Raw genomic sequence first — 69,747 nt, 5'->3', positions numbered from 1 at the left:
GTATTTACTCCTGAGATGTTCTAGAAAGGCCTCTACAGAGAGGAATTCTTCCCCGCCCCTTGGGTCCTTACTTTTTATTTTTCTAAAAGCCTTTCTGAGGACAAAGGGTTGGATGAGGACTGTGCCACCGGGCAGGTGTAGATTTGAATCCCTGCTCTGCTGTTATCACCTGGGGGTCACCTTGGGCAAATGCCACCCCGCCCCGGGACTTGAGTCTCCTCCTCTGTAAAATGGGGATGTGATAGTAACAGGGTATGTGTTTCCCAGAGGACTGGCTGTTGTGATGAACTTCGTTCCTGGACTCTAGAACCAGTTGTTCCACCTCAGTCAAGATCCCGGAGAGCCTCTGCCCTCCCATGGGCCTGGGAGAAGAGGGCTCCGGAGAGTGAGTGAGAGAACTCAGCCCTCCCTCCCTCCAAACTCCTCTGTGGCTCCCTAGTACTGTATTCTCCACCAAGGTCATCCACACCCCTGTTTAATTAATTCAACAACTATTAATGGAGAGCCTGCTATGTGCCAGGGGCTGCAACAGGTCATGCCCATCGCAGAGCTCACGGGTGGGGAGAGTGGTGGGCCAGGGGCGGAGTGGAGGAGGTGGGGTCTGTCCATTCGATAGCTAGTGTGAGGCCTCGGAGGCCAGGACTCAGGTAACTTGGAGGTTGTTGGGGGACTGGTAGAGATGGCTGGGAGAGGTTCAGGCGAGCAGAAAATGCTAAAGAAATACATTTCATCATTTCCCTCCCTGTCTCCTCTCCAGAGGGCCCAATTCTGTCAACTGGCACCACCATCCACTGCCCCCCTTTTCAAGCCCACAGCTGGCTGTGCTAGAATCCCTCCTCTGCCTCATAGTCATTCACCCCCCCCCGCCCCCCCCCAGCCCTACCGGCACAGGCACAAGGACGTCTCCCGCCCCTTCTTCCTCCCGACTCTCCAGCGGAAGCCACTGCCTGCAGGTGTCTCCTCTCTTGTCTCCCACTTCCTTTCAGTCCCCTCAGTTCATTTCCCACACACAGAGGAGTCACTGCTCTGTGTAAAATCCCCTGGCAGCTTCCCATGCCTAAGAATAAGATCTGAACACCTGGCCCACAATGCCCTGTAGGCGGGCTGCTGCCAGCCTCTCCCACCCCATCTCCTACCTCTCTCCCCTCCAGCCGCACTGACCTCCACATCTCAAACACACATCCCCACCTCAGGGCCTTTGCACTTGCCATTCCCTCTGCCTGCAGTCTCCTCCTCCCACTCAATTCCCTCTGCCACGCTAACTCCTCCTCCTTCCCCACCTCTGGGGAGGCTCCCCAAATACCCCCACCTCAGCTCGTCTCCCACGGCACCCTGCACTCTTGCCAAGCAACATCACCCCCTCCCTGGACCGAGAACAGGGACTTGCCTTGTCTGTTCGCTGCTGCCTCGCTAGTGCCGGGAGCAGGGCCTGGCACACAGTAGGGGCTGGGTGGATACGTGCTGAACGCAAGGAGGACTGAGTTACTGTCGCAGGGGCTCACGGCTGGAGCCGCAGACCTTCTGCAGACCTGCCCTCCGCCCAGAGCAGAGCCCCGGATGGGAGAGGGAGGATACCCCAGCTTCTCCTTCCCCGTAGGAAGGGGGCCCTGCCAGCAGAAATCAGCCTGACCCTGGGGCAGGGAAGATCCCATTCCAATCCCGGCGTCTAGAGAGAGTTACCGTGTGGCCCCCAAATTCTGCTCCTTTTATTTCCCAAGGGAAAGAAAAACATCCCGGTTGGTACTTTCTACAGGGCGGTCTCCCGTGGGCGGCTTACGTCTTGAGAAGACTGTCACGTGCACACACTCACCTGCTAAAACGGCTGCAATAAACGGCAAACCCCTGACGCTAACGACGTGCGGCAGGGCCACGTGAACCCTCACAGACGGCTCGGGGGCCGCACGGGAGCGTGTGCAGGACTGTGCCCGGCAGCACACCCCGAATGTCCATCACCTGCCGCGTGCAGGGACAAAACGTGGTGCGTCTGGCAGTGGCAGGTTACCGGGCCACGGAAAGAACAGAGCGTGGACACGTTACATGAGGGAACCTCAGACACGTGCCGCAAAGGGACAGCCGTGCGTCGGGGCCCGTGGCGCTGTGCACGCTCCTCACTTTCCACGTGTACCTGAAGGGTCCAGAAGAGGCCAGTCCTTACAGACAGAAAGCAGGCTAGTGGTCGCCAGGGGCCAAGGGGAGGAGGAGGGGGGAGAGGCTGCTAATGGGCACGGGGGTGCTTTTTCCGGTGATGAAATGTTCTGGAAGAGACGGTGGGGACGGTTGCACAACCCTGTGCACGTGCTAGAAACTGCTGAATTGTGCCCTTTAAGGGGAAGAACTGTACGGTATGTGAATTAGAGCTCAATAAAGCCATTAAAAAAAAAAATCTAAAGCCATTAAAAAAACTCCCGTGGCCACCAATGGCCTCCCAACCACGTGTTCTTGGGCAAGTCCCGTGGGCTGCCTGCGCTCGGTCTGTCCCTCTCCCGCTCAGGACCAACAGATCCCGCAGGTAAACAGCCGTGCACAGCAAAAAGTCACGCTTGGGGGCTGGACAGTGGGCTGCCCAGAGACATGAGGCTGAGGACACATTCAGCTCACAGGCAGTGCCCACGATGGGCCCCCGGTGGCTCCCAGACATCACCCCACAGCCCGCAGGAGAGTGACACGGCGACTGTCTTCACCCTGGGACGTTGCCGGCTCTTGAACCTCCTTCTTCAGTGCGTGCTTGTGTATTTCTGTTTAGGAAGAAAATCACATGCTCATTGTAGAAAATTCAGAGATCTCTCGAAAAGAGAATTAAAACGCCAGCAACTGTGCCATCCAGACAGAAGCGCCATTGACCCCCAGGGCACACATTTCCCTCTCCAAGAAGGCAAAGGTGGGTGAAAATGGAGGTTAAATTTTACATAAATGGGACCATACTATTTTTTCAGGCTGCTTTGCAAGTTGCTGCCTGCACCTGTCAGCGCGTGTGGGCGCCTTTCAAGTCCACATGGGAGCATCTAGTTTCTCCGTTAAAATATTGATTGATTGATTGGTTGTAAGTCAAGAAAGGCTCATTGGAAGAAGCAATGATCATAGGAGTACAAGTAAGAATTGAATCGAATAAAAAGTCCTTCCTGTCACTAGCACCTGAACCTATGCCCGGAGAAAATCACCATGAGCAGTGGGTATATTTCTTCCAGATCCTTCTCTTTTCTTCTCTTTCCTGCCCTTCTTTCCTTCCTGTCAACAAATAGTCATCGAGTACTAACCGCTCATTCGTTTATATAATGACTCAAGAAACATTTGGTGGGTTTTTCACGTGCCGGGCATTTTGTTTTGTCCGTTCAGGTGCCGCAAACACAATATATATTTTGGAAGTTGTGTCATCATCATTTATAACAGCTGCAAGTTCTCAGAATTCCCCAGGACCCCAGCTCACATATCCAGTCCCCTGGTGCTGGGCATTCGGGCTGTTTATGGTGTTCTGCTCTTCTGAGAAACGCGGGTCAGAACGCGTTTATGTACCTTTAATTGTATTGTTGGGTCAAAGGTTGAACACATTTCTAGTGATGTGCAAAGCGAAGCCTGGAGTGGGCGAGGACTCATCCAGGGTTGTGGAGAGACGCATTGGTGGCACTCGGACCCTCAAGGAAAGGCTCGAGGTCCTTGGGCAAGCCCCCTGTCCTGCCCCAAGCACCCCCATGAGCCTGGGGTTCCTCCCTCCTCGCTGCTGCCTTGTCAGCCCCCACTCACACATTTACTCCAGGCCAGCCGGTCAGCTCCCCTGACGCCTTCCAGCTTGCACGCACGGAGGTGCCTTCACCAGACTTCTTCAGACAGTCTTTCAGCACCCTGGGGCCCTCGTCACCTGGCTGCGCAAGGCTCCAGGGGACACAGGACGCCAGACTCTGGGAGTCAGCAGGCCAGCTCGGGCCCCCCGACTTCGTTAAGGGCCAGGAGAGACAAAGAGCCAGAAACAGTAGGACGACCCTGTGTGATCTCAGGAAAGTTCTCTATTCTTTCAGAGCCTCGATTTCCCTATCTGTAAAATGGACATAAGAACGGCCAGTGCTTACTGGGGCTTTACTCTATGCTGGGCCCGAGGCCAAGCAATTTGTAAATGTTCATTCATATAATCTGCACAACGACCTCCAGAAGGAAGGGCTGTACCTTAGATGAGGAAATGGACGCAGAGAGGTGGAGTAACTTGTTCTAGGTCACACAGCAAGTAGGCCATGGACGAGAGATGTGAGTCCGGGCAGTCTGGCTCCAGAACCCAAGCTCTGACCCACTGTGGGACCACCCCTTACGCCCAGACTGCCCAGGGTTACTGTGAGGGCGATCTGTGCAAAACAGACGGCAAACCGCCACGAGGTGTTTGCTATTATTTTCATTATTAGGACGATTTGCCTGACTGGCTGCTCTTGGCCTTGCTGGATCTTTACTTCCCTCAGCTGCTGAAAAATCCGGACAAGGCATCATCCTTGTGCCCTCCCTCACTCTTCATGTCCGCAGGTCCCCGCTGACCTCTCCCACCTCTGCCCTCTCCGACCCCCTCCACTTACTCACCCTGTAACTCCTGAGATTGGGGCTGCTTAAAGCATTCTCCCTTCCAGGAAGCACAGACGCTAAGTCTGACTCCCCAGATCTGCTCCTTAAGGGCTCCCCCACCCCCTCCGGGCCTGAGGAAGACTCGCTCCTGTAGCCACATGTAGCGGGTTAAATTATGTCCCCCAAAGATATTTTCAGGTCCCCAGCTCCAGAACCAGCCAATATGACCTCATTTTGAAACAGGGTCTTCGTTGTCATGAAACCAAGATGAGGTCATGTTGAATTGGGGTGGGTGCTAAGGCCATAGACTGGTGTCCTTATAAGACGAGGAGAGGACACGTCCAGCAAAATAAAGTCACAGAAGGAGGCCACGTGAAGCCAGCGGCAGAGAGCGGAGCGATGCAGGAATGCCAGGATCACCGGGAGCCACCACAAGCTAGGAGAGGCAAGGAAGGAACACATCACCCAACTGGGGGCGCCCAGTGCGTCCAAGGCCCACGGCGCAGAGGGAAATCGGCTTCCAGAGAGGCTCCTCATCTGGAAGCCTCTCTCCTGGTCTGCAGGGACCACACGGAATATCCCCACCCCACCTCTCTACCGCTGGGGATGGAACTCTCTCTTCCCTGGCCACCCTTCTCCCCGATCTCCACACACTTCTGGCTGCCTACTGGCTGGGGAAGGACGTGTGGGGTTTCTTAGAAGCCCGGGGATAGGACAAAAGGGGTCCCTCTGAGCCAGAGCTGCTGGGCAGACCAAGATAAAGACACAGACTCTTCTACTGCAATTTAAAAGGTTTTAATTACACCTACCCCAAAGGTAGAATGAGCAAAATGACAACAGTAATAAAAGAAGTCAAAGTTCGAATCCTAGCTCTGCCACTTATTTGCTCTGTGACCCTGGGCTGGTTACTTAACCTCTCTGTGCCTTGGTTTTCTCTTTCTTGAGTCGACTGTGAAAGTTGAACGAGTTGATCTGTGTGAGGCCCTCGGCACGATGCCCAGCACGTAGAAAGTGCCCCACAAGCGTGGCGACCATGCTGTATTTCCTAGGGACACACATGTATTCATTTACCATTCAGCAAAATTTTACCAAGTATATGCCTCCTGCCCGAGAGACACGAGGCGTCGGGGATTGGGCAGTGAGCAAAGCAGACAATGTTTCCACTCGCAGGGAGCTGACATTCTGGTGGGCGAGCCGGTCAACACAGAAACTGTGAACAGTGAAAATATGGTTTGTCGGATGGTGACAAGTGCTACGGAGAAAAACATCTCAACAGGGGAAGGCACTGGGTGCAAATGGGAGAGGGATGGTCGGGGGAGCCAGTGTGTGGCTTTCTGAGGGGAGGAGAGGAGGCAAGCGCAGAGGCCCTGAGGTGGCAGAGGGCCCGGGAGGCTGGAGGGAGTGAGGGCGTGGGGGAGGGGCTGAGGCAGCGGTGCTGGGGCCCGATGGAGTCAGCACCTGCCGGCCAAGGGAGGGCTCTGGCTTCTCCTATGACTGAGATTGGAGCATGTGCACATGTAAATATATATGTGTATTTTTTAATTTAGATACAAACTGAGCTCTTTGCGCAGTAAAGGCATTGGGATGAGGCGTGTTAATCACATGTCAAATGAGCCTCGCATCTAATCTTTTCCTTTTTTTTTTAATTAAAGAATGAACTTTGACGCCTGGGTGGCTGAGACCGTTAAGCGCCTGTCTTCGGCTCAGGGCGTGATCCCAGCGTTCTGGGATCGAGCCCCACATCAGGCTCCTCTGCTGGGAGCCTGCTTCTTCCTCTCCCACTCCCCCTGCTTGTGTTCCCTCTCTCACTGGCTGTCTCTGTCAAATAAATACATAAAATCTTTAAAAATAAATAAATAAAATAAAACATTAAAGAATAAACTTAGGACGCCTGGGTGGCTCAGACCATTAAGCGTCTGTCTTCTGCTCAGGTCATGATCCCTGGGTCCTGGGATCGAGTCCTGCATGGGGGGGGGTCCCCGCTCAGCGGGGAGCCTTCTTCTCCCTCTGCCTGCCTCTCCGCCTGCTTGTGCTCTCTCTCTCCATCTCTCTCTGACAACTAAATAAATAAAATCTTAAAAAAAAAAAAAGAATAAACTGCCATAACATGTGACACTGATGATTTGAAAGCAAAGAGGAGCAGGAAGGACCCGGATCCCTGCCTGCCAGAGTACCCCCATCCCAGCTCAAGGGATGCCCATGAGTAGCCGCCGGGTCACTCATGGGGCCCAGATGTGTCCACAGGTGGCCCCGGCCCCAGCCCTGCCTGCCTGGACACTGCATGGCCTCAGTCTATTTCCTTGACTCGTTTTTAAAGAAGAGCCCAGGGGAGGATCGAATGGGCCCGCCAGCCCCTGCTGCTTCCCACCGGATCTCTGGCAACCCCGCAGCTCGGAGCTGCGGCCCAGACAGAGGGGGCACATTCTGCCCTACAGGAGAAAGCCGACCAGTAAAAATAGAAGGAACGGTGGAGCTAGAAAATCACCACTCGGCAGCCACCACAGGAATAATTGATTTAGGCAAAAATCGCCAGTGAGGGCTAAGAGCTGTGGGTGGAAGTTGGAGGAGTAACAGGATATTCACATGGTCTCGGAATGTCTCCCCACAAGATACGGATTAAGTACAAAAGGGGGGAAAGAGGAACTTGATCCCGGCGAAACCTGGCAGACACCTCCTTAACCAAGTGGCCAAAGTTGACGTCACCAGTGATGGGGCAAGCGGACCTCAGGGGCCACAGGATACCTTGCACTGAGAAAGACACACGCCACATCTGTGGTCCGGCCAAGGGCGCACCGCCCAGACGTAACCACGAGGAAGCATCAGGAAAGTCTAAATTGGGGGACATTCTACAAAACACCTGGCCTGATTACTTCGAGAACATCGAAACCATGAAAGACCAAGAAAAGAGCTATCTCAGAATAAAGGAGAATAAGGAGACAGGGCCAGTGTGTGACCTGGGATCTCGCGCCACGCCACCCCCCGCGTGCGGTGGGAGACGTCCCTGGGACAGTTGCGGAAACTTGATGATGTCTGCACATTAGATGACCGTGTTGCACCATTTCCGTCATTGGACTATGGTTATAGGAGAGAATGTTCTCGTCCTTAAAAATCCATGCTTAGGGGCGCCTGGGTGGCTCAGTTGGTTGGGCATCTGCCTTTGACTCGGGTCGTGATCCCGGGGTCCTGGGATCAGGCCCCACGTCGGGCTCCCTGCTTGGAGGGAAGCCTGCTTCTCCCTCTCCCACTCCCCCTGCTTGTGTTCCCTCTCCGCTTCGCTCTCTGTCAAATAAATAAATAAAATCTTAAAAAAAAAAATCCATGCTTAAATGTTACTCTGAAATGACTCTGAAGTACACAGTGTGTGGGTACGTGTATATAAGCACAGAGACAGAGGACGCAGTGGGAGAAATGTTCGATATTTTGAAGAATCTGAATGAAAGATCCCGGTTTGTTGTGCTTTTCTTCCAACTTTTCTGTCAGGTTAAATTATTTCAAAATAAAATATGTTTTAAAAACCTAAAACACCGGGGCACCTCACTGGCTCAGTCGGTAGAGCTATGTGACCCTTGATCTCCAGTTTGAGAGTTTGAGCCCCACGTTGGGTGTAAAGATTACTTTTTTTAAAACAAGAAGTCACTGGGGGGGGGGGCGCCTGGGTGGCACAGCGGTTAAGCGTCTGCCTTCGGCTCAGGGCGTGATCCCAGAGTCCTGGGATCGAGCCCCACATCAGGCTCCTCTGCTGGGAGCCTGCTTCTTCCTCTCCCACTCCCCCTGCTTGTGTTCCCTCTCTTGCTGGCTGTCTCTCTCTCTGTCAAATAAATAAATAAAATCTTTAAAAAAAAGTCGTTAAAATAATAATAAATCGAAAAAACCATCTCCCTGCTACTTCTCTCTTGTCTCGGTAGCCCCATTCCACCTCCTGTGAGTCCCTAGAGAAATGCTTTAGTATTTTATTGTTAAGTCCTTCCAGAATTTCCATGTGTAAATATAAAAGGGAGCATGTACTGCAGGTTATTTTTTTCACTTCCCAATGTGGCTAAGTGGGGACTGTTCCATATCAGGACGCAAGGTCCCTCCTCATTCCTTTTATCTCTACCCCCACCCCCAGAAGCCGACATCCCTCTTTAATCACCCTAAATAGCCCGGGCCCACTAAGCACTCAGGTGTGCACCCCGGCCACCCTGCTTCTTGAAGGAGTCTTTGCCCCACAGCCTCCATCACCCTGAACCAGGCCAGCATCGTCTCTGCCCGGGACCTCGGGGCTCCCAGCTGTCTCTCTCCTCCCCTGACTCCACTAACTGCGCTCTCCAGCGGGAGCTGGGGCACCCCGTGTACTAGCAGAGCAGGCTCCATCACTCCCCTGCTTCGGTGCCGTGGGTGGCTGCAATCCCGACTCCTCACGCCGCACACTGGCTCTGCAGGATATGGGCGCCTCACTGGTCCCATCCTGCCCCCCACCCTCCACCCGCCCTGGTCTTTCCCTGCAGAGAGCAACTTCATTCCAGCCTCCAACCCTTTTCATTGGATGCTCCCTCGGCGCCTGGAACTTTGTCCTTTTTCAGGTCTCAACTGGAATGTCAGCGCGGCGAGGGCTCTGGTTCTCCGCCTGCCTTATCAAGCGAGCCTGCCCCACGGCTCCCTCTAATTCCATCTTGGCACCATCACCGTTGGAAAGCAGCGTGTTTATTTAGTCACGTGTTTGTTTTCTATCTCCCTTGCTAGAACCTAAGTTCCATGAGTGCAGGGAGGACTATCTGTTCACCGCCATGCCAGGGGCCTTGACCGGGACCTGGCACACATGCCACGCATCAAGACCACCGAAGGCCCCTTTCCAGGCTCTGGGGAGGAAGGCAGGGTCATCACGGCCCCCATTTTATAGAGGCAGAAACTGGGGGTCCCAGTGGGGAAGAGCCTTGTTCTAGGCCCTGACAAGGGTGCAAACCAGGCACCCCGGACTCCCAGGAGGATCAGAGCCCGGTAGACCCCGCTTTAGATGCCAGGGAGGGGTTTCCACCAGGTCTTCTCCCCCCCCCAGGAGTGTGTGAAGTCATTTATTCCCTCACCATTGGTGTCAGCACCTACTGTGGAGTGCCTGTATGTGACAGACCACGGGCAGCGGACACAGTAGGCCTTCAGCAAATTGGTGCCCAACCCCCACCCCCCGCAACTCCCTAACTTCCCTTCAGGGAGGCCAGCTACAATTTGGCGATTGTTAGAGAACTTTTTTTTCTTTTGGGAGGAAAGCTGCAAGTCATTAAGGGCTGCTCCCGGCCTGCGGGTCACCATTTCCTGTTTAGAAGAAAGAATCATCTCTCCTTTGGAACATGAAGCTCCCCCCACCCCCGGCCTGACTCTGGGGCTCTGGAGCTCTGGGACGCCTGCAACGCCTGCTCAGCTCCCCGCAGGAAACTGGCACCTTCAGCACCTTTTGTGCTCAAAAAGGACACTCATTTTCTCCTGGCCTCAGGAGGGCCCCAGAGGTGAGGTCACCACGACAGCCAGCCAGGAGTGAATTATCCCAGCCCAGGACACAAGCGGACCGTCTTCCCGTCCTGTCCTCGAGCAGGAAGCTGCATGACCCCTACCCTTTGGCCTGGCTTCTCACCCTCTTGGCTCCAGCCAGCCAATTTCCTTGCATCAAAGGCCATTTGGTACCCAGCAGCCAGACAGAGGTGTGGGTCCGACAGGGAGGCCGGAGTGAGGCCCAGAGCCCTTGGAAACAGGAAGGACATCCTCTGTCCCCTTCTTGCTCACTGCATTCCACTCCCCATCTCGGAGCAGTCAACCCCTCCCCAGAAGACCTGCAGTGCTGGGGCAAAGCCCAGCAGCCTGTCTAGTTGATAAGACCCAGCGAGCTGGCTTCTCACCCTGTGGACCTGGTCAGCCTCAAAATGATGGATGAGAGAATCAATCAGGGTCACAACGTGAAGTGCAAGGAACCTGCACACAGCCCCCTGCTGCTCACTGGTCCACAGGTGCTTCCCACCCTCCCCATCAGACAGGACACCCAGGCTCAGAGGAAACGCGTTTGCACAAATACAGTCCCTGACAGTCGAAGGCAGTGGTCCGAAGCCAAGTGACGTTTATAAGGACAGGGTTTCAGCCTGTGTCAGGAATACCTGAGCTCCATGAATCCCTGCCGCCGCCTCCCTTCCTGAAGGCCCTTTAAAACACTTACCCCTCTATAAAACTAAGTAGACTTTTTTAATACATAAATTAACCACTTTATTGAATATCAATAAACTGTACATATAACTATACAAAACGTTTCCTTAGTACAAAATGTTGCTTGCAATATAAATACCAGTGTACCTTTAAAAATGTAAACATCTTCCTCCCGGGTCCACCTGTCAGACCCCAAAAATAGTTCTGGGAGACACATCGGTCGGGCTGAAGCACCCCACTCAGGCCCCCAACAAGTGACAGCAATTACTCACAGTCCCTTTTGGGACTGTTGTTAAACTGCCCATGAGACAGGTGCCACCATGACAAGCAGGAGGCTGAGACAGCTGCCCAGGCCCAGGGGCAACCTGGGGTCTAGACATGTCCTTGTGTTCAGGCCCCTGGGCTGAACCTAGGGGTGGATTACTGCATAGTTAGTCACACCTCCTAGAGGGGTGGCCTGAGGTTCTGAGGGGGGGGGGGGATGGGAGTGGGGGAAGCTTCCTATTAGTCTGTTGGCTTTTGTCCTGGAGCTCAAAGCAGCTGTATCCAAACACTTTTGGACACACAAACCCACACAGAGAAGCCCAACTCCAGAACACTCGGCTACAAGCCACCCTCCCTATCAGCCATCCACAGAAATGTCCACGGAAAGGCCTCTCTCTGAGCTTACTGAGGCACCTAGGGCAGAGAGAACTGGAAAATGGTCCTCAGAGTCCTGTGGGGCCAACGCAGCCAAACAGGGTCGCTCCGAAGGGAATTCCGAGGCAGGGAGACGGATGGGGGTGTGCCTTCCTTTCTGGAGTTGGGGAGGCTGTAGTGGAGGGGGTGGCCTGGAGAGGCAGAAGGAGCCTTGAGGGTCAGCGGGGGCCCCCTGAGCAGCCTGACTCTTGGTGTTTGTGCAGCAGGGACATGCGGGAGAAGGTTCGGGAGCATGTCTTGCACTGATACTTCTTGACATCTGAGTGGGTCTGCAGGTGGGCCCGAAGGTTGGAGCGGTCGGCAAAGGCACGGCTGCAGTGAGAGCAGGAAAAGGGCTTCTCGCCTGGGGACGGAAAACAGGAGTTGAGTGCTCAAACCACTTGGGATAACAGCTGACATTTATTTACTGAAATCCCTGCCCACCCACCCAGGCCTTTAGAGCCCAGCTCACCCCACCCATGAAGGAATCCCACGACCCAGAAAAACCAGGCCATATCTAGCGTCCAAAGGCCTGGATATGATTGGGAGCTCTGCCACTTTCCACCATGTGACCTGGAGCAAGTCATCTGGCTTCTCTGAGCCTCCATTTGCTCATCTGTAAAATGGAGCTGCTCACCCTCGCCCCCACAGGAGCTGGTAACCCCGAGACGGTAAATAAAGCACTTATCCAGGCAAGCCGGCTGGGACAGTGACGGCAACTGCATTACTGAACACTTCATGCCAGAGACAGTGAGGAGCACCGTACGCTTAACTCACTTAATCCTATCCCTGTCCTCAGTGTAGAGTTGGTGAAACTGAGGCACAGAGAAGCCAAGTAGCGTACACAGGGTCACCCAGCAAGAACCAAGCAGCCTGACTCCAGAGCCGTGATTTTAGCCATTACACAGACAGCCTCCCAGTGAAGGGGGCTGTAGGGGGTGTTCCTCATTATCACTCCTGAATTTACTTCATCTGGACACAAAGCTTGAGTCAGCCTTAAAGGCACCCTGCCACACCCCTCCCCCCAGCAGGTCAGGCCACTTCTCTGAGCTGCTTCCCCATCATAACGATGACCACGTTTGGTAATTTCAAGTCTTGTCTGTCCCCCAATCAGACTGAGTCCCATGAGAGCAGGGGCCTCCCCTGAATTCATTCCAAGGGCATAGGGCCTGGGACCCCCAACAGGCTACAGAAACCTTTTTACCTTATGACTTGTTTAAAACCCCTTCCCACCTGTGGCCCTCACACCACCTGCCTGGCTAAGGCTGTGCTGAAAGAGAGAGTTATGCATATAGAGCCAGGTACACAGTAAGTGCTCGGTAAGTGCTTATACAATAGATAAGTCTTTTTTTTTTTTTTTTTTAACCTCAGAGGAGCCTGACCCTTCAATCACCACCAGATAACCGCTGTTCACCAACTTTTCATAATTTCTGCCCCAACTAAGACGATAGAGTTCACAGTCCAAAAACACTGACAATGTTGTGAGGTTGTTTTTCCCTTGGGGCTGCAGCATTTCCTAAATAAAAAGTCTGAATAATAAACTCATTAAACAAGTACTTATCGAGCTTCCATTCTGTGCCAGGCAATAATGAACATTCTTTACTAAAAAACAGAATTCTACCCTCCCACTCCCAGCATTATATGCCCCTAGGCCACGGCCCATTTGTTAAATCCTAGGGTTGGAATTCCAGAGCAGGGAATGAATAAATTCCATCAACCTTCTGGGTGCCTGGGGCACTGTGCTGGGCACTGGGAGGGAGGGGTCCAGAAGTCAGATGCCTGAGGCCGACTATGGAGCCATCCATTCAAGGGCTCAGTCTCCTGGGGCAGACATACAAGGAAACAGAGCACACAAGAACAGGGGGGTACTTAGCAGGAGGACTAGGGAAGGGATGTCTGAGTTAACTGGCTGTCATTATTGAGCACCCTCTGCCTACTAGGCCTGAAGGGTCTGAGGACTGCACTACAAGGGCCAAGTGAAGGTCCTCCTCCTTCACATGCTTCCTTGTGAACCAAGGGCTTACTGTATGCAGATATGGATAAGGGCAAGGAATCCTACTTTCCCCAGAGCACAGAAAGTCCCTTCCCTCACCTCCTCGGTAGAGGTGAAGGAGCCCTGGCTCAGTCTTATGAGCTGTGACTTGGAAAAGTGATTTCCGTCTGTGCCTCAGTTTCCTGATCTGTAAGGTGGGGGTTACGACAGCACCTCCCTCCTAGGGCTGTTGATTTATTGCATTAACCCAGGTGAAGGAAGCCACGGGCAATGCCCCTCCCATACAGCAAGTGCTCGGCGAACGTTACCTTTATGTCATGTATGATTAGACATGAACGTGAACAAAGAAGGAAGGAGGCCTTATAGGATGTGATGGGGTGGAGGTCTGTGTGTCTAAGCAGCAGGCACAGACCTGCACCCCTTGCAGATCCCCCACCCCCGCAGACGTCTTTATGGTGATCCTGGCGAGTGTGAAATCGGCACCAGGCCGGCAGGGACAAAGGCCGCCGAGGGGGGCACTGTACATGCGATACTCCCAGGATTAAAGGGGCCTGACACGCTGTGGGCCAGCAGCTGCGGCCCGGAACAGGTGCTGGGCACCACTGGCCCATGCACCTGCTCCACCCCCCCAGCCCCCACCCACTGGGCCCACCATTAAGGCACACAATGGGAGTCAATGAGGATGGTGATGGTGCATTTCAACAGGCTTTTTGTGTCCCAGCCGTGCCTTTACATGAAAATATCCTGATGGGTGGGGAGAGAAGCTGGGGGGCTCAGGGGAGCACCCCAAGGGTTCTCACTCCTCCAGAGTCCTCTCCAGCTGGGCAGTGGCCCAAGACAGAGGCCAGGCAGGTGGACCTTTACATCAGGTCCCTTTAAAATCAGGGCTATGTGTGCACAAAGTAAGAAACGGGGAGCCATAGACTGCAAGCTGGGGAGGATGCCAGGGACACCGTAGGAGTCATGAGAATACCAATAATGCCTGCAAAACGCCAGGCCTAACAAACCGCCCCACTGACCCTCACGGCTCAGAGGTCAGCCACTGGGCCAGGAAATGCCAGAACTGAGGTCTCCAAACCAGTCAGCTTGACCCCAAAGCTGATAGCTATGACCCTTGAACCTTCTCCCAAAGTCACTCCCCAAAGAGCAGCCCCAAATATGGTGGCTACCACCTTTCAAGTTCTGAAAGGACACAGTGGCTACCTTTTCCACATTTCCAGAGGACAGAAGAGCCTCCATCTCATAATTTTCTACACATTTAGTATTATGTTTTTGAAACATCAAGACCTGTTTTCTGCTGGCAAAAGTACTCCCAGGTCTAAATAGGACTGAGTTTATCTGCTCCATGGTGGGGGTGTGGAGAGCAGATTATTATGAAGTGATTAAGGAGCCACTGAATCTTGATAGCCAACCTATAAACTGCTATCAGAATCCACCTTTAGGATCATGCTATCATAATCCTGAGGCTCAGACCTTACATCGCTTGCACAAGGTCACACAGCATGGAAGCAGAGCAAATATCAAAACCATTTCTGTGTACTTATGTATCAAGTGGTGGCCCAGGTGCTTTCTTTCATTTAACTGGCACAGAAATCCCACAAGATGTTCTTATGTTCATTTTACAGATGTGGAAACTGAGGCTGACAGAGGTGAAACATCGACTCAAGGTTTGAAGTTCTGGAAGCAGGACTGAGAGCCAGGTGGGGGGTCTCACAACATCCTGCCTGGCTGGGGTGGGGGTGGGGATGGGCTGGGGGAGGGTGGAGTGAGGTGGGCCCCTTCACACCTGGCCCAGCAGCAAGGTGTTGGTTGCACCTCTCCCCTATCCAACTCCAACCCATTTGGTGGAGAAACAGAGACCGCAGAGACATAAAGCTATCTACTTCGTCCATCTGCTTAGCCGATGAACGAATCAATGTTTCTGCCAAACATTTCAGAGAGCCAAGCCCTTGAACTCATGAGCCAGAAGTCAGGAGACTCTAGCCCCAGTTTCCACACTTCGAAAAATCACAGCAAGCCCAGGCCCCCCCAGAGCTGGCAGAGAGGGCGGCGGGGACCGCGGTGAGAAGAGCGGCAGCCCGCGGGGACACTCACCAGTGTGGGTCCGGACGTGGCCCTGCAGCAGCCAGGGCCTGGAGAAGGCCTTCCCGCAGGTGCCACAGACGCAGGGCAGCGTGTGGCTCCGGATGTGCATCTTGAGGGCACCCAGGCTGAGGTATTCCTTGTTGCAGTACTTGCAGTTGAAGGCCTTGCGAGTCTGGGAGTCCTTGGCCACGGAGAGCCCTGCCAGCTGCGTGGGCAACTGGCCCAAGCCTGGGAAGGCAACATAGCCCTCGGCCTCCAGGGAAGAGGCTGAGGTGGAAGAGAAGGACGAAGGAGCCGGTGAGGGGGGGCTGGGGGGCTGGGAGCCTTTCCCACTGTCCTCGTCCGACAGGGAGGTCAGCTCCACGGCCTTGGGGACCTCCTGGGGCAGAAGGGAGGCCCAGCCGATGGGCTGGGCTTGGGGTGCCAGGAGAGAGTCCCAGATGAGCGTGGGCAGAGAGGCCGTGGGGTTGAGGACCTCGGGAGGTGGGATGGCCGCCAGCAGGTGGGCCTGGTCGTAGGGCTGCTGGAAGGTAAACTCTGAGGGGAGATGGAGAGAAGGGCAGGGTCAGGCATTCGGTCGCGCAGTCAGTCAACAAACAGTAGCCTGCTGCGGGCTGGGGCCCGGGGCCGGCACTCAGTTCCTACTGGAGGAGTGAAAGGATCACGGCCGGGGCGGCCCGTCCTGCCCGCCCGGAGCCCCTCCTCAGCCGGGCCGCCTGGCTCGCCCGCCTCGGCCTCCAGATCTTACACGAAGGGCGCCGCCGTCCAGCCCCGACTCGGGGGCGCTCCCCCTGTGCCCCACATCTCCCGGCCCGCGGGACACCGCCGGCGCCTCCCCTCCTCAGCGCGTGCCCCCGCCCCACCTCCGGCCGCGCTCTCCCCCAGAGAAGCCCCCTCGCTTCCCCGCCGTCGGGGCTCGGCCGCCGCGCAGTCTCCTCAACGTCAGACCCCCGCCCTCGGAAAGCCCTTCCCCAACCGCCCGCATCCACCTGCCCCGGGCTCCTCACGCCCCTCCGCACACTGCCCCGCGCCGGGCCCTCGGGCTCCGTTGCGGGCTCTGCATTTGGCCCCCGAGGCCCTCTCCCCCAAGGGGGCCCCCAAGCGGCCTTCGCCGGTCTCCCCGAAGCCCCCGGGGTCCCTCACCCCGTCCACTCACCTGGAGAAGAGTCGTGCAGCTCGCTGTAGTTTGGCCTCCGGCGGGAGCACGCGGACTTCCTGACGAGAAAAGAGCGCGGCATGGTGGCCGAAGCAGCCGGGGTCGCCGGGGCGCGCAGGGGTCGCGAGATACTCCACCCGCGAGGCCGTGCCGCTGCGCTGTGAGTGGAGACGCACCGCCAACTCCTTTAAGTACGCCAGCCTCGGGGTGGGGCGGGGCCGGATGAGACCACGCCCCTTTGTCACCTCCGCGCCAATCGAGGCGCGCCTTCGCCAAAGGCCACGCCCCGAGCAGGTGCTCCGGGGGCTGGCGGGGCTAGCGCCGCGTGGCGCTGGGGGCCGGGCGGGGGCTGCTCGGAGGCCCGGCCGCGGGCGCTGCGCGGATAGCCGCGCAGCGGACTGCGGGGGAGGGCGGGGGCCGGGTACCGAGAGCCCCAGGCGAGACGGGACCCCCTTCGGGACCCCGCGCGCCCGCCAGCTCAGCGCTGCACGGTCGTCCGCCTCTGGCGCCCCCTGGCGCCGCGCACCGCGGGTCCGGGCACCTGACGTTCCGAAACCGCCTCCGCCTCGGGCTCGGGGAGGGGGGCGGAAATTTCCTCGGTCAGGCTGGCGCCTCGCAAAGAGCGAGGGACGATACACATTTCGGGGGAGGATGCGAGGAAATGAACACCTTCACGTGGCTGCTGGCAGTGCGAAATGCCACAGCCTTTTTGCAAAGCAATCTGGCATCATCTCGCAAAAGGCATCCGTTCCTTTACTTAGCAAATGTTTACTGAGCACCCGCTACGTGCCAGGCACTATTCCCGGAGCTGGGGACACAGTCCTGAACGAAACAGTCGGGGTCTCTACCGAAGGACAGCTCGCCGTTTGGCGGGGGAGAGAGACGAAGTAAACAGACAATTATTAAGCAAAGGGAAGTGTGCTTTGATGGGGGGAGGCCACAGGGCGCTGTGACAGTCAAGAAGCGGGTCACCTGACAGGGGGTCCGGGGCAACTTCCCAGAGGAAGTGAAGAAATACCGAGGGGAAAGGCCCGAGGTTAGAATCAGTAACTACTTCAGAGTCATTGAGAGCAGCTCCCAGGGATGGGGGTGGGGTGGGCAAGCCGGAGAGGTCAGATCTGCTGGGCCTCCAGGGCCTAGAGGAGTTTGAACTTTGCCCCAAGGACAGTGGGAGCCAAGACAGGATTTTCAGCTGAGGAGGGACGTGTTAAGAGTTTGGTTGAGAAAGATCACTCTGGGCAGGTGGGAGAAAAAAGTAGGGAAGGGAGGGGCTGAGGTGGGTCTTCTCACCTGTCTGGAGGTCATGAATCCTGTGTCTAAAGTACCTAACACCAGGCTCCACAGTGGGGGGGAGAGAGCTGACTGATCAAATGTGGGGTGGGCCCAGGGGAGGGACAGCTGGAGCCTCACCCTGGGCTCTGCTGTAAGCCCACCCACTCCAGACAGGGCCATGCCAGGCCTGGGGGTGAGGGTGGGGGCACAGAAATAAATCCAAAGGTCCTCCCCCCCCCCAGCTTGTTTCCATCTATGAAGCAAGGACTATGAAAACCTGTAAGTCCCCCTACTCACCACCTAGAATGAGGGCAGGGACAACTGTCTGCTTGCGTCACTAACTTGTGTTCTAGTTGGTGAGTCGAAGGTAGGGTGGGGGAGGTGGGCCATATGCAGTCACTATGAAGAACACACCCCCCTCCTGTGTCTATTTAGTTCCAAAATGTCGTGATTCTCCACACGAAGCCAGAGGGAGGAGTAAGACCTTGTCTCTCTGCTCAAACCCTCCCACGTTCCTGTCTCACCCAGAGTAAAAGCCAAAGTCCTCACCACAGCCCTCTGCCCAGCTGATCCGACCTATGCTGACCTTGTCTTGAGCCACTCTCCCCACTCCCCAGGCACAATGATCTCCCTCCACACTTCTTTGTGTTCCTCCACATCCCAGCCCTTTCCCACCACAGGACCTTGGCACCTGCCAGTCACTGCCACCCCCTACCCCAACGCATCTTCTTCCCCCAGATCTTCACCTGGCTGGCTTCTTTTCAGTCTGTTTCGTCATTTTCACCAAATGCCTCATTAGTAATGAGAGAAATGCAAATTAAACCACAGCGAGATACCATTTCACACCCATCAAAAGAAAAAAAAGTTGAAATTTGGTCAATATCAAGTGTTGATGAGGGTGTGAGGGCAGCAGGACTCTTGTCCCATGCTGAGGAGAGTGTCAATGGGCACCACTTTGAAAAAGTTTGGCATCTGCTAGTAACAGGTGACTCTCCTCCTCCCAGCATTCTACTCCTAGGCCATTCTACTCGCAGGGGTTCTCAGCCCAGGCCACAGATTAGATTCTGCTAGGGAACACCCAAGCCTGGGCCCCACCTCCACAGACATCCTGATTTAATTAGTCTAGGTAGGGGTGGGGAAGCGGTCTCCGATATTAGCATTTTTAAAAACTCTGCAGGTGATTCTCGTGAGCCATTAAAGCTGAGAACTGCTGCCCAGCCCTGAACTCAGAAGAAACAAGAGAATATTCACGGAACCCTTGTTCCTAATAGCAAAAATTAGCAAAAAATTGAAAATGACTCAAATGTTTATCAACAGTATCATGGATTAACAATCCATGGTACAATCCCATAACCTAAGAGTAAATCCTATCTCCTGGAGATGCCTGAAAGGTAGAGTTCAGGGGCCGCTAATGCTCGGACACCATGGCCTGGGCCTCGGCTTTCCATTTTCCTCGATTGGACAAGAACCTGCGCCTGGGAGGGAGGGGAAGCAGGGGAGGACCCATTCTCAGATCTGGGCTGTCCCCTCCTTTCTGACTGACTGGCCCCCGCCCTCGTTCCCCTCCCTCCTGGAAGCAGCGGAGACCGCGAGGTGGGGTGGGGGGGCTTCGTCCGAGGCCTCGGGACCACAGACCAGCTCTCCCAGGTGCTGCCCCTAGGCTGCGTAGCGGGGGAAAGACGACACTTTAGATGCAGTGGTGCCAGGTCCTCCCGGAAGTGGGCGGCAGCCGCCGCGGACCCGGCAGCGCCAGGAGACCTCTCCACGCCCCACGCCCCACGCCCCGGTCCTCCGGCGCCCTCTGCTGGCGGAGGCGCTCCCTGAGACCGCTTCTGGGCCGCCCCGCGTGGGGCTGGGCACACACGGCCGTAAGGGGGTGAAAACTGATACACCTGCCTTGCAGAACAGTTTGGGACTATCTCATGTGACCAGGAATGGCCTCCGAGAGGAAGATAAATTTGAACACAGGCCTGCGTTTTCCACAGGTGTCCATCCCCCACTAAAAGTAAAAACAATAAAGGGGCCTGGGTGCGTCAGTGGGTTAGGTGTCTGCCTTTGGTTTAGACCATGATCCTGGAGTCCAAGGATCGAGCCCCGCGACCGGCTCCCCACTCAGCGGGGAGCCTGCTTCTCCCTCTTCTTCTGCCCTCCCCACCCTCCAGCTCGTGTTTGCTGTCTCGCTGCGCACTGCCTGTCAAGTAAATAAAGTCTTAAGAAAAATAAAAAGTAAAAACAATAACTAAAAATGTGCCTGAACCAGCCAAAGCAGAAAGTCTCCGTTCATCCCAGATATCCTCCCCAAAGGCAACTATTTTTACAAGTGTCTTTTAGGACCTTCCAGAGATGGTCTTTATAGAAACAAGGCATGTACATATTAATATGTATATTAATATATTATATATTACTTATATATTAATATAATAATATAATATAAATGTACATGCCTTCTTCATGTACCACAAATGGGAGCCCACATGCTAGCCTACACTTTGCTTTTTCCTCCCAATTAACAATATTCAGTGTCTTGAAAATTATTCCGTATCATTACACGCAGCTTCCTTAATCTTTTGCAGGACTACAGACTCTTCCACTGTATGAATTATACCACATCACACAATTTATCTAACAAGAGGATTCGTGCTGAGACTTTTGGTTAGATTACAATTTTTTGCTACTATAAACAAGGTGGCAATTTCAATGACTATCTTGTACACATATCTTTGCACTCTAGGTCAAAGGTATGTTATATAAAATATTGATACATTTGTCCAAATGTCCTCCCAAAAGGTTAAAATAAATTATACTTCCACCAGCAGGGCAGCGAGGGCCCCTTCTTAAAACCTGGCCCAGGCAGGGTACTGTCTGACTTTTTATCTTTGCCCATCTGATAAGGGAAAGTGAGACCTCCTAGTCACAATGTGCATTTCACATGAATGCGGTGGAACGTTTTTCACGCGCTCCAAAGCCATTTCTGTTTCTCCATTTTCCGAACTATCCCTTCATATCCTTTGGTCACAGAGTTGATGAATTTCTTAGTTGCTAAGAGCTCTTTGTATATTAGGCCAACTTGCCCCTGCTGATTAGATCATTAATCAGTGAGCCAATCAATCAAAGAGTTAATCTTGACCAGGAAGAAGACATTGTCTACAGAAAGTTCTAGGAATGAGTCAAGGCTCAACCTCCACCCTTATGCTTCCTTGATTTAAAAAACAAAACCTCTTGAGTGTCTCGCACTTGCCTGAAAGCAATGATTCAGCCTGGGGCCTGACCTAAAGGCCCTCTTGAAGGAGTCAAAACCACCATCCCCCCGATATAAATGGCTTTCAATGGAATTTTTGGGTCCAAGTCTACTGTGTGTGGCCCAGAGTTGGGAACCAAGCAAAGATGTGGAAACCCTTTTCATTCCAATTTGCTGAGCACTTGCTGTGTGGTTCTGTCCAGGAGCCTCACCCATATGGGCATCTCTCTAGCATTCCCAAGGTGGTATTTGATGCTCCTACACTCAGGCCAAGGCCCACCTACAGCCCAGTTAATACATGACAGTGCAGTCATAAGGAGAAAGCTGTCAAAAAGGAGAAAGCTCTACATGTAACGGATTCAAGGTGCAGGTGCAGAACAGCAGACAAGGTGATACCATTTGCATAGAAAGAGGGAGAAATGTATAGGTGTTTCTTAGAGACACAGAAACCACCTCTGGAGGGAGACGCTAGAAACTGGTAATGGTGGTTGTCTCTGAGGAGGGGATCTGGGTGGCTGCCAGGCAAGGGTGGGAGGGAGAGGCTTTACTACATGCCCCATCCCATGTCTGATTTTTTTTTTTATCATGTGACTGTATTAGCCTCATTAATTTTAATAGAGTAGCAAACGTTGTCCATCATAGTAGACTTGTTAAATACCTAAGAGTCCAATCAATGGAAAATCTTAACAGCTGTTAAAATGTCAAAGCCTATCTGCATCCGCAAACCCTCCATGGCTCCCATCTCTCTCACAGGAAAAACCACTATTTTCACTACACCAGGAGGCTCTGCAGGGTCTGGCCTTTGTGGCCCCTCTGAGCTGGCGAGGCACCTGCCACAATACACCAGGCAGCTCCAGCTTCAGAGACTGCATGTGATGCTCCCTTCTCCCTGGAATGTTCTCCCCCAAGATGGCCATAGGCCAAATCCAAATTGAGGTTTGTCTTGGTATGGCGAGAGAGAGTGCACATAGGCACAAACGGCGGCGGGGGCGGGGGGGGGAACCTCCCTGCTGAGCAGAGAGCCCGATCCGGGGCTTGATCCCAGGACCCTAAGGTCATGACCTGAGCCGAAGGCAGACGCTTAACCCACTGAGCCACCCAGGTGCCCCTAATATTACATTTTTAAAAAAGTTTATTTAGATAATCTCTCCCCCAACATGGGGCTCAAACTCACGACCCTGAGAGATTCAAGATTTGTATGCTCTACTGACTGAGCCACAGGCGCCCCTAAATATTACATTTCATCAATTAAAAAACTTGTGGAAATGTGTTTTCTCTTGTTACAGAGAGAATGTCCTCACTATTGAGCCCTCCAAACCCTAAATGTTCACATTGGCCCCACCTGGGCGGGGACTGGCTCGTTCACTACTGTGACCTACACACCTCACCGCCACCTGCTTTACCGTAGGCGCCTAATAAACATTAGCTCAACAGATGAATAAACCGCAAGACTTGAAGTAAAAAAATTCGGGGGAACAGTATATCTAATAGGCTGCCTTTTGTGCAGAAGTAAGAGAATATCCACCGTGTGGGCCCAGACTATCTGTGAAAGGTGACCCAAGAATTTGGTTGCGTCTGAGGAGTGAAATTGACGGGTGGGTAGGCGGCTTCTTTGCCTCCTAACCTTTCCTGAAGGGTATGGATGTTTTATTTCAGGTACGTGTGTCACAATTTCAAATAAACGACTTTTCCGTGAAAATAAAAAATCCCAATCACCAGACTGCCTCTGAGACACGGTTTCTTCATCTATTCAGTAGGGGTAATAAGAAGGGGGAGTTCTGGAACAGTCTTGGGTAACCAGGAAGAGGTGATCACCCTGGTTAAAAGGCAGTTGCCTGAGGCCTCCAGGGTGACAGGCCTCTCCACCCCTGCCTTGCTGGTGCTCCAGGCCTGCGACAGGTCGCTGGGACCTCTCCTAGGCGCAGAGTGCACCCTCCCCCGCTAACCTGACCGTGCATTCACCACCAGGGGCACACACACACAATCTTTCAAACTACTATCTAACTATCTCGCACACTAATTCGGCCTTGGCAGCCTCGCCCCTTGGACTGGCTATCACCCTGTTATCTCCCCTTCCTGGCAGAAGGCTGAACCTGTCTCCAGGAAAAGCCCCAGGAGCTTCCTCTATGCCCCACCCACACCCACCTTTCACACCTGTAGACCCCCGTGCCTCTCTGAACCTTGAGAGTGGGAGATATTGTCAAGCAGGGGAAAGTGAGTGCAAATGATTTTCTCAGGTCAGAGTCAGCTCTTAGCATCAGACTCAAAATAAAATCCAAACCCTGCTCATGGCCCCCAAGCTGCTCTCCCCCTTGCTCATCCAGTCTTGCTGGCCTTCTTTCTGCTCCTATTCTTTCCCATAGCCGGACTTCTGCCCTTACTGCTCCTCTGCCCGGAACGCCCCCCCCCAGCTCTTCCTAGAGCCGGCCTGACTCAGTTCAAGCATCCTCTCAGAGGCGCTAATGTCAGCTCACTTGCCCATCTGTCACACTGGCCCATTGGGTTCCCACAGCAAGCCCTGAATGGTAGGCAAGACTATTAGCCCCATTTTATAGGTAAGGAAACTGAGGCTCAGAGGTGAGATACCCCCAAACAACAGCGAGTGAGCCGCAGAAGGTATCTGGCCTAGGAGGCTAGGCTATTGTGATAACCCAGTCAGACACAAACAAGGTCTCTGTGCCTGTGGAGCTCACAGGTAAGGGAGGAAGACAGGAACAGGCAACCCACAAGCCCCAAGGGACGCAGGGTGAGTCAGAGGAGTGAGATCCAGGCTGAGGTCACAAGGATGGGCAGGTGAGAGGGGAAGGGAAGTGAGAGGACATTCAGACAGCAGTGACCAGCGGCCACCATGATTAAGAAGCCCAGGGGCAGATGAATGTTCCAGGATGTGAGAACAGTTCAGGACGGCAGAAGCCAGGACCCTGCCGGTACTTTTTAAAATCAAAAATGTGGGGCGCCTGGGTGGCACAGCGGTTAAGCGTCTGCCTTCGGCTCAGGGCGTGATCCCGGCGTTATGGGATCAAGCCCCACATCAGGCTCCTCCACTGGGAGCCTGCTTCTTCCTCTCCCACTCCCCCTGCTTGTGTTCCCTCTCTCGCTGGCTGTCTCTATCTCTGTCGAATAAATAAACAAAATCTTTAAAAAAAAAATAAAAATAAAAATAAAAAATAAAATCAAAAATGTTTAAGTGGAGTTTAGGAAATCATGTTTTTAATATTTGTATTTATTATATTAACACTTTTAAGACATATACACAAATTACTGCAGAGCACAAAGCTGGGGCCCAGCCTAGCTCTACCACCCACGGTTGTGAGACCCTAGACAAGTCCCTTCCTCGCAACTACCACCGCCACCCAGGTCAGGAGCTAAAACCTCCAGAGCCACCTCAGAAGCCCTCCACGTATACACACACACACACACACAAACACACACACACTCCCTCTATCCTGACTTCACCTTGCTGCTGCTCTCACTGATCTTGGAGACAGGGTTTCCAAATAAAATATAGATGCCCAATTAAATTAGAATTTCAGATAAACAACAAATACACTTTTAGTATAAGACTGTATGGGACAGACTTATTCTTTATCTGAAATTCAGAATTAACTGGGCTTCCTGTATTTTCATTTGCTAAATCTGGCAGCCCTACTTGGAGACGGGCTCTGAGCAGCACAGCACAATCTATAACCAGCCCCCTGTCGATGTGTAATTAGGTCGCTGCTCAAGAACAATGGTCCCATGAAAATCCCTGCATCAAGGACTCCAACCTTACCTACAGCTGTATCTGTAGGGTGTGTCCCCTACAGTGACTCAGTCACTTCCCTGCCGGGATTCCTGTGGCCAGGCCGGTGGGGCCTCCACGCCTCACACAGGCTCCCTCTGTCTCCTCAGGCATGCTTCTTCCCCCGCCCCCCCCAACTCTGCCTGTCTGTGTCTGTCTCCCTATTTCTGCCTCTCTCAACCTCTATCTGATCCAGCAGCTCTGCATTATAAAACACTCAGACAAGGAGGCAAAAAGGTATCTGTGAAGATGCTCACTCTGGCACAGTCTAGAACAGGCAAGGTGGAAACCATCTAAATACCCCTGGATAAAGAAAGTATGGTCTACCCTCACCAGGAGCATCACGCAGCCATTAAAATAACATGACACTGACATGGGAAGATGTGTGCGGAGACACCTTGGAGTGAAATCGGCACGTTACAGACAGCAAGTAGAACATTCGCCCATTTTAAGTTTCAACCAGAAATATGGTGACTCAAGGACATGTAAGTATTCCGCTATTGATGGGATGCATTGTCCCTTGTCTGTGGGGTGGGGTGAATGGTTTTGACTTTCTTCTTTATATTTTTCTGCCCTACGTGTCTTCTGTTATTTTAACAGTAAGCATTATGATTTTAACAATGTGCACATTTGCTTTATAATTTTCAACACTGTGTCCATTTCCTGTCCTATCGACATATTTCTACACAGGCAGCACTTTTTTTCCGAACCATTTAAGAATAGAGACATCATGTCCTTTACTTTTAAACTCCTCTATGCATACCTTTTAAGAACAAGGATATCCCCCCTTATGTAACTGTCCATATAACTGTCAAAATTGGAAACGCTAACATTGATAAAATACTGTTCCTTATTCCACAGTCAATATTCCACTGTCAGCAATTGGCCCAATAATGTCCTTTATGGTAACCCTCACCATCCAGGCTCCAACGGGAATCAGGCAGCATGGCAACCATGTAGGCTATTTGAATCTGACCATGACAGTTAGGAAGAGTTCTGGCTGTTTTGCAGAATGTCCCTCAATGTGGATGACTTGCCTAATAATTCCTTATGGTTAGACTCATAAGTTTTTCTGCCAGGGACCTCAGAAGTGGTGCTGTGTCCTCAGTACATGCCATCAAGTGACCCCTGGTTTGTCCCATTATCAGCGATATTACCTTTAATCACTTGGTGAAGGTGTCTGCTAGGTCTCTCCACTACAAAGTCACTAATTTCTCCTTTGTAGATAATTTGTGGGGAGATCATTTGAGACCAAATAGTTTAGATGATTTTTAGAATCAGGAGAGGTATCACTGAAGTCTTATGACCTCTAAGGACTAAGCTTGTCCACCTGATTCTAAACATCACCTGAGTTGCTGCCCCACCCAAGCTACAAGAGGTTTGTTGTAACACTAGCCTGCCCTACATTATATAGGGATTTCCTAAATTAGCCTAAGGATGCATTTTACCTGAGGTTCTTTCTAGAAGATACAGACTCCCAGGCCCCACCCATGCCTACCAATCAGAATCTCCAAGGGAAGGGCCTGAGAATCTATTTTATAGCAAGTGACTCCCAGGTAATTCATGTCTTCGGGCCAAGTTTGGGAAACACCCCACTTAATAATAGCATTTAGTCATCAAACCTTCGCAGCTGCTAGGGGCTTAAGAAGCGCCAGGCATTGGGTGGTCTCAGGAATGGATGAAAAAATAGTAGTGACCACCGGTAGCTCATTTATTAAGCATTAAGCACTTACTTTGTTCCAGGCCTCTACTATAGCTTTGTGATTAAACTAGGTTCCCATAACTCTGTGAGGAAGACACTTATTAGCCCCATTTTACCAATAAGGAAACCAGAGATTAGAATAATCTGTCCCAGGTCACAGAGCTAGCAGTGTGGGTGCTGGAATAGGGAGCTGTGTGTGTGCCTGAGACCATGGATCTGAACACACCTCTGTGCTGCAACACGTCGCTGGGTCCCTGCTTGAGCAAATTACTCATCCTCTGGGGCCTCCACTCCCTCATCTGTGTAATGAGAATGCTATTAGTGTCTCTCCTGAAGGCCTATTTAGGAGGATTCAAGGAGATTGACTTGTCCAGGGTAACCTGAGTGCCGGGCTTTGATCACCTTTCAGGAATTAGAGGATTAAATCAAAATTATTTGAGGGTAGGCACTGTCAGGAACCAAGGATGAGAAAGATTATCATCATCATTACTCCTGTATTCGTAGCGCCCCACTAAGCCCTGGATGGGACGCTCAGCAGACACTAAGGAAGGTGTTAAGGAGATGAATACAGACAAGGAAGCATCCAGGGACCACCTGAGGGCCTGGGCAGATCAGGCTTCCACCAGGCAGCAGCCACCTTACCTTGAGGGCCAGCCTCCCTGTGGACAGCGGGGCCAGTCCCAGGTTCTAGGAGACACTGCCCCCTTCAGGCTCTCCCTACCACCGCACAGGCCCCTACTTCCAGGCAACAGAGAGGAAGTACCATTGTGAAAGAGCCCCCTTTTAGTTGCATTTCAATGTTAGGAATATTTATTGAAGGTACTTGGGGCCAAGTATGGAGGACAGAAGCATGCAAGACAGGCACAGTCCTTGCCCTCAAGAGCTTAACTTCTTAGTATGGGAAAACAAGTAACTGCGTAAATAATAATTTAATGAGAAGGTGTGAGCCTAGCACATAGCAGATGCTCAGAACGTTAATGTGCTAATACACACAGAGTAGGGTTTATAGACTTAACCAATAAAAATACACGACACCCGGGATGCCTGGGTGGCTCAGTTGGTTGAGGATCTGCCTTTGGCTCAGGTCATGATCTCAGGGTTCTGGGATCAAGCCCCACATCCAGTTCTCTGCTTAGTGGGGAGTCTGCTTCTTACTCTCCCTCTGTGCCATCCCTCCCTCTAATAAATAATATCTTAAAACACACACACACACAACACGCAGTTAAATGTGAATTCCAAACAAGTAGGTTTTCAGCATGAACATCCCTAGCATCATTTCCCAACTTGAGCAAATTATACTTCTGTGAATTATGTGATATGTATTTATACTAAAAAGTTATTTGTTGTTTGCTTGAAATTAACATGTATCTGGGAGTCCTATATTTTACCCAAATATTGAGCAATGGGGTCACAGAGGCAAATAAGAATCCTGACCTCAGGGAACTTATGGCACAGTAGGGGTATTTCTACAAGAGTTTAACAAATACCCGGATTAGTACCAGAAGTTTCTACAGGAACATCAGACATGAAATTCTGATCTAGACATCCAAAATGCAATTGGGAGGCAAAGGCAGTGGGGGAAGTGGTCTGTGTGTGTGTGTGTGCACACGCAGCAGCACCGAATATTCCAGAGGGATGGTGGGAGACATGACACACCTGAGGTGCGGAAAGGCTAATATGATCAGAGCACGATGAGTGTATCAGGAGCTGAAGCTGGAGAGGCAGGCAGGTGGCAGAGCACAAGGGGCCTGGAGGACCATGTCCAGGTGCTGGGACTTTATCCAAGGGTAACTAGAGCCTTTGAAGGGTTTTAAAGGATATGATCCTTCCAGCTGTTTGGTGGAAGATGCATTGAATGTTGGCTAGAGAACACTGGAGAGGCCAGAAGGGAAGTTGCGGCAATAATTCACGTGAGATCATGGTGGGTTCTGAGATGCTGGTGGCAGGGGGCTAGTGAGAAAACACAAGTGTGTTATATGGGAGCTAAAATTAGCACAATTTTGTAATATGGGGTGTTGGGGGGGGGACAAAGGAGTTACAGATGATACGCAGGCTAACTCTTGAGCAACTGGAGGGATGGTGGCCTCACCTCCTCTAAGGTGGTGGGAGAAGAAGGACCTAGCACGGGGTGTGGTATTAAGAGGGCAGATGATGAGTGAGTTTGGGCCATGCACAACTAAAGATGCCCTTCGGTCATGCGGTGGATAGCTCTATGAGGAAGTTGGCTCTGTGGGCCTGGAGCTCGAGAGCTGTCTGCTCTAGAACTATGGGTCTGCGCCCATCAGCACAGACAGTGATGAAAGCCAAGGGGAAGGGTGGTGAGTGGGGGAGGGAGTCTGCCTGGGGACAGGGTGTGGGGTGAGATGGGAATCCACCATAGAGTCCGAACAATTCCAACAGCTAAGAGAAGGGAACCAGGAGGTGGCAACTGCCAAGGAAAAGGAACATGGCAAAGAAATAGGAAGAGAAACCAGATGGTGTCCCAACAGAAAAGCCAGCAGAAACAACTGTTTCAAAAAGGAGGGAGGGGTCAAGAGCACTAAATAGGTTGAAGATGGAAGCGGAGAACTAATTAACGTGTCTGCTGGGAGTTAGGGACAAGCTTTGTCTTGTCTTCAGTGAGGGGCAGGGTACAAAGCGAACGTGGGAGCAGTTCGGGGCTAAGTTGGGGAGTAAGAGAAAATGAAGCAGCTGGGGAGACAACCAGTTCAAGATGTCTGGGTATGACGATGGAGGAAAGCTATGGGCCAGTAGTTAGATGGTGGAGGAAACCCAATCATGTTCAAATGCTGTTTGGGAGAAGAGCCAGTAGTAGGAGACACTCAAGTCACAGGAGAGCAAGGGAGAAGACCTAGGTGGAGAAAGGACAAAAGGTCTAGATAGTTACTATAAGCCCATGGACTTCTGGCTTCTAGTTCCTTTATAAAGTAGGAATATTTACTGTTTATTAAATGGCTACATTTATTAATCCCTTCCCACGAACACTTCGTCAGTCTGTAACTATACACTGGATTAATGTGTGAATCCCCGGTGCCTAGCACAGTGCTGGCACAGAGTAGGTGCTCAGTACACACCATGTATGTCTGAATTTGAGGAAATCATCCTCCTCCAATGAGAACATTTTTAAAAGTTGTTTTTGGCCAAACTGAATGTGAGAGCTTTCACCACTGCAAATGAAACACTCAGATGCCTACTGACTTTTCCTTACTTAGATACCTAAATCAGACGTAGAGATATTTTGTCCAGTCATACAATTCAAGGACTCAGTTGATCCACACCCATCTTTGGCACCAAAATAACAAACATCAGAGTAATTTTTTAGTTATTTAACAGTGTGCCAGGCACATCCTGGAGTTGCTTAAGAGCTGGCACTTTCTGTGTGTGCAATGAGAGAACGTGGAAGTCTTAAGTCCAAAGCACCCATTCCCCAAATATCCCTGATTCCCCCACAACTGCCGCTCGCGGAGTTTTCCCTCCAATTCAGAAAGACACCTCCGCCAAAGCGTCTGGGCCCCAGACCCTGGTGTCGTTCTTGACCCCTCACTTGCTTTCACACTTTCCTTTCAGAAAACACCTACGACCTCGCCACTACTTTGCCAGCCACTGTGCTCACTGCCCTGGGCTCCTGCAGGCGCCGCCTCCCCAGTCTCTGCTTCCGCTTTTCCTGCTATCGGCCCTTCTCCACATGCAGCCAGAAGATTCCTCTTTAAACCCAGGCCAGGTCTTGTCACTCAGTACCTCCAACGCTGTCACATCAGCTACAGAAAAGCCCCAGATCTGCCCTCTGCAGCCTCCTTGCTGACATGCTGCCTCCGGCACAGCCTCATGACAGCCCCCTCTCGCTGCAGCGGCCCTGTGTCACACACGGGCTCCCACCTTAGGGCCTATGAACTGGTTCCCTCCAGGAATGCTCTTCCCCCACCTGGTCAACAGACTTGTCCCTTATCTCATTCAGGTCTCAGTTCAAACGTCACTTTCCTGACCTGTTTTTGGATGACAAGGGATTTCAAAGGACAGCCACCGTGTATCATGTTAGACCTGGAGGAAAGGGAGGCACAAATGGTGACTTCCTGATGTGCAACCAGAGTGCAGGACTTAACTGGAACTTAGCCAAAGGTGGAGGCATGAAGGCCGGGGAAGAGGATTCATGGATCACTGGCCTGAGTAGTTACTGGTACCGTCCACACAGCAAGAGGGAATGACACAGAAGGGGGAGAGGCATGGAGGGAGGACACTGGGGATGCTGAGCTCAGTTTGGGCCAGAGTAAATCTAACATTCCTACGGGATTAGGATTGGAACGGCTTCCCAAGAGGGAAGTCTAGTAGCTGAATGCCACAGTGAGTACCCACAGTGTAGCAGGTGCCACGCCAGGCTTGGGCTGCTTCCTGAATCCCTATGTCCTTAAGAGGCAGCTATTCCCGGAAATGGACAACTAGATAAAAGCAATACTTGCACGTTTGTTTTAAATACATGTAGTTAAAAATAAGTAGACATTTGAGTAGTTCATTTGCAATGATAAAAGTTCTTATGTCCGATTTCGCCAAAAAACTTTTATAATTTCCTTATTGAAAAAATGAATGACTTCCTTATATTCAGGCATAGTGGCTATTTACTAAGCACGTTTAATGTGCCAGCATGGTGCTAGGCACACACTCATCACCTACATCATTATAAACTGGTAAGTAAAGGATTAACAAATGGTAACTATTTAATAAATAGCAAATACCTCCTCCTTTATAAAGACCCTAGAAGCCAGAAAATTATTCCCATTTCATTGCAGGGAAACAGGTTCAGGAAGGGAAAGTATCTGCCAAATGTCCCACAGCCAGGGGCAGCATGCAGAACTAAGGTATGCCATGACCTTGGACCCTAGTGCACGGAAGCCCTTACTTCGACACCTCGGGGCTGCTGCTAAGTCATCAGAATGCAGCCGAAGCCATGGGTCTAAACGAAGCCTCGCTTCAAGGAACATGGTCATTTCTCACCTCACCCGAGCTCCCAGCTGTGAGAAGAGAGGGTTGTGCTCCTTTTCCAGAGAGGACAGCTTGGGGAGGCCCAGCTGGTGAAGTGTCGGAGCTAAGACCAGCGCCAGATGGGATTCGTGACAGACGAGGACTTCCCCTTAGAGCGCCAGTCTTTTGGAGTCTCCGCAGGCCCAGACTTCAGCAAATGGTGGTTAATGGAAACATGCATTACAGCTGCCCAATCGGATAAATTATGAAATTTATTTATATTTCACCATTTAAAAGCCAGAACATAACAAATTTCACTTTCTGGAAAGTCATCTTATTAGAAATACATGAAGTGCACTTAATACAAGGAAATCGGTTTCTTGGTACCACCAGTGAAATGGACACATTCTCATCCGTTCCCTCAAATGAAGGCTTTGTCAAATTTCCCTCCAAACTTAAACCTCTCAATTCAGGGAGGTCAGAGTGAACTTTTTCCAGAAATAACAGTGAAGACACAGACCTTAACATTTGGGCCCTCCCAAGCAACATCACAACAGAAAAAATTATTTTGCCCCCAAAGGGCTCTGTCTTTGCTGGTTAATAGGCATCAGCAGCCCCTACCTGCAGAGGGAGAGGCCCACAACAGCAGTACACACAGGCCGAAAGCATGCTGTCACTTGCAACCTCAGCCACTAACCAGATAAACTTTCCATGCTCAGTGTACAGAGGTCTGACATGGAAAAGGGAACCTAAAGCCACATGCCTTTTGGTCAATCAGAGGTTCTGCTCCTACAGATTAGACTCACAGCTCTTAGCCTTGTATTTATTAATACTCGTGAAACATGGTGAACTTCACGTTTCTTGAGCTGTTAACAAAGCAAGCTTCCAGTAGACAGTTTCCATCAACAAGTGCTCACAGGAGACATGTTTGCCTTCTGAACAGTGCGTCTTATCACACAGAGACAGCAGGCTGTGATACTAGACTTCCTCTAACCTCTGCTTTAGAAGGCAGGTTTCACACGCTGATTTACACGAGGAAACCAGTTTCGTAAGGAAACCATTTGTGATAGAAAGGCAACACTCAGTTTAATCTAAGTTACCAAATAAAAGATAAAATAACTATAGTATCGACTAGAGTCCCTAAACCTCTTCCTTCTTACTCATTTGAGGACTCGTTCTCGTGCTTCGAGGACAAGAATGTAAGCAGGCTCCCAAACAGAGAGGTAAACAGGATTCAGTCATTTGAAAATACGACATTAATTTGAAAATCAGAACCAAAAACCTATGGCCCTCACACTGCTCTTAGCTGACCCTCCTCCCCACTTATGGATAAATGGAGTTTAACTTTCCTAACCTAGAAACACTTATTCTCACTAAAAATATACGGTTACACCTTATCCTAAAAAGGCACCATGCAGGCATTGAAGACTGAACCAGTTAATTCTAAGGGTGTGCAGGAGTGGTAGGAAAACATCACTAATCAAAACTTCCAGCATCAGATCATGCTAAACCCAGACAGGCCTTTTGACATGTTTCCCAGGAGGTAAACTCCAGCTTCTGGCAGCTCCTGCTGAGGACCAACAAACAGGAAGGAGCTCCTGCAGCGATCGGATACGCTCCTGCCAGAGCACACACCCCTCATGGACAAGGACAGGAGATGCTGGTCTCATTTGTGCTATTCATGACCCAGAAAAGGTGCTGGCTGGCTCAGAGGACCTGAGAGGTGAACACTAGAGGGGAGGAACAAGTGTGAAACAAGGATAGGTGGAGAAGCAGGGTTCTCCTCCAGAAGAGGAAGCAGAAGCTCCAGGAAGTAGCTGAGGAGCAATCAAAGACCAGACATGTGACAGAATGAACAATAGGAAAGACCCCAAAGGAAAGGACGGCTCTGACCTGGAAACCTCTTTCCCTGTCAGAAGTGACCCTATCCTAACACCACAGCTCACTTCCAGGTCTGTTGTACATTTAAAGTGTATAAGTCACATGTTTCACGCCTAACACAACAATGGAAGCTCTGGAACAGGAGACGGACAGCAGAGACTGCTCACTGATCGATGATGGAGCGCTGCAACACCTGATTCATCATGTCCTCTTCATCAACATCGTAATCCTATGGGCGAAACACAGACACTCGGCCTCAGCACCAGTTACAGCCGCAAAGACTCACGTTCAGTAGAAGCGGGACAGCCTGGGGATGATGGGCTCTGGAGGTGACTGCCCCAGGACCGATCCCGGCTCCAGGGTGCGATGCCAGCCACGTAACCAGGGGCAAACTGCTTGATCTCTCTGTACCTCTGCTGCCTCATCCTGACAATGAAAATACTGATGGCTCCCTCAGACAGGACTACGAGGACCAGAGGGCACCTGCGTGGGTTGGGGCACACACCAAGTGCTCAAACGGGAGTACACGCCAGTCAAACTTGCCCTTTTAATTCAATAAGGCCAAATTATTTACCTGGGTAGAACTTGGGAATCTAATTCCTCCTCACAGCACTAACGAAAAGGACAGTTATTTTGAAGCCTGAACCTCAGACACTCTCTTAGACTGAGAATAAATATTCTTATGACAACTTGGGAAAGAATCATGCTTTCCTTCTCAGGTCCTGAAACACAGACGTTAAAACTGAATACTACCCTAAAATCCTCACGACATAGATCTATAAACAAATGGTTTACTTCAAGCAGTTGGCCAAATTTATCTATTACTATTGTGCCAAAACAATACTGGGTCCCTTCGAAACCGCTCAGCTCTAGGGAAAGGACACAAACCGGATGAACACCTCTGGCGAGTGGACGTGTTTTGTTTGACCTGAAGTGCTTTCAGAAATATGTGATACTTCTATGACATTCTGCCTTTCCAGCTTCTTGGGGTTGCGGTAGGTGGAGAGATGGGCAGTATTATCCCTGGATCTCCATACGATAACCATCGGCCGGAGCTGATGGCAGCATAACACGGGTTGGATACCGTCCAGCTTGCAAATCCTCATAAGGACCACTGCCATTACGTGCCTGGTCCCCATGAGAGTCTGAGCTTTGGGATCCTAAGCCAGGTTCTAGAACAGGTAAAAACTACACATACCAAAAAAAGTGGGAAAAACTTTTGGGAAAAAACCCAGGCAGCAAGCTTTCACTATGTTTCACTGCAGATGACTGGTCAGTTCACCTTCTTAAATACCACACAGCAAAGGCTCTGGCCACTCACCAGGTTCACGTGTATGGACCACACAGCCGCTGTTCCAGGGAGCCCATCACATCAGTGACAAAACTCAACAATGGGACCCACAGTTCTCTAGGTAAGAGAAGGGAGATCCTTGTGCTGTTCCCCCAGAGGAAGGATCAGGGCCCGGGCTCCAGACTCACCACGAAAGTGTCATAAGAAAACTGGTGCCGGCGCTGGATGTGCTCTATGAAGTTGGCGCTGCGGTAGTTGGGGTCTCCCCAGGGCATTGAGGCACATATCGGGCAAACCTTTCAACAAAGAAGCACAGTCTTAGGCACCTGACATTTGAGCTGACCTTAGCCCTCTGTGGCCTGTATCTGGCCTTTCTTCCAGGGTAGTTTTCCTGACACACCGGTTTAGGGCCTGGCCACTCCTTCATATGCACATTTGTATCCCAGAAAACACTGTCAGCCTCCTCCTCAGGTCAAATGACAGGTGAGAGCGCATGAAGGCTTTGGCCGTAATACCACCCTTTTCTGACCTCCTACTGTGCCCAGGATGTGTGTCAGCCCAGTAGGGGCCTAGACTCTGGCCGTCTAACCCAGCACACAAAATGATCCAAAAGCACAAAGAAAACTGAGGAAATGACAGATGAACCATACCCCGAGAAGTAAAACACAGCCGTCTGTGCTATTTTTACAAAGTCAATGCCGCTCAGATGAGAGGGCTGAGGCTGAAAAGCCCTCATGTAAGAAGCTGATTTGGGCTTTGAAGACTGGGAGGTATCTGGAAGGACAAAGAGAACATGAAAGGGTGCTCCAGAAGACAGGCATAGAGGAGAGGCCAGGGGGCGGCAGTACTGGCCAACAGCCAGGCGATCAGTCCGGCTAGAACGGAAAATTCAGAGACGGACAGAGAGGAGATGGGCTGGGGGGAGCAGCAGGCCTAAGTGGTCGGCTTGGAAATGGAACCCCCTCATTTACAGGGAAGATAGGGTGACAAAGGGGGTTGGCAAGAGATCAGTCAGAAATGGTGAAAGACTCCTTGGTGGAAGGAGCTGGGCTGGCAGCTATAGCTGTGGGGCTGGAACATGGGTCAGGTTCAGAGACTGAAGAGGTGATGGCTTCCAACGGGAAGGGCTGAAACATTAACAGTTAAGGAGTCTGTAGATGGAGAAGGGACAGAACAGAGGGCCAACAGCTGAATGAAGAGACGCTTCAACAGAGACAAAACTACCAGAGGGATCTGAGGAAGCCAAAAGAGGGGGAAAAAAAAGAGAAAATTAGGTTGCAGTACCAGAAACCACAGAATACTCTAGCACTATCAAATTTACGAATGCACTTAACCTTTAACCAAATTAACCCGGATCTAAGACTGTGTTTTATAAACATAAATAAACACAGGCAAAGATGTGTTAAAAATCTATGGCTGCGTTTTAAAACTTAGCATGCAACATAATTTCCAACCTACAGAAAAGCAGGTAATACTTTGATGACCCATCCCTTATCCCCAACACCCAGATTTTAGTTTGGCACACTTATTTTGGCAAAAAATGAGGCATACTGTAAGACACAGTATCTCACCCTTAACTGTTTCAGTACAGTCCTCATAATAGGTACTTCCCTTCACATATCCACTACTACTATCCCACCTATCAATCAACAATAATTCCTAAGTAGCATTTCATATCCAGTCCTTACTCTAATTTCCTGATATAGTCTGAGACCAACCTTGATGTTCATCAATAAGGGACCAACTCAACTGTGGCACAGAAGTAATGGGAAACTGTGAAGCTCATTACAAAAAGCAGATACACATGTCGGATGTGGGGCAGATGCCAAGAACACTGATTCAGTGTGTAGAATGTGCTGTCATTTGCATAAAAAGGGGGACATACAAGAATCTCCTAAGGACATCTGAAAACTACACACGTCTTTGGATTACGTGATTTTGCATTTTTCCACACACAGCTGAGCACTACTGACATGCCAATGAGCACAACAGAGAACCGTTTCTGATGTTCTGATGCGAAAACTGGTTTAGGAGCCAGGACACCAGGTTCCAGTACTGTCTCTGCCGCTAACTAGCTCTACAATGTAGTCAATCCGCTTAACTTGGATGGCACACAAATTTCTTCATTTATTCCCTTCTAAAAACTGCAGGGCAGGATGGTGGTAGGAAATGAATTCCAGTCCCTACATTTTACTTAACATCCATTATCATTCTCATAATTACCAAAAGAGTTAAGCTTATCTGGCAAAATTTTTTTTTTTTTTTTTTTTTTAAGATTTATTTATTTGACTGAGAGGGAGCCAGCCAGTGAGAGAGGGAACACAAGCAGGGGGAGTGGGAGAGGAAGAAGCAGGCTCCCAGCGGAGGAGCCTGATGTGGGGCTCGATCCCAGAACGCCGGGACCATGCCCCGAGCCAAAGGCAGATGCCCAACGACTGAGCCACCCAGGCGCCCCTATCTGGCAAACTTTAAAACAGAAAATGTGTAGTGGGGGCAGGTGGGTGGTGTTTGTGTGTCTCTGCACACTTGCTCTTTCAATGAGTGATCAGTTATTAAGAATCACAACTAAAACATCTTGAAGAAAGAGCTGAAACCTTGGGCTTGGGTGTTTTTTGCAGAACATAACTCTCATCTTGCCTACTGTAGCCCAAGAATGCATACTATGCAGCTACTCCGGAATCACAGAAAAACAGCAGCTTCGATGCGCATTTCAGGTTGGCATCTGCCTACAGAAATTTCAATAGTCATCTATGTAATAAAAATAAAATGTTAGAAAGACAAATATTAAAATCAAATGGTGAGGCTGTTTATTTTTGAGAATAATCCATTTTCTGTGAGTGATCTCGTGAAAGGCGGGCAGGCCACCATGTTGTGGTGTTTTTAGATTGGGTTTACTTTTATTTATTTATTTTTTTAAAAGATTTTATTTATTTATTCGACAGAGAGAGAGACAGCCAGCGAGAGAGGGAACACAAGCAGGGGGAGTGGGAGAGGAAGAAGCAGGCTCATAGCAGAAGAACCTGATGTGGGGCTCGATCCTGGAACACCGGGATCACGCCCTGAGCCAAAGGCAGACGCTTAACCGCTGTGCCACCCAGGCGCCCCGGGTTTACTTCTATTAAACAAAAATGGCAAATGATAACATAATGCATTTATCATATCCCAGAAATAGAATAAAATGCAAGAATATAAAGAAATACTGGGAACTAATGGTATAGAAGGGAGCCGGAAAACTAGGGGGCGGGGCCAGAGAGACACTTTTTACACCATGAACTGACTACATACAAAGAAAACCATTAAAAAAAATGCAAACACCGGGTGCTCGGTGGCTCAGGCAGTTAAGCATCTGCCTTTGGCTCAGGTCACGATCCCAGGGTCCTGGGATCAAGCCCCACATCAGGCTCCCTGCTCAGCAGAGAACCTGCTTCTCCTTCTCCCTCTGCTGCTCCCCCTGTTTGTGCGTGCACTCTGTCAAATAAATAAAATCTTTTTTTAAAAAATTACAAAGAGGTGGCAAAAAGCAAGGACTCAAGAAGTCAGCTTGGGACCATGGAGAACATGACGTCAGCCGGGGTGGAAGGTGAATCTGGAGGGGAAAAAGAAAAGGGTTCGAAGACACAGCAACACCTGGAAAACGACAAGCTTGAGGGAAAAGATCAACTGAACACTATCTAGAGAGAGCACAGATCGAACATTCCTCCCACCAATGAGCCAGGAAAGATGGGCATGTCTGAAGGAAAATAAGAGTGAGGCGTGGGTAGACAGCAAAGCTAAGGGAAGAAAAGACAAGACTCGGGATGGCGTAAGCCACAGGAGCAGAGAAGTCTTACTTTGAGCTGGGCCCTATGGTCAGTCCTCTGCATGGGTCTGAGGACACAGGCAGAGTCAGACTTGGAAAGGAGCCTTTTCCTCAACACAAAATGGAATGATAAGGACAAGGAACAAGGGCTGCAAATTCAAGTGCTCACAGAGACCAGATGAGTAAGGCACACGAGCAAAGGAGGACAGGTGTAAGCCCATCCCATCTAGAGGGGCTGCAGCTACTCTAGGCCAGTTGGCTCTGAACTTCCAGTTTCTCAAACGTAAAGTAGCAAGACTGAGAAATCATCTGGTTTTTAAAGGTTAAAAGGGAAATTAAAATGTGTGTAGGCCAGACGTACCCCACAGACTGCCAGTCTGTGACCTCAGAGGTAGATCAGAGAGCTCCTGAGACAGAAGGAGGGAGAGAGAAGAAAAGAATTCACACCTGATACTCTGAACTCAGTTAAAAGCAGGATTTAGTGTTACCTGGAAAGAACGAGGATGGTTCATGCCAGGAACTTAATGCAAAGAGAGTCCCCAGAACAGCCACCAGAGAGTGCACATGCCTAGCAGCAACAGGGCCTGGCTGAAAATGACTTACAGTGAGCCAAGCTGGCCAAGTTCCCTAGTGAAGGGAGTTGGGAAAAACAGACACGTGGGAATTTATCTGTCAAATCTGTCACAGCACAACGGTAGGAGCTCAGGGAGCCCAGTGTAAAAAGCGGCTGTATTGACCAGAATGTGGACTTGGTAAGGAGTTCAATAAAGTCAAGAGAAGATCTAAGGTATTCTCAAACAGGCCAGCTGTATCTTGAAATTTGCAAAAAGATAAAATAAAATAAAGAATGCCACAAGGCCTAACCCTACTCACAAAAGCTCATGCAAATACTAACGTCCATGCACCACCTTTTAAGGCAAGGGAGCTGAAGTGTGCCCATAAAACTAGGTTAGGTATACAGCTCAAGAGGGCAGTCTGAGATAAATGGGAAAATTGAAACAAAACTATGGAGGAGGTTGTATCAAGACCGAGCCTGTAAATGACATTAAGAGGGAAGAGGGTACCTGGCTGGCTCAGTCAGTGGACTGTGTGATTTTTGATCTCAGGGTTTTGAGTTCAAGCTCCACGTTGGGCACAGAGCTACTTGGGGGATAATTAAAAAAAAAAAAAGAGGAAAGGGTGATACTGCTGACATGGGCCATATCCCAAACATTAAAACAAAACTATATGCCAGTCTGTGATACTTAAATGTCAAAAGACTGATAAGTACTTTCCTAATAATTTCATGCACATTCTCTTTCCCCATAGCTACAAACTACTCTAAAAAGGAAAACAGTAGCTTTACAGAGGACAAACCTCATGGACAACAAGGGATCCAACTTAACATTACCAACAACGGGGCCAACAGACATCACGTGACCCCTGCGGTGGCACCCGGAGGACAGATCGCTATGGAATGATGAAGAATCAAACAAACACAAATTGAAGGACATCTTACAAAACAACTGGCCTGTCCTCTTTAAAAATGTCAAGGTAATTAAAGGCAAAGAAAAGCTGAGCACTAGAGACCTGACAACTGCATGTAACACAAAGATCCAGGATTTGGGAGCAGAAGGATATTGCTGTGAAGGATATTACAATTACTAAAATTTCAAGGGGGCGCCTGGGTGGCTCAGTCATTAAGTGTCAGCCTTCAGTTCAGGGTGTGATCCCAGGGTCCTGGGATCGAGCCCTACATCAGGCTCCCTGCTCCACTGGGAGCCTGCTTCTTCCTCTCCCTCTCCCCCCGCTTGTGTTCCCTCTCTCGCTGGCTGTCTCTGTCAAATCAATAAATAAAATATTTAAAAAATAAAATAAAATAAAGTAAAATAAAATAAAATAAAATTTCAGGGTATTCCACTTCTTTTTTTTTTTTTTAAGTAATCTCTATGGCCAACGTGGGGCTCAAACTCACAACCCTGAGAATAGGAGTCACATGCTCTACCGACTGAGCCAGCCAGGCGCCCCTACAATTGTTAAAATTTAAACATGAATTCTCTGTTAGATATTAAATTGTGTCAATGTTACATTTCCTGAGTGTGACAAACACAAAAAATGTGATTTTGTAAGAAAATGTTCTTGTTCTTAGGAGATACATGCTGAAGTGAGTAGGAGCAAAAAGCCAAGCTATCTGTAACTTATTACTGAATGGTTAGCAAAAAATATGTACAGATAGAGTATCGTTAAGCAAATATGGTAAAATGTCATCAATCTATGAATCTAGGCAAAGGGTACACAGGAGTTCACTGTACGAATCTGAATTCGGTTAATTTTTCTGTAAGTCTGACTTTTTTTCATAAAAAGGAAAACAACAAAACCCCATTCCTCTTACCACAGATTTGGTATCCGTGCTATGGGATAACTTGCAGTGTTCCACTAGCCCTTCTTGATCAAAGTTCTTCTCGGGACAGTAAGGGCAAGGAAAGGTGTAACGGTTTGGGACATTCCTGGAAGATGAACGGCAGGAAAAAAAGAAGAAACCTCTGAGTACTTTTCCACACTCCAACCACTGTATCCTCCAAAAAAGAAGCAAAGTTCAATGTGTTATGACAGGGATTGTGACAATCACTTCAGAATCAGGTCAAGTGTTGAAAATAACATTAACAACAGAGCCAATACTCGAAGTGAGCATCAGAGTCCTTCACACCCCACCCCCAAAACAAAAACAGACATCAGGTGTAGCCAGATTAACAATTATACCTCCACTTTCCCAAACTCCTACAACTAAACCCTTGAACATGCGAAGTGTCCACTGTCTTCATAGCAAAAGCTGACCTCTGCCTAAGGGAGTGTTTTGAGTCATTTACCTTGGCTGAAGAGAGGCATCCTTGGTGGTGGCCTTCACACCTTCCATGATGTAATTCTGGTATTTGGAACAGGTAGCCACGTGGGCCCGGATCTTGGATAGGAAAAACTTGGACAGGAAGAATCAGAGCCCACAAGTTAGTCAGGGCCGACATAGTCCCAAAGAAAGGTCAAGATGAAAACCAGACCTGTACCACCCTGGCAAACAATCTCACCAGACTCCTAGCTATGCTGACGGGGGCTGAAAGCACGTTTGCTGCAGGGTTTTTGTTAATACCAAGGCTGATGTCTGACCTGACCAACCCAGGATGTCTGCTTCCACTCAGAGTAACTCTTCTAGAGGTTTGCTTTTATTCAAGGTATGCTCTCTGCTCACATACTCCAAAACCAGGGAAGGTTTAAAAATTTTCCACATAGCATTTAAACTAGTCTCCTCACAGCAAGCCAAGAACCACATTTCATTATGCACAGCAGTAAAAAGTAATCATTTGAGTAAAAGAGATAAAGACCAGCAATTCTAGTTAAAGTACAGAATGCCAGACTGTGATAAATGTGATAAACTCAGAAATCTGAGTTCTATTTCTCCTATAAAATCTAGTCTTTGCAAGATGGAAAGAGAAAGAAAACCTAGAGGACAGTGGTTCATCGCAGGTGTTCTAAAAGGAAAGAAAAAGTATAAGGAACAAAGAGGAGGTAAAGGGAAGAAAACATTTTTGGAGGTACAGTACACTTGGAAATACAATCCCATCACTAATCTTTAAAAATGGGGAAAAATCAGAAGTATAAGGAAAAAAAACAAAAAACCTATCATGCATGCATAAAGATAAAGTAACGGGTAATTTCGTTTCAATATCCTGAGTTTCGAAATTAAAGGAAACCACAAGAAAAAAAAGAAAGCTTCGTTATTTGAGCTCCCGCTTACCATAATGCTCCTTTCTGTCTTACCTCCAGCTAAAGAACTTGACTTCAAGGTACCAACCAAAGAGCTCCCCGTTAAAAGGGATAGGAAATAGCCCTATTCAGAATGATAACTACTTTGTACCCCTAGTGCTAAATCACTCTGAAAGGAAAGAGATAAGGTAAGTCATTAAGTGAAAAATTTTTTTCAAAAGTGAGAAAAAGCTCTAGAATTATAATATGCTCCTAATTTGTGAAATTCCTACGTCTGTGTTTGTAAAAACCTTACATTTGTGTTTGTCAAAGGGCAGAAAATGTTTTGCCCTTCTAAATTAAACCACTTTTAAAGAGGTAATCTCTGGAGTGGGGAACAAGCCTACATTATTTTGTAATGTTTGTACAGTCCGAAATTAACAAAATCATGATTTCAAAACCTATAAGGCTGTGTATCTCTTGGAAAATAAGACAATGATATTTCTCCTTTGTAATTGTAACAGATGGTAAAATAAATACACTTGATTCTAACATGAGAAGGCAAAAGAGCATGGTGCATTTCAAATATTAGGTATTGCTCTTATAATCACATAACTTCATAATGACCTTTATGTCATGATTCCTATTAAGTAGTAAAAAGTTCAAATATTTTTTATATCCATAACGATATAGATTGTAACATTTCCCCTCAAACTCACAGCAGCAGGTAACTTTTTTGAGATGATCTTATTTTATATTTAAAAAATTAAGAAATAGCATCCTATCATTATCTTCTAATGGAAATTATCCATAATGCTTTGGAAAAGCGGCTCTTTCACAGGGAAAAACTGGGATAACTGACTTCTATGGTCTTCAAAGCTACAATACATAATACACTAAACCAACTCTTAAAAAAACAAAGCAAAACCAATACGGTCACTAAAATGAAACGGCACAGCCATTGCCACAGATAACTAGCATGCACACGTGCTGTTAGTCACCTAGTCATGCTCTAACGTCGGAAACAACGTGGCAACAGCTCTGCGTTTTACCCCCTCTCATCACAGAAAGACACTTGACTCTTCCATTTTACTTCCACATACATTTTTACGGCAGCCATGGCAAGAAGTCTCTGTGCTCTCAATCTGCCGCTCGAGCTCCGTGGCTCGGACGCCAGGTGCCAGAGCGCTGCGACACACCCCACAGACAGGCTTCTTCGGCTTCAGACATTCCTGCAGGCATGCAGAGCAAAAGCTAGAACAAGACATACAGAGAACCTGCGTCATGCATCGTGGAGACAAGACAACAAAAATGGATAAACTTTTAAAAAAAGACATCAGTGAGTAATGGATTATAAACATATTGCTCCCTATCAGTGATTGAAATACTGAGTCCTCCCAGGCCAGAAAGGGGGTGAGGGGCGTGTCCTGCCAAGAACACACAGGTCCACCAACAGAAACAAACACAAACTGTCTTGATACACGGTGAAAGGTGTTGTGGCGCAGTCTTCAAACCTTAGCACCTGCCACTGAGGGATCTTGGTGGGGTTTCCTGAGTCTCAGTTTCTCTTCTTTGAAATGGAGATGGTAGTAGCCACCTCTGGGATTACTGGGATGGAATATGCGTAGCAGACCCTCATTACAGTGTCAAGCACCACAAACAGGAGGTGCTATCCTTAGAGGTGAATGTAAAGCTCTATGAGAAGACAAAGATAAGACCACCTCACTGTGACCCAAGAAGGACAGGGCTGGTAAGACTTCAGAGGCAGCATTCACGAAAGAGCCTTTACAAGAAAGAGCTCAGCTGGCAGAGGAAGGTAAGAATATTCTAGGCACTTAGACTTAAAAATTCATGAGGCACCGAAGGCAATAAAAGTCTAACACCTTTCCTCATGAACAGCAGGAACCCAGATGTTTAAAGATATCAAGGCGAAGTCTGAGTTTTAGAAAAATAGCTGAGGTTAACATGGACAAGAGAGTTGTTGGTTTTCAAAATTTTTTTTAGGTGAGGAAAAGACAGGAGCCTTGAAGTAGAAATCAAACAGATGGCTAAGGCAAGGAATTCTGAGGGCCTGAGGCAACAGAGAATTAACTCAGGAAATGATTCAGAGTGGAGTCAGTAGTACTTGAGAACTTACTGAATTCGGAGAAGGAAAAGTCAAAGAAGGCCAAGTTTCTATCCTGAAACCTACGTAGGGAGTGCTGCTGAGATATGGTACACAGTAAGAAAGGACAGTAAGACATGAGAACAGCCTGGCTACATACCCGACCTGATAGGTTTAAGGCAAGATAACAAAACCTGCCAGGAAGAACTCAGGATGTATAATCAAAGCTAACCTGTGCATCTGACAAATTTTTACCGTCTCTAAGGATTTTCTTCCTCTTTGTCATAACACTGCCACACAAAATAGACCAGGTTGGGAGAAGGTGAGGGGGCTTAATGATTCACCACTGAGAGCATAGTGGAGAAGTAAACAAAATCCCTGTCTTCTTGATGCTTATATTCCAAAGTGGAGAAAAACACAAATGTTAATTTCTGAAGGAAATAAAACAAGGCAGAGATCAGCCAAGGTGGATCATACTGAGCTTCTGTAAGGAGGCGCTGAGCTGAGACCTAAAACTACGAGGAGACAGTCACACAGACCTGGACACAAAGAGTTCCACAAAGAAATGATATACCAAGTGCAAAGAGATTTTCAAAAAGCAGAAAGGGAGCCCTTTGGGACCATGATGGGTAGACACTGGGAGAGGGTAAGTGATTAGGTTGGAGAGGCAGACAGGGCCTGTGCGCATCATCTGTTGTAACTACTCTCAAAGGCAGATCACGAGAGGAACCCAAGAGAGCAGAGGGTCCCATAGAAACCAAGCCCAGCTGGAGGTTAAAGGCAGCTTCAAGCCTTCAAGCACACACCAGGACACAGCCCACTGACCAAATGTTCACGAGCCACTTTGTGCCCGAGTCATGCCCAACACGCAAGCCTGCTTTTAAACGGTCCCCGTATCTTGGGCTTTCTCAGTTTCCCCTTCCTATTTCACAGGCCTTGATCTAGTTCAGCTTTCTAAGTGCCCCATCCTTTCTGTTACAGTGCTATGTAAAAAGTCCCTTCACTTGGGCTCCCAGCCACCTGCCCTTCTCCAGCTGTATTCCACTAAACTGGAGGAACACAGTCATTCAGGGCTTAAAGTAAAGTTTTATAAAAACTCAATGCCCTAGCCAGCCAAAGCTACAATGATGCTGGGTTCTAAGCATAAAAGTTAGCAAAAATCTGCCACTAACCAGGCTGGGCAAAAAAGCACTTGGCTGGAGGCAAGGGGGGACTTGTGCTGCCCTCACAGAGGTGCATCCATCTGTCTTCAATCAGCACTGAACTGATGAACGTGTGGAACTAGTATGGTGAGTACAGAAAAGAGGTTTGAAACCCAGTACTGCCCCTTGACCTCTGACCTAGGAAAGGTTCACCCGGCTCAAGGAAATGACAACTTTTGTTGCTCTTCCGTTGGTAAATTGTGCTGGGCCAAGCCTCTTTATAAGTATTAATTGTGAATGAAATCCAATGAATTAATCCAAAATCAGGTAAAAAGGAGGGCTGATCCAAAAGGGAAAAGACTCAATGAGAACACTATCTAGCCTCCACCAAAAATTTCTACCTGATCGCTCCCAAACACACCAGTTTGATCCCTATAATACCCTCCCACTGCACGCTGAATCTTCTTTCACAACAGTTTGACCACCTGTTAGCCTGACTGATCATTGATTCAATGGATTGTAAACTTTGAGGGCAGAATCACCTTGTTTCTTACTGTGTTCCAAGAATCTGGCACATCATGGGCATACAAATATTTTAGTGTGTTGACTATAAGATTGGAAGATGGATGCTCAGACTGTGCGGGGCACTGGGGATACAGAGAGGGGCAACACTGATACGGTCACTGCCCTCGTGATCCCTAAGTTTGGCTCTATGCAAGGAAGAAGGAAGCGCCAGGAGTGAAACAGGGAAGTAATTTAAGTACGGATGGTGATAAGGGCGGTTGGTTAAACTGGGATTTCAAGTCTGGAAAGGATTTGGGGTAGCTGGCAGGGGAGAGGCACAAGGGGCAGGAAGAGCTCCAGGCTAACTGAACTGCAAGTGGGAACAGCCCAAAGCTAGAAAGAACTTGGAGTACTTGAAGAAGTAAAAAGCAGTCATTGTGGCTGGGGAGCCCTTGCCAGGTGCCAAATTATTCTCTGGGGTGGCAAGGAGACACCTGCAGTTCATTTGGGAAGAGTCAGACAATGGTGAGTCTGCCCTATGTGAGCCTTAGTCCCCTTACCTGAAAAATGGCTGTCAACCCTCTTCCCTGGCAATACTGCTGTAGGAATAAGAATACCTGAGGCCCAGCAGGTGCCTGTTGTGTCTAATCTCCAATAAAGGTGTCCTAAAACCAATGCCAAGATGATGCCCAAGTTAAGCACTGGGGAAGACCACTGAGGAAATGCCAACCCCCTGTAGCACATTTTCTACAGTTCTTTCAACTTGGGTGTTTGTGTGCTTAGATTCAAATCCCACCAACCTCAAGGCACCTACCCCAGCCCAAGGTCTGTACTGGTCATTTTCACACACATCTTTAGTCGTCATAACCAGTGTATTAGCAACATGCAGGCCCTGGAGGCTTAATTTCAAACAAAATGCACCAAACCTCGTACAGTAGGAATGCTAACAAGTGCTATCTGCAACTCCCAACCCCTTTCATAGTTAATGGCAGACTGGTGAGCACTATTATCAACACTTCCCTTTTGTTCTTTTAGTCTAGTTCAGCGTTTTTCCAACTTCAGTGCACGTTCGAATTACTTGGTAGAGCTGGATACATGACGCCGCCATACATACCATACTTTAGAAGCAATGCACAGACTATTCAAGGGAAACCGTGGCTGTCCAAGGTCCAAGGGCCCACTTTATTTTTTTAAGTGAACTCTACGCCCAGCGTGGGGCTCGAACTGACGACCCCAGGATCAAGAGTCACATGCTCTACTGAATGAGCCAGCGAGGCGCCCCACCAAGGGCCGACCTGAGAGCCTACCAAATCCCCAGCAGGGTGACTCCACTATCACGGGTGAGGAGGCTGACAGGCCGCCCGGAACACAGCAGGCGCTCAACAGACGGCGCGATACTTGGAAGTGAGCAGGGCGGAGAAAAGCGCCCCACCGACTTCCACCGGCCTTCAGGAGCCCCGGAGGGCCCCGGGAAGAGGACCCTCTAGCCCGGTCCTCGCGCTTCCGCCCCAGACCCTCCCCGCCCGGGCCGCACCCCTCCCAATCAGGCTCCTCAGGACCAGACCCCGGCTCGCCGCTTACACGTGACCGCAGGGCACTTGCACCGGCTTCTCGTACACCTCTAAACACACCGGACACGTGAAGCGGCCCAGCGGGTCCGCCTCCGCTGCGGGCCCAGCCAGCTGCGCACCACCCTCACGGTCCTGCTGTTGCGCCGCCATCTTGCTACCGCACACAGCGGCGCAACGGCGGCCGAGAAGGAGGAGCCCGGGGGGGCGGGGCCTAGGTCGCGGACCAGCGCGCGCGCCCGGGGCGGGGCTTGAGGCCAGCTGGGGCGGGGCAAGGGCGGGACCCTGGGCGGTGAGGGGAGCTCGGGGCGTGGCCTGTGGAAAGGGCGCGTGGATGGGGTGGGGCTTGTGGGTGGGCCACGCCTCCTGTTCCCCCTCTCCTTTTCCCCCACCCGCGACGGTTGGGCAGGAGGGCGAGGCAGAGGGAAATCTGGAAAATGTGGAAGTCAGATCCAGACACCTGCAGAATTGGAACAGGCTTTGCGTTTCAGCCACTGTTTCCTCAATTTAAATCATTACTATTACTTAATATTTCACCCCAAATCGAGTCTCCTTTGGTTTAAACTTAGGCAAACAAATTTCATTAAAAAGAATTGTTTTTAGGCAAACAAATTTTAAAGGAAGATCTGTCACTCCTGAGCTACGAATAGAAAATAATCATTTCTAAGAGCACTGTAAAAATACAGTGGAAACAAGACAGCGTTATTAATTCATGCCAGATACTCTTGACACTGAAAAAGGAGATTAGCCATTGCTAGAGGTGTTGAAGACAGGCTATTTTCACAAACAAGCCGGCCTAGTGAAAGCAGAAGTGGGACGCTGGTGTCGCTCGGTGCAAGCTTCAGAGCTGTGTTCACTTGCCTCCCGGCAATGGGGCCCAACTACCACTCTGTAGAGATGGGGAAGCTGAGGCTTCCCGAGATAGTCTAAACTTCAGTCTCACCAGGAGGCCCCCTGACCTGGAGACCAGGTGTTCTGAATGCCAACTTTCTTCACTTGCTGCTGCACCGAATTGGCTCTTGTGGACAACCCATGTAACAAAAAGATACATCTTGTTAAAAGGCAGGCTCTGCCAACAATTCGAACCAGGTTTTCTTAACCAGGAAAATCAATGATCAATTAAGCTTCCATCCTGAAAGGCCACAGAGGCCTCACAGTATCGAGTCTACACAGGGCAAATAAATCTTGTTTAACCAGGTTAATTGAATGCAGGAAGATTGTATTTAGCTATCCACGTGGGCAACTTTTCACCAGTAAATAACTTGGCATGTATATGCGGCAGCCCAAGGGGTTTACACTTTACTGTTTCTTTTTCCCCATTCCTATGGCAAGCATTCGTGCATCTCATCTCTTCCTAGCCAAATATGCCCTGTCTCCCCTCCAGGGATGGGGTTGCCTTCGCAGAGGCAGAGGTGTGCTGTAGGTATTTATAAGACTTTGTGTTAGCCTTCTAGCAGCTGCCAGACCTTGGGGTGGGAGCAGGGGAGCCCCAGACCTGGGCTTCGGATTGACTGCCTCCAGTTTGGTCTCTTGAAATGAACTTACCACGAACTTATACACTTAGTTACAGAGTCAAAAGGACAGGATTGAAATATTAATAGTGATCTTTTTTGTGCTTATTGGTCTAAGCATTTTACATGAATAAACCCTCATTGTCACCTATGACTTTGGCTCTTTTACCCCCACTTCACAGCTATGCAAATTGAAGCACAAAGAGATTAAAACCTTTTAATGGTAATGGAAAATGATAGTCAGGATCTGAACACATGCAGTCTGGCTTTGGCACCCGTGCACTTACAAGTACTTGTGTCTCAGTCACCTGGAAGCTTTCTTAAGCCAATTCTGGGAGCCAACCCCCAGAGTTTCTGATGCAGCAGGTCAGTGGGGGTAGGGCCAAGGATTTGCATTTCTAACAGCTTTCTAGGTGAGACTGACGCTACTGCACCGGGGTCCATACTGTGAGAACCACTAACCCACATTCTCCTCCCCCCCCATCAGTGCTGGGCTAGCCTGAATGTGCTCTATTCCTTCCTGTTTTTTCTAGGCGTTCCCAACAAGAATGTCCCCATTATCCTTTCTCAGCTTGCAAATACATAGCCAGTCCTCAGCTCCACACTCAGTACCCAGCCACAATCAACCCAATAACGTGTGTTAAACGAATGAAACTTTCCCTTCTCAATGTTCTTAAGGAAACTATTTCCCACAACAGTCTCTTCCTTTCCTTTAGCTTTGGTTAGCCTCTCTCAGGCTGCCCACATCATCTAAGATCTGCTGTGAGCCTGGAGTGGGGAATCGGTCCTGCTCAAAGACTTTGCAGACTTGATTTTTACTGCCAACTGTAGATCTATTCATCCAGGCAACAAAGAGTCCCTGAGGGCCTCCTGTGTGCCAGGCCCTCAGCAAGGTTCCAAGGAGAAATACCGGGCCTCTCATAGGCAGTGGGGTAGGTGGGTGGTGGCAGATAGTTTTAAAAGTTATTCGATTACATAATGATCCTAAGGAAGATTGCAGGGAGATCTGCCTGCCCTTGTGTGAGGTGATCCAGTCACGCTGTGCCCACACTCCTCATCCACAGGAATTGTGAGATAATCAACATGTGTTGTTGAGGCCAGTAAGTTTATGGTCATTTATCACGCAGCGACAGTCAATACAATCTCCTTAGTGGGCAATTTGCCTGTAATTATCTAAGTTACGAGAGCATACACTCTTTATGTCTTCTATTTTCAGGACTTTATCCCTTGGGCCTGTGCCATCCAATATTGTGGCTATTTAAATGTAAATTTCTTTCTTTTCTTTTCTTTTCTTTTCTTTTCTTTTCTTTTCTTTTCTTTTTAATTATTTGAGAAAGAGAAAGAGCAAGGAAGCATGAGTGAAGGGAAGGGCAGAGGGAGAAGCAGACTCCCTGCTGAGCAAGGAGTCAGACCTGGAGCTTGATCCCAGGACCACCATGACCCCAGCCAAAGGCAGATGCTTAACTGACTGAGTCACCCAGGTGCCCCATAAATGTAAATAAATTTAAAGACAAAACTAAAGAGTCAGTTCCTCTGTCTCACTAGCCATGTTTCCAGAGCTCAATAGCCACATGTAGCTAGTGGGTATGTACTGGACACAGCAGGTACAGAACATCTCCACCACCACAGAAAGTTCTGCAGCTGCAGGCCGACTTACACATGTGGCGCACAAGCAATTCTGAGCTTTAAATACTTTAAAGTTATTTCAGGCCTACCTCTTAGAACAGCACCAAATTTTTGGACACCTTGTAAATTCCAGATACAAATCCTTTATCAGATACACGTATTGCAAATATTTTCCCCCAGTCTGTGGCTTCCCTATTCATCTTCTTACCTGTGTCTTTCTTTTTTTTTTAATGCCACATTGTAAAACTTTTTATTATGGAAAATTTTAAACAGATATAAAAGCAAAGCGAATAGAATGATGTAGTTATAAGTAGCTATTGCCCAGCTTTATTTAGTTATCAACTCATGATGCGTTTTATGTGTTCTCTATCCTCATCAAGTCCTCCCTTCACTGTCCACCTGCATTATTTTGAAGCAAATGTTTTTTTGTAATCAATGATTTCTTTTTTTTTTTTTTTAAAGATTTTATTTATTTGACAGAGATAGAGACAGTGAGAGAGGGAACACAAGCAGGGGGAGTGGGAGAGGAAGAAGCAGGCTCATAGCGGAGGAGCCTGATGTGGGGCTCGATCCCATAACGCCGGGATCACGCCCTGAGCCGAAGGCAGACGCTTAACCGCTGTGCCACCCAGGCGCCCCTGTAATCAATGATTTCTTATCTTTGAAAATGGAAGCAAGTGTTTTGTATTTTGAAGCAAATTTAATCATCTTTTGATGAGCAGCAAATTCTAATTTTGATAAGGTCTAACCTACTTTTTCCCCTCTTTTATTGTTAGGGCTTTGTGTCCTAAAAAAATCTTTACCCAAGGTTGCAAAGATATCCTCCAACATGTTCATTTAGAAGGTCTGTAGTTCTAGCTTTTACGTTTAGAGTTCTGATCTATCTTGAATTAATTTTTGTGTGCAGCGTGAGGGGTGGATCCAACATTAGCTTTTCCCGATGGCTATCCAGTTGTTCCAACACCATTCATGGAAAAGTCCGCTCTGTTACCCCAAATTTCACTAAAGAAAAAATTTAGGTAAAATTCACAAATTTTACCCAAAAGATATGTAAACATATGTCCATAAAAAGATTTGTGCAAGAATGCTCATTATAGCTTGCATAAGAATGTTCAAATAGGGGTGCCTGGGTGGCACAGTGGTTAAGCATCTGCCTTCGGCTCAGGGCGTGATCCCGGCGTTCTGGGATCGAGCCCCGCATCAGGCTCCTCCGCTATGAGCCTGCTTCTTCCTCTCCCACTCCCCCTGCTTGTGTTCCCTCTCTTGCTGGCTGTCTCTCTCTCTGTCAAATAAATAAAATCTTAAAAAAAAAAAAAAAGAAAAGGCTTTGTAAAAAAAAATAGTGTAAAGAACTCCCAGAGAACTCTTCAACCAGATTCCCCAATTTTATCACATTTGCTTTATTGTTCCATTTCTCTCTCTATATATACACACATACACACACATATGGCTGGCTTTTATACATATTGTACAGACATATGCTCTTTTTCTCAAAACATTTGAGAATAAGTTGTAGACATGATGTCCCTATACTTCTATCAGAGTGTATTTCCTAAGAATAAAGACATTATCTTACAAAACCATAATACAAATATCAAAAGGAAGGTAACACTGATACAACACTGTTATCTAATCTGCAGACCCTCTTCATATTTTAACCAAGTGTCTCAATAATCTTTATTTAAATAAAAATAAGTGTTGCTGTTGTTGTTAAGTGTACCCTCACCCCAGTTCAAGGTCCCATCTGGGATAGCACATTACATTTGATTGTCAAGGTTCTTTAAACTCTGTTAATCTGGAACAGTTCATCAGTCTCACTTTAACTTTTTTTTTTTTTTTAAGTAAGCTTTATACCCAACGTGGGTTTTGAACTCACGACCCCAAGATCCAGGGTCATATGCCCCACTGACTGAGACAGCCAGGCACCCCAATCTCCCTTTATCTTTCAAGACCTTAATACTCCGAAGGTATAGTAGGCCACACGTTTTAATCTTTGTTTGTGCGTCCCATTTCACTGATAAGGAACCCAGAGAGGTTAGACAGCTTGTCCAAAGTCACACAGCTGGAAAGCAGCAGAACTGGGATCTCAACTCAGGCCTTTTGGCTTCAGTCTACTTTGCCTTCCTGCCTTGGGAAATTGTAGCTACGGAACAAAGACAACCCATTTGTGGTTCTTCCTGGCCTATTCAAGGGAAGGACAAAGATGGTTGAGTCTAGCAAACAGTCCTCTGAGACCCAATACTTTCAGGAACTGGAATAGTAAATACTAGGAACTCATAAACTCTTGGTTATTGCTCTCAGGAGCAATTTAGAATCACCCACATGAAGTGCTGGCTGAGTGTTCCACATCCACCCCCTTAAGCTATGTCTCCTTGGAGCTGGGCTGGGCTAGAAGATCTTCCAATAAACAGCCTTAAGTCAGTCGAGTTACCTTTGGATTTGTGGGTGGATCCCCTGCAGGCGCCAAGACTTTGAAGCGATTGGCAAGTTGGGTTTATATTTAAAGGAAAAGAGGGAAGAAAGCCTTTCTTACTGATCGTGAAGAATCCGGACATGCCAGCTTTCATTTCTAGACATGCTTTCTTTGGGGTTACAGAATTCCTCCAGTCCTGCCTCCGCCAGTGGAGACCAGAATGAATTTTGAGCCCTTTTTTTTTTTTTTTCAATTTTGAGCTTTGAGAAGCAGATGGAATTCTTAGCCCCCAGCAAATTCATGTTGCACAGCAATGACCTTAATATGGATAACATTAGTTGCAGGCTTACTCCTTTCCAGGCACTGGAACTTCCCAGGGTGAAGTTCTTTCCATGCATTATCGCACTTAATAAAAAAGGCTTGAATAATAGATAATGGTTAATGAGTACTTGCTATGTCAAGTGCTTCCGTGGACTATCTCATAACCTGTAGGTACTGTTGTTATGTTTTTTCATTTCAAAGATGAAGAAACTGAGGCACAGAGAAGTTAGGTCATCTTGTCCAAAGTCATACACAAGAAGCAGCAAGGTCAAACCCAGGCCTTCTGGTTCCACAGTCCAGCCTTGTAGGAGGCTAAGAGAGATTGAGTGGGTTGTCCAACTCATGGGGCCATAAAATGCAGTACCAGGGACTTGAACCCAGGTGTACCGGCTGCAGAGTCATTTCTGTTCCAATGTGCCATGTTTCTTGGGGACTTACATGCTGATTTCTTATGCACCATACCTTTATCTACCAAGCACCAGACACCTGGCCTGGAGAGCAAGGGCTATAATCACCAACCATTGCGCTCACAGACCTTCACTGGTTCCTAGGTGCTCACAAGGTCAATCCAGACTCTTGGCCTTTCAAGGTCCTCAGAAACTGGGCTGATCTCCCATCACCACATTCTTGGCTCATCTCTCTAACCAGATGAACTACCTGTTGCTTCTCATCTATCCTTAGTGCAGGGGTCAGACCTGGCACCTGGGGCCACATGTAGCCCTTGGACGTGTTCTTCTGGCAAACACAGTATTTCATGTTGCTATGTTTAGTGTCAGTATGGGATCATGGTTTTTTCCTTCCCCACCCCAAGTATTGTAATTCATTACTGTCATTACTTATTTTTTTTAAAAGATTTTATTTATTTATTGGACAGAGAGACAGCCAGTGAGAGAGGGAACACAGCAGGGGGAGTGTGAGAAGAAGAAGCAGGCTCCTAGCGGAGGAGCCTGATGTGGGGCTCGATCCCAGAACGCCAGGATCACGCCCTGAGCCAAAGGCAGATGCTTAACGACTGCGCCACCCAGGCGCCCCTGTCATTACTTATTTTGATGTTCAAATTGTCCCAGATTTGGCCAATAGGAACCCCTCCAATCTGGCTTTTGTGTCCCTCTGATATGTCCCATCCTTCTTTTGGCATATCCTTACTTTCTGGCTCAATAAGATGGTCCAGGCTCATGTTGTAATTTTCCTCCCCCCAACCCTGAGAATCAGTCATTTCTCCAAGAAGCCTTGTTTCTGTGGTGTTTTTTTTTTTTAGTGGAGAAGCAAGATCTGGGTGCTAGGTGCTTATTATTAGAGGGGTGTCATTTTTTTGTAGGTTCTCTAAGCAGACAGAACCAGGAATATATTTACACGTGGTACTTATAATTGAGGAATTTCACTTAAAAATCTGGACTTCCCTCCTCTTTAGAAATCTGAATATCTAATCACGATCAGCAGGGAAATTGGCAATAATCAGTTGAGCACAGTAGAGGTTCAATAATATTAGTGTTCTCACTAAAGTATGTATTGAATGCCTACTGTGAGCCAGGTACTATGTTAGATAACATCACTACTAATAGCTGGTACTATATATTATGAGACTGCAGTACTCTAGTACTTAGTTATGCACACCTTATACGCTTGTAGGCAGTGGAGTTTTACTTTCTGGTGCTTGCTTTTGATTGCTTTTTTCCCTCTAGCTGCAAGGAAGCTGGACAACCTCATATGTCCAACTCACTCAAAGCCCAGCTCAAATGCCCCCTCCTCCTTGGGGCTGCCCCCAGTCTCCCCTTTTGGTGGTCACTTCTCCATTCTATAGGCTCTATACCCTTCACCTAACATTTACCACCTTCTATCCTGAATTATAGGTTTTTAGTTCATCTACTGTCATTAATATTCTCTTTCTGATAGAAGACCATACACTCCTTGAGGGCAGGGGCTGTGTCCATCTTGCTCATAGTATGTCCCTTAAATATTAATATCAAACCTGGCATTCAGTGACAGTTTCCATCAGAAACAAATACTGTCGAGCCTCCTATTTCATGTGGAGTAGTGTATATATGGCAGATAGTGCTGATACAATTGTGAGCAAAACAAACAGTTATGAGCTCACAGAGCTTATTGACTGTTGGGGGAAAGATATTAATAAAAATCACATAATATGTATTTACAGATGATTTGAAAAACAAATGATCTATATTTGCACTATTGTCCCCTGTTGACTTTATACATATACATACACCTTTAGAAAATATATAGTATTGGTTGTTTTGTTTTCCGCTTCAGGGGATGTCTTTCTTTTTTCATTCCACAATATGTCTTATAGAGTTAAATAGGTTTACATCATCTTTTTAAAGTGATACGTAGGAGTCGTGAGTAAGGATACTTCATTTCCCGATTGTTGGACATTTAGAGTGTTTTTGGTTTTTGCTTTTGCATTACAAACAAGGATGCAACATGTTTCTCTGTGTACTCATGCTTGTTTATCTGGTAGAGTCCAAGAAATCAAATTGCTGGGTCATAGGGTTGCCTTTCTTTTTCATTTTTTGTTCTAAACACATTTGTATCCTTGGAATTCATGTATTATTTTTGTGATAAAAAGTAAAAAATAGAAAGAAGTAGGTAGAATTTTTGTGTTGTTGGCTCTTAAGAAGTAGAGGTGCCTAATCATTGTCACATGACTGTTATATAAGCTGCTAATCATTATGTAATGAAATCTGAAAAGGATGCTTCTATAATTCCACATCACCAAGCAGAGAAATCTCAGGCCTTCAACCCCATCTAAAGGATGAGAAACATGGTTCTCTACAGAGACTTTGGGCCCTCTCGGATATAAAACGTCACGCATCTTAATGACCAGGGTTTCAAAAACTCCCTAAAAATCGATTTCCCTCTTGCCTGCCCCAGAACCACAGAGTTGTAAGAGGCTTCTTAACAGTCTCATGCAGTCTTTTAACAGTTTCCAAAGGACAATTTTGAGTCGTTGCAAAGGCAGAGAGTTCTGTGCGACAGTTTTTCTTAGCTGAAATTCCTATAAACACCATCAATCTGCAGATGATTAAGAGAGGAGTTTAAACTGAGCCAATAAAGGATGCAGCACACAAAGACCTTGAGTGCTGCTCAGATAGCAACAGATACAGTCATCACTGCTGTTGGAATAGCACGTTGCGGGGTCTCCAAATGCTTCCCTGTGTATTATGTCACTGACTCCTCTGAGGCAAGACCTGCTGGCTGTAGCTGGGGACACTAAGGCTGAGAGAGAATCGTGCACTCAAGGAACATCTGTTGGACACATCCTGATCGGTCATGTGCAGAGCTCAGGGGAAACACAGGTGAGAGAGATGAGTAAGGAGTTCCAGGTCTTGGGGGGGGTGTCAGGCTTAAAATGAATGAATGAATATATATATATGAATATATATATATACATATGAATATATATATACACACATGCACACACACACATATACACATATATACTTCTATATATACTTCTATATAAAAAGAAAAGAAGAAGTGAGGGGAAGAACAATTACACTGAGGGAACAGCATATAGAGGCACAGAGGCCAGAAGGGTAGAAGAGCATGTTGGAGGAAGAGAACATGGCATGGAGTGGGCTCTGAGTTTTTTTTTTTTTTTTCTTAATTAAAGAGCTTATTTAGAAAGAGGGAGTATGCAAGAGTTGGGCAGAGGGAGAGGGAGAGAGAGAATCCCAAACAGACTCTGGGTTGAGCACAGAGCCCCATGTGGGGCTCCATCTCACGACTCTGAGATCAGGACCTGAGGTGAAATCAAGAGTCCTGTGCTTAAGTGACTGAACCATCCAGATGCCCCACTGAGTCCTCAATAAATGTCTAGGGTAAGTTGGGGGGGGGGAGGTAGAGAGAGAGAGAGAGAGAGAGAGAGAGGATGGTGATCCAATTGCAAATATGTTGGCCAAAGTGTTGGTATGTACTAGGCACTTTGCAATCAGTAAGGATTCAGTGAGTGGTGAACCACAAAAGCTGAGTCCACGGTGAGCTCACACTTTGGTGGGAGTATAGACAAATCCATGAAGTGAAGCGACAAGCCACCATGATTGATGCCAGCGTAGACCAGGCAGGTACTCCAGATGTCTGGTGAAAAGTCACAAAGCAAGGAGGCAATATTTTGCCTTGGTCTTCCTCAACGCTGGCTTCCACCTGGGGATGTTGAGGGCAGAGGTCGGCTCCTTTGACTTAACCAGGTTTTAAAAACAAAACTTATTTAAATCTTTACTATATGCCTGTTATTGTAATAAGCATTTTCCATGTATTAATTCACTCAATTCTCACATGGATCCCAGCAGGCGGTATTATTAGTATTCCATTTTACAAATGAAAAAGCTGAGGCTCAGAGAGGTTAGGTAACTTGCCCGAGGTCACGCAGCTAGTAAGTGGCAAAGGCAAAGCTGCGAGCCCCGTTCTTAAAGATAGCCAGTAACATCAAAAGTCCTCTCAAGGCTAGATTCCATCTCGCATGATGCTGGGGATCTCACTTGCTCTTTTAAGCCTCGGTATTTGCGTCTGTAAAATGGGGCGGGGGCGAGGGCTCGAACCGTTAGCTTCTGCTCAGGCGCAGCTGGGAGCGCAGCTCGCGGATCATCTGGACAAGGGACAAGTCCGGGAGGCGGAGGCCGGGGATCATTCAGTCTGCGCTCACAGTCCCAGCCTCCACCTCCCGGCTCCAGACCGGTTCCCATGACAACCCGGCCAGCCACCATCCTGGGGCTGGCGTGCGTCACGTCCGGCCCGTTTGTTTCCGGGTCTAGCCCCAGTCTCGGCGGCGACGGCCCTCCAAGGCCCAGAGCCGGATTCCGCTACTCGCCTGCTCACTCTTCTGCCTCCCGTTTCTTCCTCCACCGCCCACGACCAACGGCCTCTCCCCGGCCCAACGCGCAGCCGCGGCCCAGCCTCTTTTTGGGCCCGCCTCCGAAGGACGTCACTTCCTGGCCGAGTGTTTCCGGGTCGCAGCTTGTCCCGGGGTACTGGCCTCGGTCCCCTGCAGCCGGCCGGAGCGGCGAGAGCCCAGCCGGGCCCGGCTCCGGCGGCGGCCGCGGCTCCTTCTGGATTCCCTCGGCCGGGGCGTCCTCGGCGACAGTGCCGGGGTGAGTGCGGGGCGGCCGCGGGCGGAAACGGCCTCCGGCGCTTCCCAGGGCAGAGGGGGCGCCCGACTCGGCGGGGCTTGGCCGACCCGGGAGTGGGGTCCCCTCGCAGCCGGCGGGGGCGACGGGCGGCCCCGCCTTTTCGGCCTCCCGAGAGCCCACCTTGTTCTCAGAATCCCCACTCCCCCGAGGGCTACCTCGCAAACTCCTGGGACCGGCCATGGGTGGCTCAGGGCAGCTCAGGAGGAACACCCCCTCTTCGGCGACTAACCAAGCAGGAGGCCACCCCGACTCCACCGTGAGGCAGTTACCGCGCAGTGGTCCCCAGCCCAGTCTCTGGCAGCAGAGCTGGGTTTGTACTCACTGTGTGACCTTGGACAAGTCATTTCATCTTGAGCCTCATTTCCTAATTAGTTAAATGGGAGTGAACGTGCCTGCTAGGGCCGTGGTGGGGATGAAATGAGATGATGCTTGTGAAGCACGGTCTCTGGCATACAGCAGGCGTCCAATAAATGATAGCTGCTGTTAATTCATTCACAAACCCGTAAAGGGCCAGAGTTTGGGACTGGGGTGTTTTTCACAACTGATACGGCCCTCAGAGGCTGTAGGAATGACCAGATTGGGAATAGCAGCCGCCAGCTTCTGTCCCAGCGGGGAGGAGAAACTGCTTCCTTCAGAGCCCCTCTGAGAGGCAGCCGCCAGTAAGGAAGCCCGTTTTCAGCACCACCGAGGTTATATTCAAAGGTTTGCAAGTCTTGTCTCTGAATTTCTCTGGAATCTGATTGGGGTCTGGGGACCCTCTGGTGTGTCACAGCCAGTGCAAGGTGCCTTGGATGTGTCTTCGGAACCTCGGATTTGGAATGAGTGCAAAGGAGTGGGGGGTTAGGAGGTGGAGGGGGTTGAACTGCTTGCTCTCCTCTTGCTGCTGTTTGGAGGCTGAGGGAACTCTGAGCTGGCTGAAGCTAGACCAGAGATCTGTAAACCTGTGGACTGGGGCAGTGCTGGGACCAAAATAGCTTCTGCCTGTGCAGGGAGGGGGCGCCTTCAAATGCTGCTTGGGGAGGGTTTCTGCTTGAATGGGCCAGCTGAGGTAAAGCCAAGCTCATGCTTTGCTACCCCCAAATCATTTCAGTTCCCTTCAGTGGGGTTTTAAACAGGTACAGCTTTCCTTTGAGATGCCTAAAAAATAATCTTTAGAAAGATAATAATCCTTAAAAAGCCACCACCTGCCTGACTATATATGTAATATTTCCCTCTTCATTGATTTGTTTTTCAAAGGGAGTCCAGATTGTGGGTGCGGGCTGTGCTGACCGGGCCTGTTGGCTCTGGGCACCCGCCTGACGCTGTTAGGGATGTTCACAGTGCCATTTTCCCCCCACCAGACTGGCACGTCATGGTGTTCCAATCCTTGGGTTGCTTGGAGAAATTAACGGCTTCTGTCATTGCGCTGTCTAGTCTCCTTTAACCACGCTGTTTTTGCAGAGCGCGTGTTTTTTGTTGTTCTTGCAGAGTGCTGGGAATAAATTGCTGGCTCTATGCTCAGAAAAGACACCAGCTATGACCAGCTACAATGCAGCCTGTATTCTCAGAAAATGTATTCAGGAGGGATGATGTCAGCTGCCTCACCACTGGCCGGTCTCTGGCCAGCCTCTTCCCTTGGCCCTTGAGCTTACATCATAAAGAGATCTGTGGCTCTTCCAGCCCTGTTCTGTGTGGGAAGATGTGAATTTTGCTACTATAGGAATTTTTAGAACTCAACTCTGCTCGCCCTGCCATAGGGTGCTCTAACTTAGCCAAGCCCTTTCAAGTAGAACTGTCCAGCAGACGCCTCAGGACAGCTTTGCCTAGAAGCAGAACAGCTCAGAGCTTGAGTCAGGGTTTTGCCTTGGACCTAGATTCGGACCTCAGATCCACTTCTTCCTGCCCTGTAACTCGGGACAAGTGATTTGGCCGTGAGGAACCTCAGTTTCCTCTTTAACCTTGGGGCTGTCCTGTGGGTTTCATTGATTTTCATCAAGCCCTTAGCAGAGAGCCCTCATGTACGAATCCCTTGGTGAATGGGAGATTGTAGCAATAAATGAGTGAGATAAATGGAGAAAAAAATCCCCAGGCCTCAGGGCCTACCAACCCAAGTTCAGATTCCAGCTCTGACCCTTGGAAGTTCCACTGGGCAGGTGGTTTCATGGCTGACCCTTGGTTTCCTTCTGGTGTTGTCATGAAGATTAAATGGGGTGATGCATTTAAAGCAGAAGGCCCTGTGCTTAGTGTGTAGTAGGACCTCAGTGATTACTCGTTCCCTTCTCTCTTTCCTTAATTATTTCTTAGCATTCATTTCCTTTTACCCTTTTCCTCAACTGTCTATGTTGGCTCAAGATTCACCATAGATTCGTTTCCTATCCTTGACTTTAGGATTTGGAACACCAGTTGGGCTGCTTGGATCCCTTTTCCTTGTTTGTTGTGTGCCAGCAACAAACGGGTGTGGACTGTGGTGTGATTACAGAGCAGCAGACACGGAGCTTGAGGGTGGCTGACTTTGTTAAAAAAAAAAAAAAAAAAATCAGCTTTTATAGGCCCAAAGCTGACTTCCTTGGAGAAAAATCAAGGCAGTATTTAGGAGGCTTGATATCCCTCTGTTTAAATTCTTCTCAGATGTACCAAAAAATAGTCCCTGGCACCAGAGGCAGGATGGAAGTTTCTCTTAGATGAATAAAAAATGGTAAATACATACGGGTTTTTATTAGCAAGGACAGTGATGTCTTCTCTCGGGTTGCAGTACATACTTTGATAATAAGCTCTTTCAACTAGAATTGAGGGCAGGGCTGTGGCTTCCCAACTGCTGCCCCTTAACGCCCACCCCATATCCCCCCACTGCACCCATCCTAGGGCCTGGCACGAGATAGGTGCTGCATAAATGCTTGTTGAACTCAGGAATCATGGGGTATGGGGAGGAACACAGGTGCCACAGAAGGTCAGGCTTGGAATCTTGGCTTCACTAACCCTGGCTACTTACAGCCTGTCATGTCGTGGAGCCTGTGTTCCTTCTCTCTCCAGCTGATCTCTCAGGATTCTTGGAGAGCTCAGTGAGAAACCGAAGGAGTGGCATCATGAACGCATCATTCATTCCGCCTGTTTTATCGAACACCTACCGTGTGCCAGGCTGTGTGTCAGGCACCATGGTGAACAAAACAGATGTGGTCCTTGCCTTTGTGGAGCTTACTGGGTAATGGGGAGTACAAAGAGAAGTTAGTAAATGAATAAAGAAAGTTGATAATTTCAGATGGTGATTATCCCAGGATAATGGAATAATGAGGGACTGGGAAGGAGGGAGTTACTCTGCTGGGGTTGCTAGCGAGGCCTCCGAGGGGTGACATTTGAGCTAAGGCCTGAATAATGAGAGTGAGCCAGCTATGGGAAGGATCAGAGGAAGAACACGCAAAAGGAACAACATGGGCAAAGGTCCTGAGACAGAAATGAGCTTGGTGTATTTGAGGAACAGACAGAAAGGTCCCTGTGGTTCGAACTTAGAGGGAAAGGGAAGATGGCTATGAGAGGGGAGCAGGAGTAGACCATGTGAAGCCTTTGACCTTGGTCAGGAGGTAGAATTTTATTCTGATGGACTTAGGTTTGCCTCCTGTGCTCTTCTAGTGTGTTCGTTCCCGAAGCGTTGGGCTCCCTTGGCAGGGCAGTGGATGGGAGAAGGTGGCCTCTCTGTCCGCACTTCTTCCACACATCTCACCCCTCACCTCATAGTTCAGATCCTCAGGAGTCTTCCCAAAGGAGAAGCCAGGCGAGTGGCTTGGGACACGGCTGATTTTATTGACCTCATGATTGCCACCGGGTTCGTAGGCCGTTGGCACTTCTGAGCTGAAGTCAGATCTGCCTGCACAGGCTGTCCCGTCCCTGCAGCTTCCTTCTCAGTCCCGGGCCGTCTCCGCAGCCGGCGAGAGCCTCCTTCGCTGAGGTGCTTACGAAGCACATACGCTGCCTCTGGCTCTGCGCTTGGGTTACCTCAATGAGGACTTGAGTCCGCATCCCTGCGCCCCTGGAGCTCGTGGTCAGAGTGCGCGAGGGTGAGGACGCGCGTGGCCCCCGGGCGGACGTATCTGCCCGCTCTGATCTTCGCTTCTTGAGGATGCCTTGCGTCGTGGCAGGGGTGTAGCAGCCTCAGAGCAGGGATAGCCGCCCGTATGTGCCAAGGGCTTATTTCAAGCCCGTCCTCTGTGCAGAGCTTTATATGCTACGGCACATGATCCTTCCACCAATTCTGGACTGTAGCTGCTATTACCAACCCCCGTTTGTAGATGAGAAGACGGGTCCACAGAGGCTGAGTAATTTACCCAAGAGCCCAGAGAAGCGGACCCGAGATTCACGCCCAGGCAATCTGGCTTTGGGATCTGTTCGTAACGCCTTGCTGCGCCGCCTCCCCGGCCCTGGCAGCACCCTCGATGAATCCAGATGGGCTCCCGGCTCTGTGGCACCAACGCCATTGCTTGTTCTGTGGCCAGGCGGACAGCAGGAGTGTACAAATTTGGTGTACCCCCGAATGTTCTGTCCTCTCCCGGTGGGACTGTAAACCTCTGTTAAGGTGGAGGGGAACGCAGGCTGTCAAAGGCCCGTAGAACATTCTCCGGGGTCGGCAGCCAGTGTGGTACGGTCACGTGCCTCTCCCCCTTGCTTTGAACTCTTCAGGGGCTTCGCGTGCCTCTCTGAATACACTGTGCCGTTGGGGCACGGGGTGCTGTCCTGATGGTGCTTGCAGCTTCGTGTCTGCTCCCTGCCTTCCCTTCCCCTCGCTGCCTCAGCCACACTGGCCTTTCTGTTCGTAGGCCAGGCTCCTTCCTGCCTCAGGGAAGCAGGGTGTGGTGGTGAAGGGCGTAGACTTTGGAGCCAGGCTGCCTGGGCTCTCCGCTCTGCCTCTTCGTGGTTCTGTAGCTTTGGGCACTTTCTTAACATTTCTGTATCTTAGTTTTTACATCTGAAAGATGGGGATCCTATCTCCTAGGGTTGTTTAAGAAGACGAAATGCGTTAGCGTGCCGAAGTGCCTGGCGCGTAGTAAGCGCGGGTAGCGTTAGCTCGGGGCCTTCCTCCCTGGCGACACCTCTGCTGTTACATTCCCCGCCCACCTCTTTGCTTGGCAAACTCCTCATTCCTCAGGTCTAACCACCAGTGCCGGGGGGCGGGGGGCTACTTTTATTTGAAACTCCTCCTGCTCCCCACAAAGCCAGGTTAGGTGCTCCTAATCATATTCTTCCTTGATGGGTTCAGCAAAGTCAGGGACCTGTTTGTCTTGTTTCCACGACAACTTTGCACACAGTCCGTGTTCAGTAACTGTGCTGAATGAATGAGCAGAAAGGGGCCAAGGGCTGGTGACGCCCGGCGTAGCGCAGGCCAGTTCTGTCTTTTGTCTCAGCAGCCACGCGCTGGGATGTGGACCATTTCGAGCAATGACGTGCTTCTTGTTCTTCCCCTTCCAGAACACGCCCCCAGTGCAGGTGGGCAACATGTCAGTGCTTTTAGCAATGTCCCTGCCTCGAACCCAGAAACCATGGAGGAGATAAGGTAGCCCCCAGGTCCCTGGATCCGATGGGGAAGCCCAGTTCAATGGATACAAAATACAAGGATGACTTATTTCGGAAGTACGTGCAGTTCCATGAGGGCAGAGTGGACACCAGCCCCAGCAAGCAGCGGCCTGGCAATGATGAGTACCTTCGGGTGGCAGCCTCGACCCTGCTCAGCCTCCACAAGGTGGATCCCTTTTATCGATTCCGGCTGATCCAGTTCTATGAGGTGGTGGAGAGCTCCCTGCGCTCGCTAAGCTCCTCCAGCCTGCGGGCTTTGCACTGCGCCTTCAGCGTGCTGGAAACGGTGGGCATCAACCTCTTCCTCTACCCGTGGAAGAAGGAATTCAGAAGCATCAAGGTAAGGTCTAGGGAAGGGCATTCCGCACTGGTCTCCCTTCCTCCCCTCCCAGTCTGACCTGAGAGGGCTTGTGCCGATTACATGCCTCCTCTGCCCGCAGACCCTCCCGTCTTCCCCATTGCCTTCGATGTAACAACTAGAAGTCCCCCCCGTGGCTCCCTACCTTGCTGTCTGACCAGTGTCATCTCTTTACTGGGTCCCTGCCCCTGGCAGCTCCCACCTGAAGCTGTGAGGTTGGAAAGGCAGGCAGCAGCCTGGTGGTGCAGGGCCTTGAAGCCCAGGGCAAAGGCCTTGAATGTACCCTAAGTAGGCTGGGAAGCAAGGCAGGCCGGGATCAGGTTTCCATTCGCAAAGCTTCTTTCTGACTGTTGTATGGGAAATAGACTAGCGGGGCAGCGAGAATAGTTAGGAGGCTGCCACCGATGTTGGGGTACTCTGAGAGCTGGTTTGGACTAAGTAGTAACAGACAGGAGGGTGGAGGATGGATTTAAGAGAAAGAGAGCTCTGAATCATTCGGAGGCAGTGATGGCTCGGGAGAGTTTCCACAAAGCCAGACTGTTATTCTTCAGAACTTCGCAGAGATGCCAGAAAGGAATATTCTCCTTGCTCACGGGGCGCGCTGCCTCTGCTCCGATCCCTTCTCTTCATCCACGTTTGCCCTGTTTCCTCTTCATATGGAGCAGAGCCGCTGAGCCCCATATGGGAAGTGGCTGTGTGCCCTCTGCTCGAGGCGGGAGTGCCGGCGCCTACCCTCCCGCCGTGTGCCGCGCTGGCCCCGGCCTGCCGCAGTGACGCAGTGACGGGCTGCCGACACCCTGCCTCCGCCTTGGGGGTGCGGCGCTCTGAAGCCCGCTCCGCGTGTGTCTCAGAGAGCAAATCGCGCCTCTCTTTTTCTGTCCCCTTCCTTCTCCTAGACCTACACGGGCCCCTTCGTTTATTATGTCAAGTCGTCGTTACTGGAAGAGGACGTCCGAGCCATCCTGCATTACATGGGCTACGTGCCGGAGTTAGGGACCGCGTACAAACTCAAGGAGCTCGTGGAGACCCTCCAGGTGAAGATGGTCTCCTTCGAGCTGTTTCTGGCCAAGGTGGAGTGTGAGCAGATGCTGGAAATCCACTCCCAAGTCAAGGACAAGGGCTACTCCGAGCTGGACGTGGTGAACGAGCGCAAGAGCAGCGCGGAGGATGTGCGCGGCTGCTCGGAGGCCCTGCGGCGGCGCGCTGAGGGCCGGGAGCACCTGACGGCCTCCATGGCCCGCGTGGCGCTCCAGAAGTCAGCCAGTGAGCGGGCGGCCAAGGACTACTACAAGCCTCGGGTGACCAAGCCCTCGAGGTCGGTAGACGCCTACGACAGCTACTGGGAGAGCCGGAAGCCACCCCTGAAGGCCTCGTTGAGCCTGCGGAAGGAGCCCGTGGCACCAGACCTGGGGGACGACCTCAAGGATGAGATCATCCGCCCGTCTGCGTCGCTCCTGACCATGTCCAGCTCCCCCCACGGAAGCCCGGATGACCTGCCATCCCCTTCCCCCAACAACGGCCTCGGCCTGCTGCGCGGCACATACTTCTCTGCTCAGGACGACGTGGATCTGTACACAGACTCGGAGCCTAGGGCCGCATACCGGAGGCAGGACGCCCTGCGGCCGGACGTGTGGCTGGTCCGAAATGATGCCCACCCCCTCTACCACAAGCGCTCACCCCCCGCCAAAGAGTCCTCCCTGTCCAAGTGCCAAAACTGCGGGCTGTCCTGCAGCTCCTCCCTCTGCCAGCGCTGCGACAGCCTGCTCGCCTGTCCCCCAGCCACCAAGCCGGGCGCCTTCCCTGGCAAGGCCTCTGCCCACGACAGCCTGGCCCACGGGTCGTCTCTGCGGGAGAAGTACGTGGGCCAGACACAGGGCCTGGAGCGGCTGCCGCACCTCCACCCGAAATCCAAGCCCTCCACCACAGCCACCTCCCGCTGTGGCTTCTGTAACCGCCCGGGTGCCACCAACACCTGCACTCAGTGTTCAAAAGTCTCCTGCGACGGCTGTCTCAGCGCCTACCATTACGACCCCTGCTGCAAAAAGAATGAGCTGCACAAGTTCATGCCCAACAACCAGCTGAACTACAAGTCCACCCAGCTCTCCCATCTCGTGTATAGATAGACTGGACCTCGCACCCCCTGCTCCAAGGGCTACACCACTGACTTTCTGGCTCTCCCTGCGGGGAAGAAGTGTTAACCTGTCGATCTCAGAAGCAGAGCCTGCATTTGACCACGTAGGTGTCAGGGGATATGGGCTTGTCTGCACTATGTGGGAGTTCACTTGGTGGCCCAGATATTTCAACCGATGGCTGCTTTGTCGCCTGACAAGGGAGAGGGTGGCATTTCCGTTCCGATTCATTTTTGCTAATCTCTCCACACTCCCTGTTCCATTGTTCGTTTTGTTTTTGAAGAGGATTTCAATCTCCGAGACCCTTGTCACACCCACCCCTCCCGCTGCAAAGCCAACTTGGACTGGGAAGGGCCCTCCAGGTCACCTCCAAATGCCCACCTGGAGCGCCGAGCTAGAGGCCTGTTGGCTTGTGAAATGAGCCCTCCTGCCACACCGGGCCTCTTCCCGTGGCTCATCCTTTGGCCGCCCTGTTCCCAAACGCAAGGATCCCCGCCGGGACTCCCCCACCCCGCTGACTTCCAGCTGTCTAAGCCTCAAGCGTGGACGGAGTCCAGTCGTCACTGAATGGCATCCTGTTGCCACCACAGCTCGGTTCGGCCCGTGGTGTTCGTGCACTTTGCTCCGGCGCATCCAAGTGTGGGCCTTCCGTGGCAGGATGGACTGTTCCCCCTTTCTTTTGTTTGCACATGCCCTTCTTACTGTACTGTAAATAGATATTTTTGAGATTTATTTTTAAATAAATATTCAACTTGCCGTGTGTTTCCAAGTGGTTAAAACATGAATTATGTAGCTATTTATACAAACGGCCTGGGTTCTCTAGTCTTCCAAGGGCGGGTCTCATGCCCTCCCGTGTTGTATCCTACACACACCACAGCCCGTGGGTAGAGCGGAGAGTGTGGGGGCAGAGGAGGAACGGACGATGTCCCGGAGTCGGTGGAGCGCCACTGTCTTCCCTGTAATAAATCTCTATATACCTACCTCCAGCGTACACTTAGGGGCTAGTGCGGGCCGGGGTCTGCGCCTGCGCACCGCGGGAACCTCGTGACCTTCAGGAGCCTCGCTCTGCAGATCGACAGGCTGGTCTTTGCCACCCGCTGCGTGTGAACCTCGCACTCCAAACGTCTTGAGTCTTGTTTCAGAAGGAAAATCCTATGGGATTCCCCCCACCCCTCCATCTCAGCCCTTTGCGCCTGTTTCCAGGACTCCTCTGCAACATCCGTGATCTTTTTTGCACTAAAAGTGGGCCCGAGTCAGCGTGTGCCCAGCCAACGGACGTCTCCTGAGATACTCAGCTGAGTCTCAGTGCTTCCAAACCCGAAGGCCCCTAAACTCCGAATGACTGACCCCTGGGTTTTCCTTTTGGGGTGCAGAGCAGGAGCGGGGCAAGAATTGGAAACTAAAACCGCTTCCTTGTGAACTATTATATTTTAGCCATAAGTGTTTGTGCTGTACAGAATATTATAGGAATTTACATGCAGTGGGTTTTCTGGTAGTAGAAGGAGGTATTCAGCTCTTGAACAAATTTAAATCTGGCTGAATCCTGAGGCCACTGTGAATTTGCTGATGTTCTTCCAACTCAGTGGAGTGATTTTAAGGTTTTCCAAATCTTCTGTGGCTCTTTTTATCTGGTAGAGCACATGTAGATACTCAGTGTGTGTATACAGCTGGATTTCACCCACCTTTATTACTAAGAGCAGCCCACTCTGCGGTCGTCCTCTCTGGTGTTCTTCCTTTCCACGTTCCGCAAGTGTCAATGCCCCTTTTACTCCTGGGGGCGCTAGTTTGCTCGTTTTCCATTCCCAGTTCGCTCCAGCACTACACGAACGTCATCAACCGTGATGCCAGGTCACTTATGCGGTGGGCAGAGCAGGAGTGCCCACCCCGTCCTGGGAGAGAAGCTCTGGCACACGTGCCATCACGGAGATACTGTTCACAGACTGGAACAGAAGACGCTCTGACCCCGTCCTTGGTGTGTACCTTACTGTATGAGGTTGCCGTGATTGAGCTGGATAAATATATGCTAATTTAAAAAGGCACATGTTTTGCATTTGATTTCTACCAAGAGTTGAAATGTTGAGAGATGATTTAAAAAGTAATAAAGTGTCTTCCATTATTAAACCAAGTGTTTGGGGTTTTATCTCCCTCCCTCCTTGCTGCTTTTGAAGTTTGGGTTGCTTGGAATTTTTTGTTCGGTGGTTTTGCCCAAACCGCATTCTTCAATGACAGGACTCACATTTTCTCCACAAGACTGGGACGTGACAACAGCCGGCATTCGGCCTGCGAGAGCTCGCACCGTGAGCCGGGTCATGCTGGGACTTTACGTGCAGGATTCCGTGTGACAGTGTCAGCCCTCCGGTAAGCTAGGTAGTGTTACGATCCCCATCTTACAGATGGGGAAGCTGAGGTGTGCAGAGCTCACCATGGCTCTCAGGACTGGGACTGAAGACGCCAGGCGAAATGGCTGTGGGTGGTGATCGGCAGGTCTTACTAAATAACGCTGGAGGACATAATGACAAAAATGAATTACATCTTTAATTCTTTTGATCCATTTAAATGCCTTAAGGAGGAAGTCCATGCAGAAGTGCTAGTTTGTGTTGACCAAAGAGGAAGCAGGCGGTGGGCACGGAGCCTCAGCGGGGTCTTAGCTAGGTGTTCAGTTGCCTTCTGTCGGGAGCAGGCCACACTGCTTCCCATCTACAGCAGTGATAGAGCCCTTCACAAATCAACTTAAGTGTTTTTTAACAGGAAGATTGACTTGAAAGCGAGGTGTATGGCAAAAATCTTGAGGGTGGTCTCAGAGCAGCTGTGGTTTGGGACATCCGGGCCCTCGGTAGCAGCAGAGTCTCTGCGGGACGGTCACCACTGCGGGGTTGGCCCCTACAAGGCACCTCAGCTGTCGGGGAGACAAGAAGCAGGTTTCTCCATTTCATGCACCGGCGAACAAATCATCCAGGCCCAGGGCCAGACCGAGGCCCAAGTGAGTGTGGGCTGTGGTTTTAGCTACAGCGTAGGAAATGGCGCTGCTGGGCACGGCGGCTTCCTGGAGATGCACCCCCGGCCCCGGAGAGCAAAGAAGCCAGACACTCACTCCTGCATCCACAGCAGAGCGGTGACTTCAGAGCAGATCGCTTCCTCTGTGGAT

At 49.8% G+C, this 69,747-nt stretch overlaps 3 protein-coding genes and 1 non-coding gene across 6 annotated transcripts; 1 reads left to right on the top strand and 3 right to left on the bottom strand.

The window, feature by feature from the left end:
- Positions 1-10,744: 10,744 nt before the first annotated feature.
- SNAI1 (snail family transcriptional repressor 1) lies at positions 10,745-31,737 on the bottom strand. Of its 2 annotated transcripts, XM_040638458.1 has the most exons (4): positions 31,593-31,737; positions 16,614-16,771; positions 15,467-15,994; positions 10,745-11,743 (listed from the first exon to the last, which is right to left on the bottom strand). In XM_040638458.1, the coding sequence occupies exons 2-4, from the start codon at positions 16,693-16,695 to the stop codon at positions 11,559-11,561; spliced, it is 795 nt and encodes a 264-aa protein (XP_040494392.1). In that variant the 5' UTR covers positions 16,696-16,771; positions 31,593-31,737; the 3' UTR covers positions 10,745-11,558. The 2 variants fall into 2 exon arrangements, with proteins under 2 accessions (XP_040494392.1, XP_040494391.1); XM_040638457.1 differs by lacking the exon at positions 31,593-31,737 and having other exon boundaries at positions 16,614-16,806.
- Positions 31,738-31,813: 76 nt separating this feature from the next.
- RNF114 (ring finger protein 114) lies at positions 31,814-47,748 on the bottom strand. Its single transcript, XM_008698022.2, has 6 exons — positions 47,576-47,748; positions 43,348-43,498; positions 41,377-41,483; positions 40,902-41,016; positions 34,920-35,027; positions 31,814-33,669 (listed from the first exon to the last, which is right to left on the bottom strand). Exons 1-6 carry the CDS (start codon positions 47,713-47,715, stop codon positions 33,604-33,606), a joined length of 687 nt encoding a protein of 228 aa, XP_008696244.2. The 5' UTR covers positions 47,716-47,748; the 3' UTR covers positions 31,814-33,603.
- On the bottom strand, positions 40,460-40,532 carry TRNAR-CCU. Its single transcript has one exon. It is a non-coding gene; the product is annotated as a tRNA-Arg (tRNA).
- Positions 47,749-58,381: 10,633 nt separating the features above from the next.
- Positions 58,382-67,358, top strand: SPATA2 (spermatogenesis associated 2). Of its 2 annotated transcripts, XR_005836970.1 has the most exons (4): positions 58,382-58,538; positions 64,011-64,455; positions 65,370-66,708; positions 66,886-67,358. XR_005836970.1 is itself a non-coding variant. In XM_040638456.1 (3 exons), exons 2-3 carry the CDS (start codon positions 64,120-64,122, stop codon positions 66,594-66,596), a joined length of 1,563 nt encoding a protein of 520 aa, XP_040494390.1. In that variant the 5' UTR covers positions 58,382-58,538; positions 64,011-64,119; the 3' UTR covers positions 66,597-67,358. The 2 variants fall into 2 exon arrangements, 1 of the variants encoding a protein (XP_040494390.1); XM_040638456.1 differs by having other exon boundaries at positions 65,370-67,358.
- The last annotated feature ends 2,389 nt before the right edge of the window (positions 67,359-69,747 follow it).

This window comes from Ursus maritimus, unplaced genomic scaffold, assembly GCF_017311325.1.
Source record: "Ursus maritimus isolate PB19 unplaced genomic scaffold, ASM1731132v1 scaffold_22, whole genome shotgun sequence".
NCBI classification, from domain to species: domain Eukaryota; kingdom Metazoa; phylum Chordata; class Mammalia; order Carnivora; family Ursidae; genus Ursus; species Ursus maritimus.
This window is presented reverse-complemented; position numbering and strand designations above follow the sequence as displayed.

What these genes read in the sequence shown, in the direction of transcription:
- SPATA2 (XM_040638456.1), top strand. Translation starts at nt 64,120, where the DNA reads ATGGGGAAGCCCAGTTCAATGGATACAAAATACAAGGATGACTTATTT. An exon ending in AGGAATTCAGAAGCATCAAG is followed by an intron (nt 64,456 to 65,369) that starts GTAAGGTCTAGG and finishes TCCTTCTCCTAG; the next exon opens with ACCTACACGGGCCCCTTCGT.
- RNF114 (XM_008698022.2), bottom strand. Translation starts at nt 47,715, where the DNA reads ATGGCGGCGCAACAGCAGGACCGTGAGGGTGGTGCGCAGCTGGCTGGG. An exon ending in CAAGTGCCCTGCGGTCACGT is followed by an intron (nt 43,499 to 47,575) that starts GTAAGCGGCGAG and finishes GTCTTGTTCTAG; the next exon opens with CTTTTGCTCTGCATGCCTGC. An exon ending in GCCATGGCTGCCGTAAAAAT is followed by an intron (nt 41,484 to 43,347) that starts GTATGTGGAAGT and finishes TTCCTGTCCAAG; the next exon opens with TTTTTCCTATCCAAGATCCG.
- SNAI1 (XM_040638458.1), bottom strand. Translation starts at nt 16,695, where the DNA reads ATGCCGCGCTCTTTTCTCGTCAGGAAGTCCGCGTGCTCCCGCCGGAGG. An exon ending in GCTGCACGACTCTTCTCCAG is followed by an intron (nt 15,995 to 16,613) that starts GTGAGTGGACGG and finishes ATCTCCCCTCAG; the next exon opens with AGTTTACCTTCCAGCAGCCC. An exon ending in CCACGTCCGGACCCACACTG is followed by an intron (nt 11,744 to 15,466) that starts GTGAGTGTCCCC and finishes TTCCGTCCCCAG; the next exon opens with GCGAGAAGCCCTTTTCCTGC.